Source organism: Mauremys mutica, chromosome 1, assembly GCF_020497125.1.
Source record: "Mauremys mutica isolate MM-2020 ecotype Southern chromosome 1, ASM2049712v1, whole genome shotgun sequence".
Classification (NCBI taxonomy): domain Eukaryota; kingdom Metazoa; phylum Chordata; order Testudines; family Geoemydidae; genus Mauremys; species Mauremys mutica.
Genome location: NC_059072.1, coordinates 369,927,381 through 369,999,173, shown reverse-complemented (window position 1 = coordinate 369,999,173; position 71,793 = coordinate 369,927,381). Strand labels below are relative to the sequence as shown.

Below are 71,793 nucleotides of genomic sequence, written 5' to 3'. Positions count from 1 at the left end.
GGGAAGTGCCAACCTGATAGCGGACGCGCTGTCCCGGAGAGGGGGCCCCGAACTTCCCCGGGTCACTGGGCAAAGTGACCCCGCTCAGTTCGGTCTCGGAGGGGGGAGAGGTGTGGTGGAGTAGGGACTGTCTATGTGGGGGAGGGGAGAGCAGGGAGGATTTTAGGTGAGAGGCAGGTAGGCAGACGGTAACATGAGCTAGGCCTGGGGGAGGGGAGGTGACACCTCTGCCCAAGAGCGAGACAAAGAAAAGGGGCGGAGGGGAAGGGTGGAGTCAGTCTTCGGTTGGGGAACTGGGTGGTGGGTTTTCAGGGGATCCTAGGCTGGGATCCAAGCACCCTGAACCCCCCAGAAAGGTCAGATTGAGGGGTCCTGGCTCTGAACACATGCTGGGCTGTATCCTGTGTTCCTGTTGTTCAATAAACCTTCTGTTTTACTGGCTGGCTGAGAGTCACTGTGAGTCCCAGGAAGAGGGGTGCAGGGCCGGACTCCCCCATATCCCGTGACAGGAGCTCACAAACTGCAGCTAGTTCTGAAAACCTCAGATTCACCTTCAGAGGATGGCGAAGGCTCAGGGTCCCTCCTCCAGCCTTTCCTCTGCATCCCACCCAATGAACAGTCCCTCCCAGAGAAGGAGTCCATTTCCCTCTTGGTGTGACAGAGACCATGATTACAGAAGAGGTGTCAGGACTCCTGGGTTCTGTCTGTCATCCTGCCACTCATATTCTCTGTGGCCTTGGCCAAGTCACTTCTCCCTGTGCCTCATTTTGCCTATCTGTATAATGGGGATATGTTCACAGTGACTTTGCTTTTCTAGGACTTTTCAAGATCTTTCATTGAACGGTGCTGCACAGTATGAGGATAGTTATGGAGGAGAATTACTGATCTCTGATCCCTTTGCAACAGCCCTGTGTACCTTCAGAGTGTTCGTGTCTCCCCTCAGTCAATTTCTCCAGATCAGTCTGTCTACAATCTACCTGGGCATTTACAGTGTATCAGACCCTATGGAGACCTAGGCATTATCTCTAGTTTTTGTTTTTTTCCCCTAATAAACTATAATTGTTCAATATACACAAATGCACAGAGCAGCCAACTCTTCTCAGACTCAGCACAGATCCCCAGAGTTCTCAACTCCCTTTGGGAAGGTCCCTTAATTAATGTTTACTCCTAAAGCTGGATAAAGAGCACAGAAACCCAGACAGGCTGGTGTGCAAACTGTTTACATCCAGATGCTGCTTCTCCCCTAGAGGCTGAGCGAACCCCACTGGGATTGCTCAGAGCTATATTATAAACAGTGTAAGCGCCTGTCAGCTCTCGGCGTGCAATGCCGCTGCAGATGCTGGGGTGAGAGAGGTGTGTGACACGGCTACCTGAGAGGGATTCCAAGGGAAGATGCTTCCATCTCAGGATTCACAGGTACCTTCTCTTGCTGAGGAGCTCACCTGCTTGACAAACCCAGTGCAACATGGACATAATGGGATAGAGAATAGGTCTGAGGTTCTTTCTGCTCTGTGCTGCCATTAAACATCCCAGGGACCTTGTGTGACGTTATTGATATAAACTGGGACCGTATAGAACACGGTTTGCAACCAAGGTCCTGTAGTGGCACCAAATCTTAGGTATAGGGGATCATCTAAGGTGTCTAAGACCAGGTTATGGGTAGCCGGTTATGATTATGCTGTCTGTATGTATGTGTATCATTTTGTAGTTGAAGTTATAAGTATTGGCTCTGTACTGTCTGTATTTTGTATTGTGCTCTGCTTCTGGGTGACATCGCAGGCAAGTTGGTGTTAGCCCTGCCTAGCCTGCTTGATGGCCCATTAAGGCCCATCAGCTACACAATTGACCCATGGAGAGAAGGCAGATACGCCTTGTGACTCAGCAAAGTATGCAGGGACTTGCCCAAGTGACTCCAGAATCCATTTTGCTGTAATTTTCCACAGTAAGGACAAAGAGGTTCTTACACCTGGAAAAGCCTATATAAGGCTGATGCCTCATCTCCATCTGGTCTTCCATCCTCCTTCTACATCTGGAGGGACTTTGCTACATGCTGAAGCTCTACACAAGGGATTGATGACTCATCCCAGCGGGGGATGTTCTCCAGAGACTTGATTTGAACTTGCAGTTTATGCCATCACTGCTACAAGCCTGAACTAAGAACTTTGCCATTACTGTATGTAATTGATTCCATTTAACCAATTCTAGCTCTCATCTCTACCTTTTTCCCTTTATGAATAAACCTTTAGATTTTAGATTCTAAAGGATTGGCAAGAGCGTGATTTGTGGGTAAGATCTGATGTGTATATTGACCTGAGTCTGGGGCTTGATTCTTTGGGATCGAGAGAACCTTTTTCTTTTATTGTGGTGTTGGTTTTCATAACCATTCATCCCCAAAACAAGTGGAACTGGTGGTGATACTGGGAGACTGGAGTGTCTAAGGAAATTGCTCATGTAACTTGTGGTTAGCCAGTGGTGTGAGACCAAAGTCCTTTTTGTCTGGCTGGTTTGGTTTGCCTTAGAGGTGGAAAAACCCCAGCCTAGGGCTGTGACTGCCCTGTTTGAGCAATTGGTCCTGAATTGGCACTCTCAGTTGGGTCCCGCCAGAACCGCATCGTCACAGTGGCGTAGTGGTGCTTGGATCCACAGAACCAGGTCAATTAAGCTTTGGGTCAGAACCCCACGCTATCCAAATTTGAAATTTGGGATTGAGAGTTTGGTTGGTTAAAGATCAGTGACCATGAGACAGAAAGCATCAGCAGAAGCAATGAATCTGCAAGCCCTGATGGACAGCCTGCAGTTTGAACATGAGCAAAAACTGGCAGAAATTCGAATGGAAGAGAAGCGAGCCTTGGCCCAGCTGGAGAAAGAGGCTGCTGAGAGAGAAGAAAGAGCTCGTGAAAGGCGTCTGGAGCTTATGGCTGCTGCGAAGGTGACGGCTAGACTCTGGCTCCAAGTCAAAAAAGCAAGGGAAGAACAGCAGAGACTGTATCCTCTTGAAAGTCCAGTTAATAGTTACGTTGATCTGTGGTATTACTCTGAGCAGTTTTCTGTGTTTAACCAGTTTTGCTATGGCTATGGAGAGGGGAATTCTAACGTGGTGGGTAATAGCTGTGTGTCTGTGAATGGAGTTTCTGAATGTCTGTCTAATGTCCCAGAAGTGACTCTGGAGGTAGATCAAGAGAAGAAAGATCTCATTGGGGAGGAAAATGTTTCTCAGGAGCAGATTAAAGTAGATGGTCAGGTTAAAGCCCTAACTGAGGAAGGAGAGGGTAGATTTGTAATGGGTAATGAATTGGTGGCTAGTACAGCTTGTAAAAGTGAACCTAAAACGGGTAACTGTGATTTGCTGGAAGTAGCTCAGTGTAGTGAAAAGAGCAGCAGCTTATCTGTTGGGAGTGGCAATGTGCCTGGTAGGGAAAGTTTGGAGGAGCCTAGGTAGCCTGGTGAGCTGATGGCTTTGTCTAGGCAGCAGTTTGGGAAGGGAGGAATAGTGGAAGAGGAGTGTCCCTATCCCTTACCTGTGTCCTGGGTGGAGAAATGTGACAGAAAAGGAAATGTGCCTGTGTCTGTCAGGGGTATTGACTTGCCTATGGAGGAAGCTGCCTCGGTCTCCAAGCAGTTGTCTGTGAACAGCCGTGTGTGCTGGGACAAGGGAAATGAAATCCCAAGCTGTGTGTCTGGTGAAGTAGAATGCGTCTCTGGCTTTTCTTTGTCTGTGGAGCAGACAGAAGGTGACTTTCAGCCTGTGATGGTTGAGGGTGATTCAGTTGTCTCGGAGTTGGTTGTAAATACAGCTAAAGCCCAAGGAGGGAATGGTCCTAAGTTTGTGTCTGCTGGGGAGAATGGCCCTGTGACTAGGTTGCATCCAGTTAGTGTCTTAGCAAGATCCCAGAGACCAGACAATTCTGGTGCTTGTAGTTTGCCAGTTGCTAATGTGTGGTTGGAAAAGGGTGTAGCAACTCTGTCTGAACAGGGTGATACCCTAGCCAGGGCACAAGGAGAGCATGAAGGTGATTTAATTGTGTTACCTACTGACAGTTTGACAACTTGTAGCAAGAAGGAAAAGATTCCTGAATTTGTTCATGGCCAGGGAAAGGAGAATGCTTATCTAGAAAGTCTGTAAGTTTGCCTAAAAGGGGATTGTGTAGAGATCTGCCTGGTGGGCCAGAGGTGATTCTGAATGTAAGTGAGACCCAGCAAGAGTCTGTGGTTGCTCAGGGAAGTGTTCACTTAGAGCAAGCCCTGGGTGAAGAGGGTGAGAGCAGAATTTCTGAGAGGGGTGAATTGCTGCTTAGAAAAGCTTGTAGGGATAGGAATCCTCATCATAATCTGTGCAAGCAGTTTACTGCAACCGAAGGGTGTGAAAGTGATTTAATCAAGAAAGTTTTAGTTCCTAACAGCCAGAAATTTTCTGTTGTAAATGGATCCACTGACTTTCCTTTTGAGAGATCCAGTGTGGGTAGCTTTGAAAAGGTCTCAGATGGAGTAGAAGCTGTTAACAAAGTTGAGCAGCCCTATAACCACGTGGCTGCGTGTGGCCAGCTTGTTGGGAAGACAATGGTGTTGGAACAGGAATGTCTCCATGCTGATTCTGTGAGTGAGCAGTCAGTGCTTCAGGGTCTGTGGACAGATTGGGTTACTGGTGTTTCAGAGCAGAACAGTTTTATGGCTGAACGCTTAAGGATGCAGGGGAGAGCCAGCCAGCTCTGACCCTCAGACCCTTTGGATTCGTGTGGTATCTCTGTAAGGCAGAGTCCAGCCTTGGAATCCATAGCAGCTAAGAAGTTAAAAACCAGTGTTTGTGCTAATGTAAATTACCTGCCTGTCTGGGAGAAGAAAGACTTGCTAATAGCTGTTAGCGCAAAGAGCCCACCCCATCAGCCAGTGACTTCTGTTAGGCAAAAGCAGATTCAATCCACTGTTGTTCAAACCAAGTTTTACCTTGAGTTTGTAAAGAGATTCAATCATGTTATTGAACATGACTTTGAGAAACCATTTCTGTTATACACTGGTACGGCCTCTAGCCCAACACTAGCTGTAGTGAGACAGACCCAAGGGCGGGGGGAGCTCTTGGGATGCAGTCAGTGATGTTTGTGTCATCCCTTCCTGCATCAATTTTGTGTTGGGGGTGTGACGTTATTGATATAAACTGGGACCATATAGAACACGGTTTGCAACCAAGGTCCTGTAGTGGCACCAAATCGTAGGTAAAGGGGATCATCTAAGGTGTCTGAGACCAGGTTCTGGGTTGCTGGTTATGATTATGCTGTCTGTATGTATGTGTATCATTTTGTAGTTGAAGTTATAAGTATTGGCTCTGTGCTGTCTGTATTTTGTATTGTGCTCTGCTTCTGGGTGACATCCCAGATGAGTTGGTGTTAGCTCTGCCTAGCCTGCTTGATGGCCCATTAAGGCCCATCAGCTACACAATTGACCCATGGAGAGAAGGCAGACACGCCTTGTGACTCAGCAAAGTATGCAGGGACTTGCCCATGTGACTCCAGACTCCATTTTGCTGTAATTTTCCACAGTAAGGACAAAGAGGTTCTTACACCTGGAAAAGCCTATATAAGGCTGATGCCTCATCTCCATCTTGTCTTCAATCCTGCTTCTTACCTCTGGAGGGACTTTGCTACATGCTGAGGTTCTGCACAAGGGACTGATGACCCATCCCAGCAGGGGATGTTCTCCAGAGAGTTGATTTGAACTTGCAGTTTATGCCATCACTGCTACAAGCCTGAACTAAGAACTTTGCCATTACTGTATGTAATTGATTCCATTTAACCAATTCTAGCTCTCATCTCTACCTTTTTCCCTTTATGAATAAACCTTTAGATTTTAGATTCTAAAGGATTGGCAAGAGCGTGATTTGTGGGTAAGAACTGATGTGTATATTGACCTGTGTCTGGGGCTTGATTCTTTGGGATCAGAGAACCTTTTTCTTTTATTGGGGTGTTGGTTTTCATAACCATCCATCCCCAGGACAAGTGGAACTGGTGGGGATACTGGGAGAGTGGAGTGTCTAAGGAAATTGCTTGTGTGACTTGTGGTTAGCCAGTGGGGTGAGACCAAAGTCCTTTTTGTCTGGCTGGTTTGGTTTGCCTTAGAGGTGGAAAAAGCCCAGCCTTGGGCTGTGACTGCCCTGTTTGAGCAATTGGTCCTGAATTGGCACTCACAGTTGGGTCCCGCCAGAACCGCATCGTCACACCTTGTCACAGGGAATGAGTTTACTCGGTATCATGGGCCAAAATGTCCCTCTTTTCTGTGCATCTCTGCCCACTCCACACCAAGGTGGCTGCATTTCAGTGGCACAGGGGATCCTTCAGGAGGAAAGGCCGTAGTAGGTGCACAACAGAAGGGCAAATTTTGATGCCCTGGCCCATAGTTTGCTAAGGCCACACTGAGGCAGAACTCCCCTTGGAGTAAGAAGTGAGTAAAGAGCAGACAATCCAGCTGTGTGTTAATGCACAGACATGGTCACCTCCTCCTCTTGCATTTCAGGGCTCTGGCTGTGAACTGGGGGGCGGAGGTGTTACCTGACTTTTACCTGGTCGAAATCACAGAGGTGGAAGGACTTCTTATTTGAACAACATAGGCAAGACATGTATTTTCCTAGCTTCATTGAAGAAGTCAGCTGAGCTATTATGCTCAGTTTAAAGTTTGCTTAAAGTTTGGCAAATGTATAAAGAACTGAAAATGAAAACCAGGTCCCCTAACTGAAGGTGTCAGACAGCCTTAACTAAAGGTGGTGCCTTAATGGCCAACCCATTTGTGAATCCCATTCAGCTAAGCTCTGTGCTCCAGTAGTGTCGGTGGCAAGGAGTTCCACAGGCCAAATATGGATTATGGAGACAATTTTCTTTTCTCAGTATTATATGTTCAGACTTTCAATAGAATTGGATGTTCCCTTGTCTGTGTGTTGTGAGACACAGTGGATATAAATGTCTGTTCTACTCCCTTTATCGATGGGTGCAGAGGGATAAGGTGAGAAGGGACCATCCAGTCTGACCTACTGCATAACACAGGCCATTACATTTCACCAGTTACCCCTACACTGAGCCCCTTGACTTGTGTGTCTCCAAGGCCTGGTCCGCACCAGGAGTTGACATTGGAGAACCATAGAGCCACAGGGTGAGACGGGACCAAAGGTCAGCTAGCCTGACCCCCTGCCATGATGTAGGATGTGTCGGGCTCAACCATCCCGGCAGACGGTTTCCTGCCTCATTTGAAAAGCTTCCTGTAAAGGAGCTTCCAGAACCTCCCAAGTTGTCTGGTCCATTGTCCTGGTATTACAGGTAGGAAGCTTTTCCTGAGAGTTCATCTAAATCTCCTGTGCTGGAGTTTGACTCCACTGACTCTTTGTGACGGAGCAGGGAGGGGGGATGATTGACCTGGCGATGTCGCAGGGGAGTTTTACTGGGTCTGCCTGCATGGGAGATAGGAGAGCAGGGGGTGACTTCACTTGAGGGATGATACCTGAGTCCAATGATGAGCTGCCAAAATATTAACAACCAGTTCCCTCCTCCTCACCCCACGAGGGGGTCGTGTCCCCTCGACCCCCGGGACTCCTGCCCCATCCACCCCCCTTCCCTGTCCCCTAACTGCCCCCTGCTGCCCCATCCAACCCCTTCTCTTATTCCTGATGCCCCCTTGAACCCCTGCTCCTGACTGCCTCCCACCGCCCCATCCAACCCCTGGTCCTTCCTGACTGCCCCCCCAGGCCCATTGCCCCCATTCAATTCCCCTGTTCCCTGCTCTCTGACGGCCCCCAGTCCCGACCCTAATCCACCCCCCGCCCTCTATCCAACACCGTTTCCCTGCCCCCCTTACCGCGCTGCCTGGAGATGGGGGCCGTGCCACCCAGAGTCGGGGCTGGGAGCCGCGGGTGCTGGGCTGGAGTTCAGGGCCGGGCCAGAGCCACTGGTCAGGACAGAGTTGAGGGTCGGGCCAGAGTCGGGGATCGGGGGCTGGCCCGGGGCTGGGGCCTAGCCCAGAACTGGGGGCCTGAGCCGCGCCGCCCGGCCGGAGTTGGGGTCCGGGTCAGCGCCGGGGGCCGGCCCGGAGCCGCGCCGCCCGGCCGGAATTGGGCTCGAGGCCAGGGCCGGGGCTGGGGCCAGGGACGCACGGCACCTAGAGCCCTCCTTGTGCCCCCCCACCCCAGCTCACCTGCAGGAAGCTGCTGCTTCCTTCTCAGCCCTCCCAGGCTTCCCGCGCTAAGAGCTGATTGGCGGGAAGCCCGGAGCGGGAGCCTTCAGAGGAGGAGGCAGAACTGGAGCCAGGTGAGCTGGGTCCGGGGAAAGGACAGGGCAGGGAGCTGCTGGAGCTTTTGTTAAATTTAAAAGCCCTTTACAACCGGTTCTAAAAGGGTTTCTAAATTTAACAACCGGTTCCCGCGAACCGGTGCGAACCGGCTGCAGCTCACGACTGCCTGAGCCTGTAACCTGAGCCAGGAAGGGGGTTGGTCCAGGTGACATCTTTGCCCGGGAAACTGGACAAAGGCTGGGGGAGGAGCCGGGGGGGGCTGGGTGAGACAGCTGGAGGGGGTTTCAGTTTTGGAGCTGGCTGGAGAAATAGAGGGAATCCCCCAGGACTTGGGGTCTAAGATCCCTGAGAATGAGCAGCTGTTTCTGTGGAGCTGCTATCAATGATGCCCAGGTCCTTTCCCTGAGGTGTGTTCTAGTTGGGTTGTTTGCCTCTGGCATGTCTTGGAAAAGGTTTGTTCTTTTTCCACTCTCAGATCTCCCTAGGCATGTGCACGCAGTTTCTCCAACTGACTTTATCTCTCCATCCAGATATTTGTCCTGCGACCAACACCCTAGACGCTGGGCACATTGAGGAAGTCAGGGGAACGTACAGTATATACAGGAGACACCGTTCTGCCTAAGAGTTGGACACCTTCTCCCCTACTCCATGCCCGATTCCAACACAACTGATTTCACCAACCCCTCCACCTTCATCCTGATGGGCATTCCTGGCCTGGAGGCTGCCCATGTCTGGATCTCCATCCTCTTCTGCATCATGTACGCCATAGCCATCTTGGGGAGCTTCACCATCCTTTTCATTGTGAAGATTGAGCCGAGCCTCCATGAACCCATGTACTATTTCCTCTGCATGCTGGCCGTCACCGACCTGGTCATGTCCACATCCATCGTGCCCAAAATGCTGAACATCTTCTGGTTCAATTCCAGGGAGATTGATTTCAGTGCCTGCCTCACCCAGATGTACTTCATTCATTGCGCCTCAGCGATGGAGTCTGGGATCTGCGTGGCCATGGCTTTGGATCGCTATGTGGCCATCTGCCATCCCCTGAGACATTCCACCATCCTGACAAACCCCGTGGTGGCCAAGATTGGCCTGGCTGTGGTGCTGCGCAGTGGTTTGCTTGTATTGCCCTTGCCCGTCCTGATAAGGCAGTGGTCATATTGCAGAACCAACATCATTCCTGAGTCGTTTTGCTCACATATAGCCATGGTGAAGCTGGCCTGCGGCGATACCCGCGCCAGTAGTTACTACGGCCTCTTTTTCCTATTCTGTGTGATGGTTCTGGATTTGATTCTTATCGCTGTGTCCTATACCCAGATCCTCAGGGCCATCTTCAGCCTCCCCATAAAGGACGCCCGGCTCAAGACTTTGCGGACCTGCGGCTCCCACCTCTGTTCCATCTCAAGCTTTTACATCCCAGGTCTCCTCTCCTCCCTCCTGTACCGGTTTGGGCAGAATGTGCCCCTGTACTTCCACATTCTCATTTCCAACATGTGTTTCTTGCTGCCCCCCATGCTGAACCCCATAATCTACGGGGTGGGGACAAAACAGATCCGGGACAGCCTACTCCGGCTCTTTACTCTTAAAGGACCCTAAAGTTTTCTCCTGGTGCTCTGGCTCTCAGACCGAGCTCTGTGCAGAGCTGGCTGGTGACACGGTGCTGGGCCCCCTTCCCGGAGTCACTCACTGGGCAGCCAGAGAGACATTAGACCCTTCCTTGACCTTACTGTGCTGTGTCAGTGTGAGAAACTGGAGAATCAGTCTGTGTACAACTCATTAACTCATTGGGTTGCACCTTTCTAACTGCTGGTAACTGGACCCCGTGACTTCACCCTCTGCCCCACATTCCCTTAAGACCCTGACCTCTGCCCCACATATTTCCCCTAGGCCCCTTCCCACGCCCCACCTAGTCCATCAAGACCCAGCCCCCTTCTCCATTTCTTCCACCATTGCCCTGCCCTTGTCCCTGGCTTCTCTACACCTCTGCCCCCATCACTCGCTGGATCTTCTCCACCTCCATCTCTGCCACAGCTGGGCTCCCTCTTCTCTGGGACTGGTTGGAGCTGCAGAAGCCTGACAAGGGCCCTGCCTGTTGGTATGATGTGGCCCTGGCTGAGCAGGGGCAGATGTGGGTTAATGACCCAATGCCTCCGCCCTGCTCTGCAGGAACCAGACACAGCCAGATCCCTTTCTTGGCTGCACTTTCTAGTTCAAAACCAGGCACCTGAGAACCCTGCATGGCACCCAGACACAGAAGCCAAAAAACGGAGCGTCCGGATAAAACCTAGATGGGTGGAAACCCCATTAACTCACCCTTTGTTATACAAACCGTCTGTATCCCCTATGTCTTTGTTCTTTTCCTTTACTCTGCTCTCACCCACCTTGTATGAAGGGGGTGAAGACTGAGGCAGAGACATCTCTCTGTGAATAGGTTGGTCATTGGCTCTCAGCCCCAGCAAGAGCTCGCCCAGTAGAAGGAGGGAGTAACTGAATTCTAGATAAAAGCAGATTTCTCCAGCTTCTCTGCAGAGGGGTGTGTGTGGAAGGACTGGAACCTCCCCAGATGCGAGAACAGAGAGAGGAAGTGTTGTTCCAGCCCTTCAAAAACACAGAGACTGGATCATAGGATCATAGAATCTCAGGGTTGGAAGGGACCTCAGGAGGTATCTAGTCCAACCCCCTGCTCAAAGCAGACCAAACCCAACAAAATCATCCCAGCCAGGGCTTTGTCAAGCCTGACCTTAAAAACCTCCAAGGAAGGAGATTCCACCACCTCCCTAGGGAACCCATTCCAGTTCTTCACCACCCTACTAGTGAAAAAGTTTTTCCTAATGTCCAACCTAGATCTCCCCCTCTGCAACTTGAGACCATTACTCCTTCTTCTGTCATCTTCTACCACTGAGAACAATCTAGATCCATCCTCTTTGGAACCCCCTTTCAGGTAGTTGAAAGCAGCTATCAAATCGCCCCTCATTCTTCTCTTCTGCAGACTAAACAATCCCACTTCCCTCAGCCTCTCCTCATAAGTCATGTGCTCCAGCCCCCAAATCCTTTTTGTTGCTCTCCGCTGGACTCTCTCCAATTTATCCACATCCTTCTTGTAGTGTGGGGCCCAAAACTGGACACAGTACTCCAAATTAGGCCTCACCAATGCTGAATAGAGGGGAATGATCACATCCCTCGATCTGCTGCAAATGCTCCTACTTATACAACCCAAAATGCCATCAACCTTCTTGGCAACAAGGGCACACTGTTGACTCATATTCAGCTTTTCATCCACCGTAACCCCTAGGTCCTTTTCTGCAGAACTGCTGCCCAACCATTCGGTCCCTAGTCTGTAGCAGTGCATGGGATTCTTCTGTCCTAAGTGCAGGACTCTGCAATTTTCCTTGTTGAACCTCATCATATTTCTTTTGGCCCAATCCTCTAATTTGTCTAGATCTCTCTATATCATATCCCTACCCTCCAGCGTATCAACCAAATCTCCCAGTTTAGTGTCATCTGCAAACTTGCTAAGGATGCAGTCCACACCATCCTCCAGATCATTAATGAAGATATTGAACAAAACCGGCCACGGCACCGACCCTTGGGCACTCCACTTGATACCGGCTGCCAAATAGACATGGAACCATTGATCACTCCCTTTAAGCCCGACCATCTAGCCAGTTTTCTATCCACCATACTGTCCATTCATCCAGCCCATACTTCTTTAACTTGCTGGCAAGAATACTGTGGGAGACTGTATCAAAAGCTTTGCTAAAGTCCAGTAATAGCACATCCACTGCTTTCCCCTCATCCACAGAGCCGGTTATCTCATCATAGAAGGTAGTTAGGTTAGTCAGGCATGACTTGCCCTTGGTGAATCCATGCTGACTGTTCCTGATCACTTTCCCCTCCTTTAACTGGTTCAGGATTAATTCCTTGAGGACCTGTTCCATGATTTTTCCAGGGACTGAGGTGAGACTGACTGGCCTGTAGTTCCCTGGATCTTCCTTCTTCCCTTTTTTAAAGATGGGCACTACATTAGCTTTTTTCCAGTCATCCGGGACCTCCCCCGTTCGCCATGATTTTTCAAAGATAATGGCCAATGGCTCTGCAATCTCATCCGCCAACTCCTTTAGCACCCTCGGATGCAATGCATCCGGCCCCATGGACTTGTGCTCGTGTAGCTTTTCTAAATAGTCCTGAACTACTTCTTTCTCCACAGAGAGCTGGTCACCTCCTCCCCATACCGTGCTGCAGAGTGCAGCTGTCTGGGAGCTGACCTTGTCTGTGAAGACAGAGGCAAAAAAAGCATTGAGTACACTAGCTTTCTCCACATCCTCGGTCACTAGGTTCCCTCCCTCATTCAGCAAGGGGCCCACACTTTCCTTGACTTTCTTCTTGTTGCTAGCATACCTGAAGAAACCCTTCTTGTTACTCCTAACATCTCCGGCTAGCTGCAACTCCAAGTGCGATTTGACCTTCTTAATTTCACTCCTGCATGCCTGAGCAATACTTTTGTAATCCTCCCTGGTTATTTGTTCAGTCTTCCACTTCTTGTAAGCTGTTTTTTTGTGTTTAAGACGAGGAAGGATTTCACTGTTAAGCCAAGCTGCTCGCCTGCCATATTTACTTTTCTTCCTACACATCGGGATGGTTTGTTCCTGCAACCTCAATAAGGATTCTTTAAAATACAGCCAGCTTTCCTCGACTCCTTTCCCCGTCATGTTATTCTCCCAGGGGACCTTGCCCATCAGTTCCCTGAGGGAGTCAAAGTCTGCTTTTCTGAAGTCCAGGGTCTCTGTTCTACTGCTTTCCCTTTTTCCTTGTGTCAGGATCCTGAACTCGACCATCTCATGGTCACTGCCTCCCAGGTTCCCATGCACTCTGGCTTCCTCTACTATTTCTTCCCTGTTTGTGAGCAGCAGGTCAAGAAGAGCTTGTCCCCTAGTTGGTTCCTCCAGCACTTGCACTAGGAAATTGTCCCCTACACTTTCCAGAAACTTTGAGCCAGAAGAAGCTGGGACAGGAGAGAGGGGGCAGGAGAGAGGCACCAGGGCAGCAGAGGAGACTCTTTGGTTGCAGGGCTTTGGCTGCAGCAGAGAGAGGTTCCAGCTGGAGGAGAAGCCAGGAGTTCCAGGTCCCTGAACGCCATGGAGAGCTCCGACCAATCCCAAAGATGCTCCAGGATGATGTGGACAGAGTAATACACATTGGAAAACATCATCCCAACCAGACATATAAATTGATGGGGTCTAAATTACAGCCAATAATTTTAGTTCATTAGTAATTTATTTTATTGTGCTATGATTAATCAATATGTTATACCATATTTTCACTGTCTGTTAATTAGGGTTAAATTTTGGAATTATAGACGTGTGGGACTGATCCGTATTTAGAGGAACCAAGTACTAGACGTGAGTAAGACAGGGTGGAAGGCAAGAACCTGTAGCCTGAGGCCTGGGAGACTTTAGTTTAGCTATTGTAGGCTCTGGGGACAAGAAATGATGACGTAAGTGACTGGAAAATAACCCTGTCATAGGTTTATTCCCCACTTTGAACTTTAGCATCCACAAGATGGGGACCTGCATGGACTCCTCTAAACTAAAATCCTAGTTTAGATCTGGTAAAGCTGCCACCAACTAGAGATTCCAGTGTCTTGTACATTCCCTGTTCCCCCAAACTTACCCTGGGGAACACAGATCCCAACTTCCTTGGATCTTAACACAAAGGGAAATAATCCATTCCCCCACCTTCTTCCCCTTCCCCTAGTCCTTGGGAGAGATCTTGATTCAAACTCCTTGAATCAAAACAAAGAGGGATTCACTTTTCCTCCTCCCCTTCCCCTGAAAATCCAAACAAGGGAAGAAATCAATCAGTTTCTAAAAAGAAAAGGATTTTATTAAAAGAAAGAAAGAAAGTACACTATCTCTGTAATACCAGGATAAAAAATATACAGGGTCTAGCTTATAAACCTGGAGAGGCTTCCCCCCGCCCATTTCTCAGAATAATCAAAGTAACAGCAAACAGCAATAAAGATATTTCTCCAGCAACACACAATTGCAAATGTAGAAATTAATTAGAAGACTAATCTGCCTTTCTAATACTCACTATACTGAATAGTAGAAAATATTTCAGGCAAACTTGGAGAGCTTGGAAATACGTCTGGTCTCTCTTAGATCCAAAAAGAGAACAAAGAACCAACAAAGAACACAGACAAAGACTTCCCTCCACAGAGATTTGAAATGATCTTGTCCCTTGATTGGTCCTCTGGTCAGGTGTTTGTCAGGTTACTGAGCTTGTTAACCCTTTACAGGTAAAAGAGACCTTAACCCTTAATTATCTGTTTATGACACGCCCCCCAAGTCGCAGACAGTGGGGGAACCACACTGGCGGTAATTTCTCCCTAGAACTTTAAAATAACCAGATTAATAAAACACATGCACCATTACATATACTACTAAGTATGTAAACAACAAGCTTTTTCACATTTCAAGAACACTTTTTAACCATTTGATTCTGGGAAACTTTCACGAGAGAGTGCATCAGCTACTTTGTTGGAAGCTCCTGAAATGTGCTGAATTTCAAAATCAAAATCTTGGAGAGCTAAACTGCATCAGAGAAAATTTTTGTTGTTTCCCTTGGCAGTATGAAGCCACTTTAGCGCAGCATGGTCGGTTTGTAGCTGGAACTGCCGTCCCCAAACGTATGGGCGTAGCTTTTCCAGGGCATACACAATGGCGTAGCATTCTTTTTCACTTATGGACCAGTAGCTTTCCCTCTCAGACAGTTTCTTGTTGAGGAACACAACAGGATGGAAGTTGTGATCCGGTACTTCCTGCGTTAGGACTGCTCCTACCCCACGCTGGTGTTTATTAGGAAGGGTTTGTCAAAGTCCGGGGCCCTTAACACAGGGTCAGACACGAGCATCGCCTTAAGCTGGGTAATGGCTTTCTGACACTCATCAGTCCACTTAACTGCATTTGACTGTGTTTTTCTGGTTAGATCCGTTAGTGGGGCAGGGATTTGGCTGTAGTGTGGTACAAATCGCCTGTAATATCCGGCCAAGCCTAAGAAGGATTGAACCTGTTTCTTTGACCTTGGGACAGGCCACTTTTGGATAGCCTCCACCTTGGCCTATAGGGGGTTTATGGTTCCTTGACTCACCTGGTGCCCTAGCTAAGTCACTCTGTTTTGGCCGATTTGACACTTTTTGGCCTTAACAGTTAGTCCTGCCTACCTGATGCGCTCAAAGAGCGTTTCCAGGTGTTCTAGGTGTTCGGGCCAGGAATCAGAAAAAATGGCCACATCATCGAGGTAGGCAACTGCACATTCTCTAAATCCTGCTAGTAGACCATTTACCAGCCTTTGGAAGGTGGCGGGTGCATTTCGTAGTCTGAACGGAAGTACATTAAATTCATACACCCCTGCATGGGTGATGAAGGCTGACTTTTCTTTTGGCAGATTTTACCCCTTGGTTAAATCTAAGGTAGAGATGAACTGGGCACGTCCCAGTTTCTCCAATAGCTCATTGGTGCATGGCATTGGGTAGTTGTCAGGGTGAGTTACCGCATTCAGCTTACGGTAGTCCACACAAAAGCGTATTTCCCCATCTGGTTTGGGAACTAGAACCACTGGAGATGCCCATGCACTGTTAGAGGAGCGGATGATACCCATCTCTAGCATGTTTTGGATCTCCCGTTCAATAGCAACTTGGACATGAGGAGACACCCGGTAGGGTGGGGTTCTAATTGGGTGAGCATTACCTGTGTTAATGGTGTGGTATGTTCGTTCAGTCCGTCCTGGGTTGGCTGAGAACAAAGGGCCGCAGCTCCTTGTGCACAGCTCCTTGATCTGTTGCCACTGTAGACGTTCCAGGGTTGTGGAGAGAGTCGCCTCTTCCACACCACCATTATTTTTCCCTTCGTAGTAAACACCTTCAGGCCACTCAGCGTCATCTGCTCCCTGGGCTGTGTAACACGGTGGTACTCACCCCTGCGGCGCCTCCTCTCCCCTGCCTCTGTTACATCTTTGGGCTCTCTATCCAGGATGTACCGTTCTATTTGCTCAGGAACACCATCTAAGAACTGTTCCATTTGCATCAGGTGGGCCAGGTCTTCTAGAGATTGAATGTTTAGTCCTGACATCCATGCATCCCAATTCTTTCTAATGTAGTAGGCGTGTCTGCAGAATGACACATCTGGTTTCCACTTTAGGGCTCTGATCCGCCGATGGGCATGTTCAGGTGTTAGCCCCATCCTGATTCTGGCCTTTGTTTGAAACAGTTTATAATTGTTCATGTTTTCCTTAGGCATTTCAGCTGCCACTTCCGCTAAGGGTCCACTGAGAAGTGGCCTCAGCTCTATCATGTACTGGTCTTCAGGGATGCTGTACCCATGGCAGGTCCTTTCAAAAATTTCCAAGAAGGCCTCAGTGTCATCACCTGCCTTGTAGGTGGGAAATTTCCTGGGATGGGAAACAGTGCCTGGAGAAGGGCTGTTAGGATTGGCTGGAACATTCTGCTTAGCCTTTTCTAATTCCAGAGCCTGCTTCTGGATTTCTAGTTCTTTCTCTTTTAACTCCATTTGTCTCCTGTGGTCAGCCTCTTTGGCTTGTTGTTTCTCCATCTCTCTCTTGTGGTCAGCCTCTGCCCTGGCCATTTCTGCTTTAATTAGTTCCATCTGTCTTTGATGTTCTTTATCTTTTTTTGCTGCTTGCATCCTAGCCAGTTGGAGTTTCTCAACTGTTTCTCTGGTACTCATGTTTATGTGCCTTCTGGTGCTGGCCACACCCCTCTGCAGTCAGTTGCTTGGATTACAAGTTCCTACCCCTTTCTACTCCCGACTGAATAAAAAGAAAACAAACTTTTCATTTGCAAATGTGGTGCTAGCTGTGTTTGCTGTCTGAGAAAAGACCAAAAAAAACCTGGTTTGTCCTGTTTCTAGCAATTGCTAATGCTCTCTCAGTGGGAATCTCTTGCTAACAAAGCTTGTTAGAAAAACCTATTACCTCCAGCTTAGCCCAGCTAACAATACCTCTGGCCCCCTCCCCCGGCTCTTCTCAGACTGCTTCCCTGCTCTAGAGGGAGAGAATATCTCTCAACATCCCACCACTGCCTACTGTTAGCAAAAAGGGCTCGTTTCTCCCCGGAGCTTACCTAATTACACCAAGGAGGCACGGAGACAGGAAGACAAGTACCACACCCTTTATTGATCGGTCAGCTGAGCGGGTGTTCCTCTCGGCTAGTGCCAGAGAAAGAGACACACCCTATGGCCAAACCGGCCCATCTTTATACCCAGCAACAAACAACTTTGTTGACATCTTATTTACGTTATTTGGCTGACCTATAGACCCTGTAAATGTACCTATAGGGAATAATGGAGTACATAGCATGCATATATCAATCAAAAAGGAACTTGATACATAGAACTGTCACGGATACATTTATCATGATAAGGGTACAGCTGTGGCGGATACACTTATCATTGTAAAGAAGAAATAAGATATCCCTTTTGACCCATTATACTAAATACTTTTGGCTACAAGCATAAGAAGACAGCTGCATACATTTTATGCCAAGCGTAGGCCGACTGATAAACGTCAGCTAACACAGGCCAAGCGTAAGCTGATAATAGCTGACACAGGCCTTTCTCCTTACTTATGTTCCAAGGCCTGTGTCTTACTTGTGTTCCAAGGCCTGTGTTTTACTTATGTTCGGAGGCCTGTGTCTTGCTCACAGGCCTCTATCCTACCTATTTTCTAACAACTCCCCCCTTAAAAGCATTTTAAGAGTTTAAAGTCCCCCACTCTTCAGTCTCTGACGGCCGATCTTCAGGCCGGTATAAGGTCATTATCTGTTGATAGGTGACATGAGTAGCTAGTTGTCGGACCACAGTGACCAGGCAGGGAGCAAAACAGGCGAAGGTTACAAGGGTGGTTAGAAAGAGTATAAAAAGCAGAAAACCTTTACGTAGCCATCCCCATTGCGGCAACCAGGACGTAAACCAATCTGTGTCCCATCCCCCCCAGGTTTGGACTGGGACATGGGCTAGTTTTCTCATTTCTTTTGTTAACTGCGTCACCGTTTGCCCATTATCATCTATTTGCAGGCAGCAGTTAGACTCATTGAGCTTTGCACAGAGTCCTCCTTCTTCTGCCAGCAGTTAATCGAGGGCTATATGGTGTTGGAGGATAGCATTCCGCATTTGGGTTGACTGATCTGCCAGCAGATCTAGTGCTGCAGCTGTTTGGTTGGTTAATATTTCCAAAATAGCTTGCAGCCTAATAATGCGGGTTAGATTATAGATTGTCTCTCTGGCCCCTGTTACGAGTTCATTAGGGTTCCAGGTGGCAGGTCCGTAATGTTTGATGATTCGTTCTGGGGGCCACTCCTGAGCTCCCCAGGCCTGGGAACTCCCGGCAGTTAGAGTGGAGTCCACAAACCGCTTTTCTCTAATGAGATCATCATACACTCTAATTCCTAGTGTATTTCCCTGGTCTTGGGGCAGGAGAAAGAACAGGGGCCTGATGTATCCCACATAGCATATCCCCGACCAATTGGGCAGCAATCTACGATAGGCATAGGATCCACAGATCCAATAATGGCCCTTTAGGGCCCAGGTCCCATTAGCAAAGGGGCCATCCCAGGTATCAGGGTCTAAAGGCCATTCATAGTATATGTGGTTGCCTGTTCCTAAGGGTCCTCCGAAGGGCCGACCCATCACTGAGGACGGTACCCCATCAGGAGCACAGTATTCACATTTCCATGCTCCAGCTCCTGCTTTCCAAACACACTTACAACCAGACCTGGGCCTGTCAGTATTAGACCAGAAATGTCTAAAATGGGTTACTCGGGTTCCATTAGGGTGTTGCCATGCCCATTGATACCACCATATTACATGCTTTTTATTAGTGGTATTGTCTCGTTGACAGGCCAAAAAGAGGGAATCAAAGAACCCATCTAGTCTCACTGCCTTACAACCATCACCAGTATGATGTTGGTAGGAGCATCTTACCCAGCTGTTATCGGTTAATTTTACATGGGTATGGTTCCATCGTCCTCGATACTTGGAACAATCATATGTGTGACAGCCAGGATGATGATAGCAATCATATCCCCGGGACAAGAGGTTAAAGGAACGTGCTATTATTTCCCCTAACTGTAAAAACCTGTTTTCCCAACTATAAGAACAATTGAATTTATAAAACAGAAACAGAAGGAACAACTTCATTGTTTCCTCCTTTTGAAAAGTCCCTTTAGGCCCTCTAGTCCGTGATACTCCCAGTTGGAGTCTTCACCTGTGTCACCCCGGGCGTCCGGAGCCGAGGCAAGCAGAGGGCTGTTGTCCTCTTCGGTTGATTCGTCCTCTGGATCCGAACTTGGGAATCGTTTAACTCGCGTGTAGTGGGTCCACTTGTCGTTCCCAAGAACCTTAACGGCGGCTTGGCTGATGAGCGAAACAGTATATGGGCCTTCCCACCGTGATGTGAGAGGATCTCGCTTCCACTTCTTAATAAGGACCCGGTCACCGATCTGGAACGAATGCACAGGTCGATCCAAGGGAAGAGCCTGGAAGGGCGCTGCATATCGGTGTAGCTGAAACAAGACAGATTGCAGCGCAGAGACCTGCTTCCACAAGGAGTCATTCCCTACCTCCCAGTTTATATCCTCCCGAAACCCGGGGATGAGTACTCGGGGAGGGAACCCGAAAACAAATTCAAAGGGCGAAAGTCTCAGACCCTTGCGTGGGGCCCTTCGAATGCGGGTAAGAGCAAGTGGTAGGGCATCAGGCCACTTTAAACCGGACTCCATGCAGAGTTTAGTTAGAGTATCCTTGAGGGTCCTATTCATCCTCTCTACTTGACCTGAACTTTGTGGCCTCCAGGGCGTATGCAATTTCCATTGGATACCGAGGGCCTGTGCTACCTGTGATACTTGGGAGATGAAATGACTTCCCCGGTCTGACTCAATTACTTCGGGGAGGTGGAACCTGGGAAGTATTTCATGTAGCAGGGCCTTGGTAACCACCCGAGCCTGACAATGTCGGGTGGGGAAACACTCCACCCACCCAGTGAGTTGGTCTACAAAAACAAGCAAGTATTTGTAGCCTCGGCAAGGAGGCACTTCAGCAAAGTCCACTTGCCACCTTTGGAAGGGGTAGGCAGCCCAGGGCCGGCCTCCCATTGGGACAGGGGGGCCAAATCCTTTTTGGTTTGTGCGCTGACAAACAGAGCAATTATTGACAACTCTCTGGGCTTCCATATGCATACCCACTGCTCTAAGGGACCGGGCAGCCAAATCGACCATTGCTCCTGATCCCAGGTGTCCCTCCCTATGTAGGGATTGAAGAATCTCTTGGAGCACCGGGCAGGGTTCGAATATCTCTCCCCCAGGTAATTTCCACCACCCAGAGGCGGCCTGCTGAGCCCCTGCAGCTCGGGTGTGGGACACCTCTTCTGCTGTATAGTGAGGAGTAGGGGTTCTAGCCTCAGTATCTTGAACTAAAAGAAGCCATGCAGCTCCCCTGCGTGCTGCTTCTTTCGCAGCCAAATCAGCCAATCGATTGTACTTGCGTTGCTCAGCTTCTGGGGCCCTCCCATGTGCACGGACATGAATTACAGCGACCCGTAGGGGAAGCATCAGGGCTTCAAGTAACGATTTGATAAGGGTCCCATGAGCAATTCTTTGGCCTGAAGCTGTAATGAAGCCCCTTTCCTTCCACAAGGTCCCGTGAGCATGTACTACCATATACACATAACAACTATCAGTATATAGATTGATGGTTTTCCCAGCTCCCAATCGAAGAGCCTCGATGAGAGCCACTAATTCTGCTGCTTGGGCAGATAAAGAGGGGCTGAGTTTAAATTCATGCACCACCTCTGTGTTTTTAATCACCACAGCTGCCCCCGTATATCGCTTCCCATCTAGCACATAACTAGAACCATCAACATATGCTTTGATATCAGGGTTGGGCCAAGGCAAATCTGAAAGATCGGGATGGGGTTTAGTTTCTTGTTGTAGGACTTCGATACAGTCATGGGTCGGACCAGTAACACAGGGGACCTGGGGATCAGGCAGTAAGGTAGCCGGATTGAGAGAACTAACTGTTTTAAAGGTTAGGTTGGGGGCTAATAGGAGTCCCACCTCATATTTAGTGTGCCGACTAGGGTTCAGATGTCTGTCCCCGGCCCCTGTCCCTAGTATCTGGGGCACCCCGTGAGGTACCACGACCTCAGTGTCTCCACCCAGGGTTAACTTTTCGGCTTCCTGTACAAGGAGAGTGGTTGCTGCAACAGCTCGCAAGCAAGCTGGCCAGCCCCTGACAACTGGATCTAAGACTCGGGAATAATAACCGATGGGTCTCCAGGTCGGTCCTGACTTTTGACAGAGGACCCCAGACGCTACCCCTGCTCTTTCATGAACATATAGGGTGAATGGCTTCCGAGGATCTGGGAGAGCCAGAGCAGGGGGTTGAACCAAGGCCTTTTTAAGCTCTTGAAATGCTTTTTCTTTTTCCTTGGTCCATCTCCAGTGCAACAGACCTTCTTTAGTTAGAGCTTCATAAAGTGGTCTGGCTTTTCCCCCGTAGTCAGGGATCCAAAGCCGGCAGAAGCCGGTCAGTCCCAGGAAGGCTCTTAATTCTCTAGGATTCCGGGGCTGAGGGCTGTCGAGTATAGCCTGAATCCTATCGCTACCCAAGCGGCGACTTCCCTGACAGAGATGATATCCAAGAAAAGTAACCTGTTGTTTGACCAATTGTGCTTTCTCTCTAGAAACTTTGTACCCCTGCGCTCCCAGAAAGTTAAGCAGTTCTACAGTTTGCTCTTTACAGGACCGTTCTGTTTCAGTACTTAAAAGTAAATCATCACAGTACTGGACTATGTTGCACGCAGGGTGGCGAGCTAAGAATGGGGCAAGGTCCCTTCGTAGCTGGCTACCAAAAATTTCAGGTGCACAGGTAAGACCCTGCGGGACAACGGGCCAGAGGTATTGGGCTTTGTAGTGGGTGTCGGGGTCCTCCCACTCAAAGGCAAACAACTTCTGAGACTCCAGATCAAGGGGGATGGAAAAGAAGGCATCTTTTAAATCTATAAGTGAGAACCAGCCATGGTTCTTCGGTACTTGTCCTAAAATTGTATGAGGGTTCGGGACAACTGGATAGGGCGCTTCTATCAGCTTATTAACCTGCCTTAAATCCTGCACTAGCCGGTATTGTCCATTGGGTTTAGGCACTCCCATTATTGGAGTATTGTATGGGGAGGTGCCTTCCCTTAGCCACCCGCATTGTACAAACTTTTGAATCAAAGGTTTTAACCCGATTCGAGTGGTCAACTTAAGGGGATATTGTCGAATTCGGACTGGGCAACTCCCTTCCTTAAGGGTGATATGCACTGGTGAGGCGTTCCTAGCTCGGGCATGGCCTCCCTCCTCAGCCCAGACTTTGGTATTAATTCCCGGCAGGTGATCCTCCCTACCCTCTTTGCATGACAGGGGGGGTTTTGTAGCAGCATTTAGTAGGGCCATTTGATAATTAGAAACTTGCTGTTTCGGGAGCCTAACCTCCATAGTCCCATTATCGAACGAGATCTCCGCCTGTAATTTAGTGAGGATATCTCGTCTTAGCAGCGCAATGGGACAGGACGGGCTACAAACAAATTGATGGGAAATTTGGTGGTCCCCTACTTTCACTAGGAGGGGAAGGGTTTTCTTCAATATGATGTGTTGCTCCTCTATCCCTTGGACCGTGACGCACCCTTGGGCTCTAGCTTGTGGTGCCAGATTGAGGGGAAGTAAACTAAGAGTAGCCCCTGTATCAATAAGGGCTTTAATTGGACGGCCCTCTACCTTAATTTTCACCGTGGGATCCAGACTGGCGGGTTGTGCTGCCAGGAGGGGCCGTTGGGTCCCCCGGCCTCCCTATAGGGTGGATCCTTCCCCCGTGCCACTGTAGAAAACGGGCACGGGTGAAGTTTTATCCTTGCGTCCTTCTCCCTTAGCACGTCGCCGGGGGCAGTCATTTTTCCAGTGTCCCTCCTCCTTACAGTATGCACACTGATTCTGACCCAACCGGAGGCCCGTTCCCCTGCCCAGCGATCCTGGTCGTCCCTTCGCTTTGCCCCCCTTTTCCTCATTCCCTTCCCGTAGGGCCATCGCCAACATGCGAGCCCCTTTCTTTTGTTCCTTATCGTCTCGGCGATCATAAACCTTCATCGCAATCCCCAGCAATTCCTCTATGTTTTTACCCGATGCCCTGTCCAATTTTTGCAACTTCCTTCTGATATCCTCATAGGACTGTCCAATGAAGAGGGGAATCAATACCCGCTTTCCATTGTCATCCTCTGGATCAAGGTCAGTATATCTCTTACAGGTGTTACACAGGCGCTCATAAAAAGCGGCTGGATTCTCATTCTTTTCCTGTCTAACATTATACAATTTGGCCCAATTTGGGGTTTTTCGGATACAGTGTTTCATTCCCTGAACTACGGCCACGGCATATTCATGATGCTTTTGCTGATCCTCCTCGGAACTGTGCCCCCACGAGGGCGGTGCATCAGGGAGCCGAATGGCCATTTGAGGACTGGTTACTCCCTCTTCTGATAGTTTCTTACGGGCTTGGGAGAGGACTAAATGCCTCTCCTCTGCTGTGAGGAGGGTGTTTAGGGCAACCCTCATATCACTCCAAGTAGGCTTATGGGCTATGATCAAAGTCTCAAATACGGCAGTCAGTGGGGCAGGATCCTCCGAAAACGGGGGATTCTGATGCTTCCAATTATACAGATTGCTAGTAGTGAAGGGGACATATACCATAGTTAGGACACTGCGACCATCTTCACCACCAGGAACTACAGTCTCCCTTAAGGGCATTTCGTGTACTGATCTACCTTGGGCAGTAGCATTTCCAAAAGGGGCAACAAATGTTGAGCTCCCTTCCCCCTCAGTATCCTTAAGGTCAGCCTTAGCCTTCCTCTGTATTCTGGTACGGCTACCTACCGGGTCATCATCCTGGTCAGAGGATCCGAATTCTGGGCTAGGTGGTTCATCGTCCCTTGGCTCCCTAGCTGGGGCATCATTCTCCAGAGAAGAGGGACCATTGGTCGGGGCCGCCAGGGCTGGGAGACCAGGATACAAAGGAGGAGGGGGCATAGAGTCAGGGGCAGAAGGAATCACGGCTGGAGGACGGGGGGTATCATAAGGGGGACAGGGCTTTTTGACGGGAGCGCGGGCCAGTAAGGCTCTGATAGCCTGCGCTCTACACTCCCGCAACCATGGGCGGGGGGGGGATTGGCCACAAGATCTTGCCAAATATCTATATAGGGGTACTGATCCCAATGCCCGTCCCGAGTGACAGTATTATGAACAGCTTGTACAGTTTCTAACTTAAGCATTCCCCCTGCGGGCCATTCCACCCCAAAAGTCGGCCATTCCAAAGTACAGAATTTCTCTAAATCATCTTTAGATAATACCATCCCATAATCAGCCTGGCGTCTAAACACCGGCCAATTTTCCAGCATGCATCCTAAGGGTGTCTGGGAAGACATACTTTGTCCGGACCCCATTACACCTATATTCTTAATCAACCTGGTCACGGGTTCGACTGACCCCCCTTGCATTCAAGATATTCCGGTCACGGGGGAATTCCCCTCGCGGAAGTCTTGGTGCGGCTGGGATCGGGTTAAGTCCTAGACCAGGTTATTGCAAGCGCGGCTACCAATATGCCAATACAGTATAAAACAAAAGGACCCCATCAAGAACAAACACAACAGCGTAGTAGTCACATTCCCATAGTCGTTCGGCACGGCCCCCGAACTAGTGGAGTTAACAGAATTATTCATTAGCCGTGACTGTACCTAGGTATCTGAACCAAAAACCTGTTAGGGGCCCAAGGTCCAACCCGCACTTCGGGGGCGTTATTCCTCAAAACCCAGGAGGTAACGCACTTACCACGCCCGGAGAGGCCGCGTCCGGAAGGTGGACTCCCCTCTTCTGGTACCGTCTTGTCTCCGTGTCGGTTGGAGTTCTCTATAGAGGGGGCACAGCCGTCCCGGTCGATTGCGGCGACCCGGAGCTTGAGCAAACCAATAGCTCGAGGTGGCCACTCTCCAGAGTCGTCCTCGACCGCCGGTCAGCGCCCCCTACAGGGAGAGAAGTCCCGGCGGAGTCACCATTTGTTAGCCAAAAGGGCTCGTTTCCCCCTGGAGCTTACCTAATTACACCAAGGAGGCACAGAGACAGGAAGACGAGTACCACACCCTTTATTGATCAGACAGCTGAGCGGGTGCTCCTCTCGGCTAGTGCCAGAGAAAGAGACACACCCTATGGCCAAACCGGCCCATCTTTATACCCAGCAACAAACAACTTTGTTGACGTCTTATTTACGTTATTTGGCTGACCTATAGACCCTGTAAATGTACCTATAGGGAATAATGGAGTACATAGCATGCATATATCAATCAAAAAGGAACTTGATACATAGAACTGTCACGGATACATTTATCATGATAAGGGTACACCTGTGGCGGATACACTTATCATTGTAAGGAAGACATAAGATATCCCTTTTGACCCATTATACTAAACACTTTTGGCTACAAGCATAAGAAGACAGCTGCATACATTTTATGCCAAGCGTAGGCCGACTGATAAGCGTCAGCTAACACAGGCCAAGCGTAAGCTGATAATAGCTGACACAGGCCTTTCTCCTTACTTATGTTCCAAGGCCTGTGTCTTACTTGTGTTCCAAGGCCTGTGTCTTACTTGTGTTCCAAGGCCTGTGTTTTACTTATGTTCGGGGGCCTGTGTCTTGCTCACAGGCCTCTACCCTGCCTATTTTCTAACAGTACCGTGTCATAGGTTTATTCCCCACTTTGAACTTTAGCGTCCACAAGATGGGGACCTGCATGGACTCCTCTAAACTAAAATCCTAGTTTAGATCTGGTAAAGCTGCCACCAACTAGAGATTCCAGTGTCTAGCACACTCCCGGTTCCCCCAAACTTTCCCTGGGAAACACAGATCCCAACATCCTTGGATCTTAACACAAAGGGAAATAATCCATTCCCCCACCTTCTTCCCCTTCCCCTAGTCCTTGGGAGAGATCTTGATTCAAACTCCTTGAATCAAAACAAAGAGGGATTCACTTTTCCCCCTCCCCTTCCCCTGAAAATCCAAAAAAGGGAAGAAATCAATCAGTTTCTAAAAAGAAAAGGATTTTATTAAAAGAAAGAAAGTACACTATCTCTGTAATACCAGGATAAAAAATATACAGGGTCTAGCTTATAAACCTGGAGAGGCTTTCCCCCCCCTCCTTCCTCAGAATAATCAAAGTAACAGCAAACAGCAATAAAGATATTTCTCCAGCAACACACAATTGCAAATGCAGAAATTAATTAGAAGACTAATTCGCCTTTCTAATAGTCAATATACTGAATAGTAGAAAATACTTCAGGCGAACTTGGAGAGCTTGGAAATATGTCTGGTCTCTCGTAGATCCAAAAAGAGAACAAAGAACCAACAAAGAACACAGACAAAGACTTCCCTCCACAGAGATTTGAAATGATCTTGTCCCTTGATTGGTCCTCTGGTCAGGTGTTTGTCAGGTTACTGAGCTTGTTAACCCTTTACAGGTAAAAGAGACCTAACCCGTAACTATCTGTTTATGACAAACCCGATGCCCTAAGATTATGGGGAAAGAGGCACTAAGGGATAGTATTGCAAAAAATTACCCAGAAGATTAATATTAGATCATAAAAACACCATTAAAGCACGCTTGTCTCAGACATGTGTCTTAATCACAGGTTACGGGTTGTTCTTCAATTGTAATGAGAATAACGGGAACTTATCCAACCTACAGAAGATTGGGGTCCCTTAAGTTTCCAGGGCACATAGACCAATAAGAGAAAAGAGGGTGGACACTTTTAGGGACATGCGCAGAATGTAGGTATAGACAGAATCCCAGTATAAAAAGGGGATGCCCAGAGTGGGAAATTTCAGCCCCTATGGGAGACTCCAGCAGGAACCACCCGTCTACTGATGATCGAGCTCTGAGAGACCCATCAGACCCTCACACTATTGTTAAGGATGGGAATAGAACTAGATTTGTAACTGGTGCAGAGGTGTGTAGAAAATTGCTATAGGCTTGGGTAAGTGTAACGTTAATAAATCTTATCAAGTAGCCTAGCCCTTGTACTGATGAATGTATGTATGGTCACTACCTTTGGTCTTTATGTGTTCCTAGAGACTCTAAATTTGAAGCAAGACTGAAACTGTCACCAGAGCCGAAGTCACAGTGGTGTAACACCAGATTACAAAATTTACTTTAAATAAAATAAAAGGCTACAAAATCAATGTTCTGTCTTGTTTTTTTCCTAGCCATTTGCAGAATGAGTTTTGTTATTTGCACCAATATCAAGGAAATGTGCGGATGTGCACCACCAGTAGAAACAGCAAGGTAAATATATATATATATACACACACACCTCTACATTAACACCACCTGATATAACACAGATTTGGATATAACGCGGTAAAGCAGTGCTCCGGGGAGGGGACTGCGTGCTCCAGTGGATCACTCACTACTGAAAGAATTAAATTTAAGCGTAAGAGAGAAATAAATTTTGAAATGCACCAACCACCCAAAACCCTAAAATAACAGCACTTGGGAAGAATAAAATTACAGAGCGTAGATGTGCACGTGCAGGGAGTATGAAGTAAGAACAACAACAACACATGTATGTATTGGGAAATGACTGTGAAAGGGAGAGAATGTGTGTGCATGTGAGACCGAGACAGTGTGTGTGTGAGAGAGAGAGAGAGAGTGACAGAGACACACAGACACACGTATGTACACACACACACACACATGTAAACACATGGATGCACATGCACACACACATTCCCAACCTGCAAGGCCCCATCCAGGAGCTGTGGTCTGAGAACCCTGAACAGATCAGCCCTGCTGGGGAGATGAGGGGGCGCACACCTCATTGGAGAATCCCACCAGAATGGAGGCCTGAGCGAAGACTCTGAGCAGCTCGTTAGCTGCGGAGCAGCGTCAGTGCTCGGGTTGCTTTGTGCAGGCTACTGACGGAGCCCTAGGCTCCCGCTGGGTCAGGCAGGAGATGAGCCGGGTTTGAGAAAGGCAGCGGTGCCTAAGTTTAGTATTTCCCTGAGTGCTTTCTGGATCTAGCCCTGGACACCTTTCTGGAAGATGCTTTAGTCAAACACAAGTTAAGGATGTTCAAAGCCGGGGGGCTGGCTGGGGACGCTTGGAGGAAACAGCCAAGTTCCTGGACATCCAGCTCTCCCTTTTAAAGACCCCTTTCCTCCTATCTTTGTACAAGGAGCAGGCTCCCTGGAGGAAAACAGGTTTTTATCTACTCTTCCCGTCCTCCAGTGTTCCAGCTGCTTCCTCTGCAAGAGCCCTGGCTATGCCCCTTCCCTATGTGGCTTGCAGCTGTAGCACCATCTTTAATAATTGGAGATAGAATCATAGATTATTAGGGTTGGAAGGAACCTCAGGAGATCATCTAGTCCAACCCCCTGCTCAAAGCAAGACCAATCCCCAAATGGCCCCCTCAGGGATTGACCTCACAACCCTGGCTTTAGCAGTTCAATTCTCAAACCACTGGTGTGATGGTGAATTTTTAAATATGGCCATTTTTATTATTATTCCATGTCTCGTGGCCCCTGCCTGTTCCATGGCTTGCGTCTTTCCCTTACTCATGCCTGTTCAGTGGCTTGTGCCTGTTCCATGGCTCATGGCCCACGCCTCTTCCATGGGGGCTCACTGCTGTTCAATGGGTCACAGCTGTTCTGTGTCCTGTGTCTGTTCAGTGGCTCGTGACTGTTCTGTGGGTGGTGGTTCCATGTCCCACACCTGTTCCGTGGTTCGTGGCTGTTCCATGGGGGTTGGTTCCGTGTCCCACACTTATTCAGTGGCTCGTGGCTGTTCTGAGGCCTGAAGCTGTTCCATGGCTCGTGGCTCACACCTGTTCCGGTGGGCCATGGGTGAAACTGGCACCAGCCCTGGGAGCCCAGCTGGGTGCATCTCACGGGGAGCATAGGGCCACGGGGCAGGCTCCCTCCCTCAGCCTGTCGGGGAGCTGGCAGACTGGGCCCGCACTGGGCTGTCTGGAACCAGGTCAGAGCTTTCCCTGAGCTTGGGGCAGTCAGCGCGTGGGGTGGGGCCGGGCCCATCTGTGCTCGTTGCGTGGCTTTGGGCTGTCCTCTCTGGGAGGCTCATTCTCCCCCCCGCCCCGAGCTCCACACAGACTCCCGGCAGATCCTGACCCCCAGCGTGGGCAGAGCCGGTGGGACCATTAACTCTCCCTGCTCCCCTGCGTCTGCAGACACGGAGCTGGGGAGGGACGCTCAGGGGTGATCTGGGGCTGGAGAGGTTAGCTATGGGAATCCAAGCGCCCTCAAGCCGGGGCACTCATAATAGCATAAGAATGGCCATACTGGGTCAGACCAAAGGTCCATCTAGCCCAGTATCCTGTCTTCTGGCAGTGGCCAATGCCGGGTGCCCCCAAGGGAAAGAACAGACAGGTTATCATCAAGTGATCCATGGCCTGTCACTAATCTCAGCTTCTGGCAAACAGAGGCTAGGGACACCATTCCTGCCCTTCCTGGCTAATAGCCATTGATGGACCTATCGTTCATGAATCTATCTAGCTCCCTTTTGAACCCCGTTATAATATTGGCCTTCACAACACCCTTTGGCAAGGAGTTCCAGAGGTTGACAGTGTGTTGTGTGAAAAAAATGCTTTCTTGTGTTTGTTTTAAATCTACTCCCTATTAATTTCATTTGGTGGCCCCTTGTTCTTGTGTAAGCAGAGTCAGGATGAGCTCTACCCTGACATCTGGTGGTGAATTATGGGGAGTGTGGAAAGGAATTTCAGGTATTAGCATTGGCTCACCCACCCCACCTAGCATAGCCCACGGCAGCCTGGGATGGTTATTTTGACAGCTCTGGGATCCCCAATTTCTTTGTTATTGGGGCAGGAGGAATAAAATGTTGTCATCCTGATTATGTGAATGAGGAACTATGAGACTGCTTTATGACAGAGATGTCTCAACATCAATTAAGTAGCACTTGCTAGACAAGGGACATTGGTGACAAAACCCAGTGAATTGAGAGAGGTTGGGGACTGGCGTGTGTACTTGATGGTATGGGCCCCTTTTGAAGGCCTGGATCACCAATTGCACATTCTTCTCTCTCCACTGTTGAAGAGCAGAGCTAATTTTGATTGCATTAGGAGTCCATCTAGAGGCTGCTGAGCTGAATTCATGTTGGGCCAATGGTGCCCCGGCACTGGGGCTCCCCACTACAAGCTGAAATCACTAAAAGAGCTAAGCTTACTGAGCTGAGATCACTGAGTGCTGTGTTAACTAGTGGGGGAGCCTGAAGATCTATCACCAAGTGGCTGGCAGAGCGGAGCAGTTTGGAGCATGTTGGAGCAGCCCACGGAACAGTGAACGGAGTGGAGCGGTTTGCGGAGACGGCTGGAGTGACTCAGCTGGTGGAGTGGAGCCGGTCGTGGTGAAGGCTGCAGCAGAACTCCACGGAGAGGTGGGGCAGTCGGCCCCAGACCACATAAGGTGCCCCTTAACACCCTGTGTGCCCCCCCCCCATTTCCACCAGGCTGGGGTGGGGGTAAACTCTGCAGATAAATTTTGAACTCTGGGGTGGCACTGACCAGAGACAGAGACTTTTGGGTTGTTGGACTTTGGGGTGATTGGACTTAAGACCCTAAGGGGAAAAGACATTGACAAACCTACTTTGATGATTTCAGAGGACTATCCACAATGACTCCAAGATCTCTTTCTTGAGTGATAACAGCTAATTTAGACCCCATCATTGTATATGTATAGTTGGGATTAAGAGAGTGGGGGGAAATGAACTGAGAAGGAGAGACCAAATCCAACGCAAAAACTAATCCAGTCTCTGTCCTGCCTATAGCGCCCCCGCCTTGTTCCAAAGGTCTCTGTGCCCAGGACAGAGCCCCGGCTACACTCCACCCACAGGATCATTCCGTTGGTTTGGATTTTACTATGTCAGTTCCACTGAAGTGACCCCAAGAGCTGTGATGTTGTCAGGGTTTCTTCTGCATTCTGGGGTACAGATGTGGGGACCCGCATGAAAGATCCCCTAAACTTATTTTTACCAGCTTAGATTAAAAACTTTTCCAAGGCACAAATTCCACCTTGTCCTTGAACATTGTGCTGCCACCACCAAGTGAGTTAGGCAAAGAATCAGGGAAAGGACCACTTGGAGTTCCTGTTTCTCCAAAATATCCCCCCAAGCCCTTACACCCCCTTTCCTGGGGAGGCTTGAGAATAATATCCTAACCAATTGGTACAGGTGAACACAGACCCAAACCCTTGGATCTTAAGAACAATGAAAAATCAATCAGGTTCTTAAGAGAAGAATTTATTTAAAAAAAGATAAAAGAATCACCTCTGTAAAATCAGGATGGAAGGTAGCTTTACAAAGTAACAAAAAGATTCAAAACACAGATTTCCCCTCCAGGCATAACTTTAAAGTTACAAAAACAAGGATCAACCTCCGTCTTAGCACAGGGAAAATCACAAGCTAAAACAAAAGATACTCTAATGCATTTTCTTGCTATTACTTACTATTTCTGTAACATTAGATGTAGCATTTCAGTGGGAGCTGGATTACTTGCTTGGTCTCTACCTTTGTCTCCAGGGAAAACACACAGAGCACAAAACAAAGCCCCGTTCCCAGATTTGAAAGTATCTTCTTTCCCCATTGGTCCTTCTGGTCAGGTGCCAACCAGGTTATCTGAGCTTCTTAACTTTTTACAGGTACGGAGGGTTTTTATGCTACCCTTGGCTGTATATTTATGACAGATGTGTTGGCAGGTCTCTGAGTGGGAGCAGAAGTGGAGTCCCAGAATTCACACCTCAGAGGAGTGGGGAGCTCAAAAACTGATTTAATCCTGAGTGGAGCGCAGGAGCTGGTCCAAGAGGTAACTATAGCAGGACCGCTTGGAAATAGTGACCATAATACAATAGCATTCAACATCTCTGTGGGTGGAAGAACATCTCAACTGCCCAACACTGTGGCCTTTAATTTCAAAAGGGGGAACTATACAAAAATGAGGGGGTTAATTAGACAAAAGTTAAAAGGTACAGTGACTAAAGTGAAATCCCTGCAAGTTGCGTGGGCCCTTTTTAAAGACACCAGAATAGAGGCCCAACTTCAATGTATACCCCAAATTAAGAAACACAGTAAAAGAACTAAAAAAGAGCCACCGTGGCTTAACAACCATGTAAAAGAAGCAGTGAGAGATAAAAAGACTTCCTTTAAAAAGTGGAAGTCAAATCCTAGTGAGGCAAATAGAAAGGAGCACAAACACTGCCAACTTAAGTGCAAGAGTGTAATAAGAAAAGCCAAAGAGGAGTTTGAAGAACGGCTAGCCAAAAACTCCAAAGGTAATAACAAAATGTTTTTGAAGTACATCAGAAGCAGGAAGCCTGCTAAACAACCAGTGGGGCCCCTTGATGATCAAAATTCAAAAGGAGCACTTAAAGATGATAAAGTCATTGCGGAGAAACTAAATGGATTCTTTGCTTCAGTCTTCACGGCTGAGGATGTTAGGGAGATTCCCAAACCTGAGCTGGCTTTTGTAGGTGACAAATCTGAGGAACTGTCACAGATTGAAGTATCACTAGAGGAGGTTTTGGAATTAATTGATAAACTCAACATTAACAAGTCACCGGGACCAGATGGCATTCTCCCAAGAGTTCTGAAAGAACTCAAATGAGAAATTGCGGAACTATTAACTAAGGTTTGTAACCTGTCCTTTAAATCAGCTTCGGTACCCAATGACTGGAAGTTAGCTAATGTAACGCCAATATTTAAAAAGGGCTCTAGGAGTGATCCCGTCAGTTACAGACCTGTAAGTCTAACATCAGCAACCGGGCAAATTAGTTGAAACAATAGTTAAGAATAAAATTGTCAGACACATAGAAAAACATAAACTCTTGAGCAATAGTCAACATGGTTTCTGTAAAGGGAAATCGTGTCTTACTAATCTATTAGAGTTCTTTGAAGGGGTCAACAAACATGTGGACAAGGGGGATCCGGTGGACATAGTGTACTTAGATTTCCAGAAAGCCTTTGACAAGGTCCCTCACCAAAGGCTCTTGGGTAAATTAAGCTGTCATGGGATAAAAGGAAAGGTCCTTTCATGGATTGAGAACTGGTTGAAGGACAGGGAACAAAGGGTAGGAATTAATGGTAAATTCTCAGAATGGAGAGGGGTAACTAGTGGTGTTCCCCAAGGGTCAGTCCTAGGACCAATCCTATTCAATTTACTCATAAATGATCTGGAGAAAGGGGTAAACAGTGACGTGGCAAAGTTTGCAGATGATACTAAACTGCTCAAGATAGTTAAGACCAAAGCAGATTGTGAAGAACTTCAGAAAGATCTCACAAAACTAAGTGATTGGGCAACAAAATGGCAAATGAAATTTAATGTGGATAAATGTAAAGTAATGCACATTGGAAAAAATAACCCCAACTATACATACAACATGATGGGGGCTAATTTAGCTACAACGAGTCAGGAAAAAGATCTTGGAGTCATCGTGGATAGTTCTCTGAAGATGTCCATGCAGTGTGCAGAGGTGGTCAAAAAAGCAAACAGGATGTTAGGAATCATTAAAAAGGGGCTAGAGAATAAGACTGAGAATATATTATTGCCCTTCTATAAATCCATGGTACGCCCACATCTCGAATACTGTGTACAGATGTGGTCTCCTCACCTCAAAACAGATATTCTAGCACTAGAAAAGGTTCAGAAAAGAGCAACTAAAATGATTAGGGGTTTAGAGAGGGTCCCATATGAGGAAAGATTAAAGAGGCTAGGACTCTTCAGTTTGGAAAAGAGAAGACTAAGGGGGGACATGATAGAGGTATATAAAATCATGAGTGATGTTGAGAAAGTGGATAAGGAAAAGTTATTTACTTATTCCCATAATACAAGAACTAGGGGTCACCAAATGAAATTAATAGGCAGCAGGTTTAAAACAAATCAAGGGAAGTTCTTCTTCACGCAGCGCACAGTCAACTTGTGGAACTCCTTACCTGAGGAGGTTGTGAAGGCTAGGACTATAACAATGTTTAAAAGGGGACTGGATAAATTCATGGTGGCTAAGTCCATAAATGGCTATTAGCCAGGATGGGTAAGAATGGTGTCCCTAGCCTCTGTTCGTCAGAGGATGGAGATGGATGGCAGGAGAGAGATCACTTGATCATTGCCTGTTAGGTTCACTCCCTGAGGGGCACCTGGCATTGGCCACTGTCGGTAGACAGATACTGGGCTAGATGGACCTTTGGTCTGACCCGGTACGGCCATTCTTATGTTCTTATGTCTTATGCAGCTAGTTCTGGGGGAGGGGAGGTGACACCTCTGCCCAAGAGCGAGACAAAGAAAAGGGGCGGAGGGGAAGGGTGGAGTCAGTCTTCGGTTTGGGAGCTGGGTGGTGGGTTTTCAGGGGATCCTAGGCTGGGATCCAAGCACCCTGAACCCCCCAGAAAGGTCAGATTGAGGGGTCCTGGCTCTGAACACATGCTGGGCTGTATCCTGTGTTCCTGTTGTTCAATAAACCTTCTGTTTTACTGGCTGGCTGAGAGTCACTGTGAGTCCCAGGAAGAGGGGTGCAGGGCCGGACTCCCCCATATCCCGTGACAGGAGCTCACAAACTGCAGCTAGTTCTGAAAACCTCAGATTCACCTTCAGAGGATGGCGAAGGCTCAGGATCCCTCCTCCAGCCTTTCCTCTGCATCCCACCCAATGAACAGTCCCTCCCAGAGAAGGATTCCATTTCCCTCTTGGTGTGACAGAGACCATGATTACAGAACGGGTGTCAGGACTCCTGGGTTCTGTCTGTCATCCTGCCACTCATATTCTCTGTGGCCTTGCCCAAGTCACTTCTCCCTGTGCCTCATTTTGCCTATCTGTATAATGGGGATATGTTCACAGTGACTTTGCTTTTCTAGGACTTTTCAAGATCTTTCATTGAACGGTGCTGCACAGTATGAGGATAGTTATGGAGGAGAATTACTGATCTCTGATCCCTTTGCAACAGCCCTGTGTACCTGCAGAGTGTTCGTGTCTCCCTTCAGTCACCTTTCTCCAGATCCGTCTGTTTACAATCTACCTGGGCATTTACAGTGTATCATACCCTATGGAGACCTAGGCATTATCTCTAGTTTTTGTTTTTTCCCTAATAAACTATAATTGTTCAATATACACAAATGCACAGAGCAGCCAACTCTTCTCAGACTCAGCACAGATCCCCAGAGTTCTCAACTCCCTTTGGGAAGGTCCCTTAATTACTGTTTACTCCTAAAGCTGGATAAAGAGCACAGACACCCAGACAGGCTGGTGTGCAAACTGTTTACATCCAGATGCTGCTTCTCCCCTAGAGGTTGAGAGAACCCCACTGGGATTGCTCAGAGCTATATTATAAACAGTGCACGCCCCTGTCAGCTCTCGGCGTGCAATGCTGCTGCAGATGCTGGGGTGAGAGAGGTGTGTGACACGGCTACCTGAGAGGGATTCCAAGGGAAGATGCTTCCATGTCAGGATTCACAGGTACCGTCTCTTGCTGAGGAGCTCACCTGCTTGACAAACCCAGTGCAACATGGACATGATGGGATAGAGAATAGTCTGAGGTCCTTTCTGCTCTGTGCTGCCATTAAACATCCCAGGGACCTTGTGTGACGTTATTGATATAAACTGGGACTGTATAGAACACGGTTTGCAACCAAGGTCCTGTAGTGGCACCAAATCGTAGGTAAAGGGGATCATCTAAGGTGTCTAAGACCAGGTTATGGGTCTAAAGGATTGGCAAGAGCATGATTTGTGGATAAAATCTGATGTGTATATTGACCTGGGTCTGGGGCTTGATTCTTTGGGATCGAGAGAACCTTTTTCTTTTATTGGGGTGTTGGTTTTCATAACCATTCATCGCCAGGACAAGTGGAACTGGTGGTGATACTGGGAGACTGGAGTGTCTAAGGAAATTGCTCATGTGACTTCTGGTTAGCCAGTGGGGTGAGACCAAAGTCCTTTTTGTCTGGCTGGTTTGGTTTGCCTTAGAGGTGGAAAAAGCCCAGCCTTGGGCTGTGACTGCCCTGTTTGAGCAATTGGTCCTGAATTGGCACTCTCAGTTGGGTCCCGCCAGAACCGCATCGTCACAGTGGCGTAGTCATGCTTGGATCAACAGAACCAGGTCAATTAAGCTTTGGGTCAGAACCCCACACTATCTAAATTCGAAATTTGGGATTGAGAGTTTGGTTGGTTAAAGATGAGTGACCATGAGACAGAAAGCATTGGCAGAAGCAATGAATCTGCAAGCCCTGATGGACAGCCTGCAGTGTAAACATGTGCAAAAACTGGCAGAAATTCGAATGGAAGAGAAGCAAGCCTTGGCCCAGCTGGAGAAAGAGGCTGCTGAGAGAGAAGAAAGAGCTCATGAAAGGCGTCTGGAGCTTATAGCTGCTGCGAAGGTGACGGCTAGACTCTGGCTCCAAGTCAAAAAAGCAAGGGAAGAACAGCAGAGACTGTATCCTCTTGAAAGTCCAGTTTATAGTTATGTTGATCTGTGGTATTACTCTGAGCAGTCTTCTGTGTTTAACCAGTTTTGCTATGGCTATGGAGAGGGGAATTCTAACGTGGTGGGTAATAGCTGTGTGTCTGTGAGTGGAGTTTCTGAATGTCTGTCTAATGTCCCAGAAGTGACTCTGGAGGTAGATCAAGAGCAGAAAGATCTCATTGGGGAGGAAAATGTTTCTCAGGAGCAGATTAAAGTAGATGGTCAGGTTAAAGCCCTAACTGAGGAAGGAAAGGGGAGATTTGTGATGGGTGATGACTTGGTGGCTAGTGCAGCTTGCAAAAGTGAACCTAAAATGGGTAATTGTGATTTGCTGGAAGTAGCTCCGTGTAGTGAAAAAAGCAGCAGCTTATCCATTGGGAGTGGCAATGTGCCTGGTAGGGAAAGTTTGGAGGAGCCTAGGCAGCCTGGTGAGCTGATGGCTTTGTCTAGGCAGCAGTTTGGGAAGACAGGGATAGTGGAAGAGGAGTGTCCCTATCCCTTACCTGTGTCCTGGGTGGAGAAATGTGACAGTGAAGGGAATGTGCCTGTGTCTGTCAGGGGTATTGACTTGCCTATGGAGGAAGCTGCCTTGGTCTCCAAGCAGTTGTCTGTGAACAGCCATGTGTGCTGGGACAAGGGAAATGAAATCCCAAGCTGTGTGTCTGGTGAAGTAGAATGCGTCTCTGGCTTTTCTTTGTCTGTGGAGCAGACAGAAGGTGCCTTTCAGCCTGTGATGGTTGAGGGTGATTCAGTTGTCTCGGAGTTGGTTGTAAATACAGCTAAAGCCCAAGGAGGGAATGGTCCTAAGTTTGTGTCTGCTGGGGAGAATGGCCCTGTGACTAGGTTGCATCCAGTTAGTGTCTTAGCAAGATCTCAGAGACCAGACAATTCTGGTGCTTGTAGTTTGCCAGTTGCTAATGTGTGGTTGGAAAAGGGTGTAGCAACTCTGTCTGCTCAGGGTGATACCCTAGCCAGGGCACAAGGAGAGCATGAAGGTGATTTAATTGTGTTACCTACTGACAGTTTGACAACTTGTTGCAAGAAGGAAAAGATTCCTGAACTTGTTCATGGCCAGGGAAAGGAGAATGCTTCTAACCGGTTATCTAGAAAGTCTGTAAGTTTGCCTAAAAGGGGATTGTGTAGAGATCTGCCTGATGGGCCAGAGGTGATTCCGAATGTAAGTGAGACCCAGAAAGAGTCTGTGGTTGCTCAGGGAAGTGTTCACTTAGAGCAAGCCCTGGGTGAAGAGGGTGAGAGCAGAATTTCTGAGAGGGGTGAATTGCTGCTTAGAAAAGCTTGTAGGGATAGGAATCCTCATCATAATCTGTGCAAGCAGTTTACTGCAACCGAAGGGTGTGAAAGTGATTTAATCAAGAAAGTTTTAGTTCCTAACAGCCAGAAATTTTCTGTTGTAAATGGATCCACTAACTTTCCTTTTGAGAGATCCAGTGTGGGCAGCTTTGAAAAGGTCTCAGATGGAGTAGAAGCTGTTGACAAAGTTGAGCAGCCCTATAACCGTGTGGCTGTGTGTGGCCAGCTTGTTGGGAAGACAATGGTGTTGGAACAGGAATGTCTCCATGCTGATTCTGTGAGTGAGCAGTCAGTGCTTCAGGGTCTGTGGACAGATTGGGTTACTGGTGTTTCAGAGCAGAACAGTTTTATGGCTGAACGCTTAAGGATGCAGGGGAGAGCCAGCCAGCTCTGACCCTCAGACCCTTTGGATTCGTGTGGTATCTCTGTAAGGCAGAGTCCAGCCTTGGAATCCATAGCAGCTAAGAAGTTAAAAACCAGTGTTTGTGTTAAGGTGAATTACCTGCCTGTCTGGGACAAGAAAGACTTGCTAATAGCTGTTAGCGCAAAGAGCCCACCCCATCAGCCAGTGACTTCTGTTAGGCAAAAGCCGATTCAATCCACTGTTGTTCAAACCAAGATTTACCTTGAGTTTGTAAAGAGATTCAATCATGTTATTGAACATGACTTTGAGAAACCATTTCTGTTATACACTGGTACGGCCTCTAGCCCAACACTAGCTGTAGTGAGACAGACCAAAGGGGGGGGGCTCTTGGGATGCAGTCAGCGATGTTTTGTCATCCCTTCCTGCATCAATTTTGTGTTGGGGGTGTGACGTTATTGATATAAACTGGGACCATATAGAACACGGTTTGCAACCAAGGTCCTGTAGTGGCACCAAATCGTAGGTAAAGGGGATCATCTAAGGTGTCTAAGACCAGGTTATGGGTCGCTGGTTATGATTATGCTGTCTGTATGTCTGTGTATCATTTTGTAGTTGAAGTTATAAGTATTGGCTCTGTACTGTCTGTATTTTGTATTGTGCTCTGCTTCTGGGTGACATCCCAGATGAGTTGGTGTTAGCTCTGCCTAGCCTGCTTGATGGCCCATTAAGTCCCATCAGCTACACAATTGACCCATGGAGAGAAGGCAGACACACCTTGTGACTCAGCAAAGTATGCAGGGACTTGCCCATGTGACTCCAGGGAATGAGTTTACTCTGGTATCATGGGCCAAAATTTCCCTCTTTTCTGAAGAAGTGGGTATTCACCCACGAAAGCTCATGCTGCAAAACGTCTGTTAGTCTATAAGGTGCCACAGGACTCTTTGCTGCTTCTACAGAACCAGACTAACACGGCTACCCCTCTGATACTTGACACCTCTTTCCTGTGCGTCTCTGCCCACTCCACACCAAGGTGGCTCCATTTCAGTGGCACAGGGGATCCTTCAGGAGGAAAGGCCGTAGTAGGTGCACTCAGAAGGGCAAATTTTGATGCCCTGGCCCATAGTTTGCTAAGGCCACACTGAGGCAAAACTCCCCTTGGAGTAAGAAGTGAGTAAAGAGCAGACAATCCAGCTCTGTGTTAATGCACAGACATGGTCACCTCCTCCTCTTGCATTTCAGGGCTCTGGCTGTGAACTGGGGGGCGGAGGTGTTACCTGACTTTTACCTGATCGAAATCACAAAAGTGGAAGGACTTCTTATTTGAACAACATAGGCAAGACATGTACTTTCCTAGCTTCATTGAAGAAGTCAGCTGAGCTGTAATGCTCAGTTTAAAGTTTGCTTAAAGTTTGCAAATGTATAAAGAACTGAAAATGAAAACCAGGTCCCCTAACTGAAGGTGTCAGACAGCCTTAACTAAAGGTGGTGCCTTAATGGCCAACCCATTTGTGAATCCCATTCAGCTAAGCTCTGTGCTCCAGTAGTGTTGGTGGCAAGGAGTTCCACAGGCCAAATATGGATTATGGAGACAATTTTCTTTTCTCAGTATTATATGTTCAGACTTTCAATAGAATTGGATGTTCCCTTGTCTGTGTGTTGTGAGACACAGTGAATACAAATGTCTGTTCTACTCCCTTTATCGATGGGTGCAGAGGGATAAGGTGAGAAGGGACCATCCAGTCCGACCTACTGCATAACACAGGCCATTACATTTCACCAGTTACCCCTACACTGAGCCCCTTGACTTGTGTGTCTCCAAGGCCTGGTCCGCACCAGGATTTGACATTGGAGAACCATAGAGCCACAGGGTGAGACGGGCCCGAGGGTCAGCTAGCCTGACCCCCTGCCACGATGTAGGATGTGTCGGGCTCAACCATCCCGGCAGATGGTTTCCTGCCTCATTTGAAAAGCTTCCTGTAAAGGAGCTTCCAGAACCTCCCAAGTTGTCTGGTCCATTGTCCTGGTATTACAGTTAGGAAACTTTTCCTGAGAGTTCATCTAAATCTGCTGTTCTGGAGTTTGACTCCACTGACTCCTTGTGACGGAGCAGGGAGGGGGGATGATTGACCTGGCGATGTCGCAGGGGAGTTTTACTGGGTCTGCCTGCATGGGAGATAGGAGAGCAGGGGGTGACTTCACTTGAGGGATGATACCTGAGCCCAATGGTGAGCTGCCAAAATATTAACAACCGGTTCCCTCCTCCTCACCCAACGAGGGGGTCGTGTCCCCCCGCCCCCCAGGACCCCTGCCCCATCCACCCCCCTTCCCTGTCTCCTAACTGCCCCCTGCTGCCCCATCCAACCCCTCCTCTTATTCCTGATACCCCCCTGGAACCCGTGCTCCTGACTGCCTCCCACCGCCCCATCCAACCCCTGGTCCTTCCTGACTGCCCCCCCAGGCCCCTTGCCCCCATTCAATTCCCCTGTTCCCTGCCCTCTGACTGCCCCCAGTCCCGACCCTAATCCACCCCCCGCCCTCTATCCAACACCGTCTCCCTGCACCCTGCCCCCCTTACCGCGCTGCCTTGAGATGGGGGCCGTGCCACCCAGAGTTGGGGCTGGGAGCCGCGAGCGCTGGGCTGGAGTTCTGGACCGGGCCAGAGCCACTGGTCAGGACAGAGTTGAGGGTCGGGCCAGAGTCGGGGATCGGGGGCTGGCCCGGGGCTGGGGCCTAGCCCAGAACTGGGGGCCGGAGCCGCGCCGCCCGGCCGGAGTTGGGGTCCGGGTCAGGGCCGGGGGCCGGCCCAGAACCGCACCAACTGGCCGGAGTTGGGCTCGGGGCCGGGGCCGGGGCCAGGGGCCGGCCCGGATCCGCGCCGCCCGGCCAGAGACAGGTTCGGGGTCAGGGCCAGGCCTGGGGCCAGGGACGCACAGCACCTAGAGCCCTCCTTGTGCCCCCCACCCCAGCTCACCTGCAGGAAGCTGCTGCTTCCTTCTAATCCCTCCCAGGCTTCCCTCGCTAACAGCTGATTGGCGGGAAGCCCGGAGGGGGAGCCTTCAGAGTTGGAGGCAGAACTGGAGCCAGGTGAGCTGGGTCCGGGGACAGGACAGGGCAGGGAGCTGCTGGAGCTTTTGTTAAATTTAAAAGCCCTTTACAACCGGTTCTAAAAGGGTTTCTAAATTTAACAACCGGTTCCCGCGAACTGGTGCGAACTGGCTGCAGCTCACCACTGCCTGAGCCTGTAACCTGAGCCAGGAAGGGGGTTGGTCCAGGTGACATCTTTGCCCGGGAAACTGGACAAAGGCTGGGGGAGGAGCCGGGGGGGGGGGCTGGGTGAGACAGCTGGAGGGGGTTTCAATTTTGGAGCTGGCTGGAGAAATAGAGGGAATCCCCCAGGACTTGGGGTCTAAGATCCCTGTGAATGAGCAGCTGTTTCTGTGGAGCTGCTATCAATGATGCCCAGGTCCTTTCCCTGAGGTGTGTTCTAGTTGGGTTGTTTGCCCCTGTCATGTCTTGGAAAAGGTTTGTTCTTTTTCCACTCTCAGATCTCCCTAAGCATGTGCACACAGTTTCTCCTACTGACTTTATCTCTCCATCCAGATATTTGTCCTGCGACCAACACCCTAGACGCTGGGCACATTGAGGAAGTCAGGGGAACGTACAGTATATACAGGAGACACCGTTCTGCCCTAGAGTTGGACACCTTCTCCCCTACTCCATGCCCGATTCCAACACAACTGATTTCTCCAACCCCTCCACCTTCATCCTGATGGGCATTCCTGGCCTGGAGACTGCCCATGTCTGGATCTCCATCCTCTTCTGCATCATGTACGCCATAGCCATCTTGGGGAGCTTCACCATCCTTTTCATTGTGAAGATTGAGCCGAGCCTCCATGAGCCCATGTACTATTTCCTCAGCATGCTGGCTGTCACCGACCTGGTCATGTCCACGTCCATCATGCCCAAAATGCTGAGCATCTTCTGGTTCAATTCCAGGGAGATCGATTTCAGTGCCTGCCTCACCCAGATGTACTTCATTCATTGCGCCTCAGCGATGGAGTCTGGGATCTGTGTGGCCATGGCTCTGGATCGCTATGTGGCCATCTGCCATCCCCTGAGACATTCCACCATCCTGACAAACCCCATGGTGGCCAAGATTGGCCTGGCCGTGGGGCTGCGCAATGGTTTGCTTGTATTGCCCTTGCCCGTCCTGATAAGGCAGTGGCCATATTGCAGAACCAACATCATTCCTGAGTCGTTTTGCGCACACATAGCCATGGTGAAGCTGGCCTGCGGCGATACCCGCGCCAGTAGTTACTACGGCCTCTTTTTCCTATTCTGTGTGATGTTTCTGGATTTGATTCTTATCGCTGTGTCCTATATCCAGATCCTCAGGGCCATCTTCAGCCTCCCCATGAAGGACGCCCGGCTCAAGACTTTGCGGACCTGCGGCTCCCACCTCTGTTCCATCTCAAGCTTTTACATCCCAGGTCTCTTCTCCTCCCTCATGTACCGGTTTGGGCAGAATATGCCCCTGTACTTCCACGTTCTCATTTCCAACATGTGTTTCTTGCTGCCCCCCATGCTGAACCCCATCATCTACGGGGTGGGGACAAAACAGATCCGGGACAGCCTGCTCCGGCTCTTTACTCATAAAGGACCCTAAAGTTTTCTCCTGGTGCTCTGGCTCTCAGACCGAGCTCCGTGCAGAGCTGGCTGGTGACACGGTGCTGGGCCCCCTTCCCGGAGTCACTCACTGGGCAGCCAGAGAGACATTAGACCCTTCCCTGACCTTACTGTGCTGTGTCAGTGTGAGAAACTGGGGAATCAGTCTGTGTACAACTCATTAACTCATTGGGTTGCACCTTTCTAACTGCTGGTAACTGGACCCCGTGACTTCACCCTCTGCCCCACTTTCCCTTAAGACCCTGACCTCTGCCCCACATATTTCCCCTAGGTCCCTTCCCACGCCCCACCTAGTCCATCGAGACCCAGCAGCCCCCTTCTCCATTTCTTCCACCATTGCCCTGCCCTTGTCCCTGGCTTCTCTACACCTCTGCCCCCATCACTCGCTGGATCTTCTCCACCTCCATCTCTGCCTCAGCTGGGCTCCCTCTTCTCTGGGACTGGTTGGAGCTGCTGAAGCCTGACAAGGGCCCTGCCTGTTGGTATGATGTGGCCCCGGCTGAGCAGGGGCAGGCGTGGGTTAATGACCCAATGCCTCCGCCCTGCCCTGCAGGAACCAGACACAGCCAGATCCCTTTCTTGGCTGCACTTTCTAGTTCAAAACCAGGCACTTGACAACCGTGCATGGCACCCAGACACAGAAGCCAAAAAACGGAGCGTCCGGATAAAACCTAGATGGGTGGAAACCCCATTAACTCACCCTTTGTTATAGAAACCGTCTGTATCCCCTATGTCTTTTGGCTTCTCCTGTACTCTGCTCTCACCCACCTTGTATGAAGGGGCAGAAGGCTGAGGCAGAGACATCTCTCTGTGAATAGGTTGGTCATTGGCTCTCAGCCCCAGCGAGAGCTCGCCCAGTAGAAGGAGGGAGTAACTGAATTCTAGATAAAAGCAGATTTCTCCAGCTTCTCTGCAGAGGGGCGGGTGTGGAAGGACTGGAAACTCCCCAGAAGCGGGAACAGAGAGAGGAAGTGTTGTTCCAGCCCTTCAAAAACACAGAGACTGGATGAGCCAGAAGAAGCTGGGGCAGGAGAGAGGCACCAGAGGAGACTCTTTGGTTGCAGGGCTCTGGCTGCAGCAGAGATGAGTTCCAGCTGGAGGAGAAGCCAGGAGTTCCAGGCCCCTGAACACCCTGGAGAGCTCTGACAAATCCCAAAGATGCTCCAGGATGATGTGGACAAAGTAATGCATATTGGAAAACATCATCCCAACCAGACATATAAAGTGAGGGTCTAAATTGTAGCCAATAATTTTAGTTCATTATTCATTTATTTTATTGTGCTATGATTAATCAATATGTTATACTATATTTTCACTGTATGTTAATTAGGGTTAAATTGTGGAATTATAGATGTGTGGGACTGATCTGTATTTAGAGGAACCAAGTACTAGACGTGAGTAAGACAGGCTGGAAGGCAAGAACTTGTAGGCTGAGGCCTGGGAGAGTTTAGTTTAGCTATTGTAGGCTTTGGGGACAAGAAATGATGACGTAAGTGACTGGAAAATAACCCGATGCCCTAAGATTATGGGAAAAGAGGCAATAAGGGATAATATTGCACAAAATTACCCAGAAGTTTAATATTAGATCATAAAAAGACCTTTAATGTACGCTTGTTTCACACATGTGTCTTAATCACAGGATACGGGTTGTGCTTCAGTTGTAATGAGAATAACGGGAACTTATCCAACCTATAGAAGATTGGGGTCCCTTATGTTTCCAGGGGACACAGACCAATAAGAGAAAAGAGGGTGGACACTTTTAGGGACATGTGCAGAATGTAGGTATAGACAGAATCCCATTATAAAAAGGGGATGTCCAGAGTGGGAAATTCAGCGCCTATGGAAGACTTCAGCAGGAACCACCCGTCTACTGATGATCGAGCTCTGAGAGACCCATCAGAGCCTAACACTATTGTTAAGGATGGGAATAGAACTAGATTTGTAACTGGTGCAGAGGTGTGTATAGAATTGCTATAGGCTTGGGTAATTGTAATTTTAATAAAACTTATCAAGTAGCCTAGGCCTTGTGTGGATGAATGTATGTGTGGTCACTATCTTTGGTCTTTACGTGTTCCTAAAGACTCTAAATTTGAAGCAAGACTGAAACTGTCACCAGAGCCGAAGCCACAGTGGAGTAACACCAGATTACAAAATTTACTTTAAATAAAATAAAAGGCTACAAAATCAATTTTCCATCTTGTTTTTTTCCTATTGTCATAGGTCTCACCCCCACTTGGAGCTGTTGGGTTCCAATATGGGGACCTGCACTGGTTTCCCTCTAAACTAAAATCCTAGTTTAGATCTAGTAAAAGCTGCCACCACTCAATCAGGAAATGTGGATTGAAACACAGTCCTTCCCCAAATCCTAGGGGATTTCAAGAGCCCCAAATCCATGGAGTTCTTACACCCAGGAGAAATAAACCATTCCCCCTGCTTCCTCCCCCTTCCCTTTTCCTAGGAGAGACACCGGGATTTAACTACAGAGGGATCCCTCCCCCTCCCCTTTCCCTGAGAATCCACCCAAAGAAAGATCAACCAAGTCCTTAATAGAAAAGAATTTATTAAAGAATAAAAAGAAAAGTCATTGTCTCTGTAATCCAAGATGGAACAATACAGGGTCTAAACTTATCAATCTCTGGAGAGAATCCCCCCCCCCTTTCTTTCTCAGTGAAAGCAAAGTAACAGCAAACAGGAATAAAGAATTTCCTTTAGCAAACACACAATTGCAAATATAGAAAGCAACTCAAAAGACTAATCCGCCTTTCTAATTAATACTCACTATTAAATAGTAGAAACTACTCCAGGAGAACTTGGAGACATGACTGTCCTCTCTTAGATCCAAAAAGAGCTCTGAGCAAACAAGGAACACAGACAAAGGCTTCCCTCCACAGAGATTTGAAATTAATCTGTCTCGGATTGGTCCTCTGGTCAGGTGGTCATCAGGTACTGCATGTTAACCCTTTACAGGTAAAAGAGACTTTAACCCTTAACTGTTTATTTATGACACCTATGCAGAATGAATTTTGTTATTTGCACCAATAATAAGGAAATGTGCGGATGTGCGCCACCAGTAGAAACAGCAAGGTAAATATATATATACACACACACACACCCCTCTACCCTGATATAACACAGATTTGGATATAACGCGGTAAAGCAGTGCTCCGGGGAGGGGACTGCGTGCTCCAGTGGATCACTCACTACTCAAAGAATTAAATTTAAGCGTAAGAGAGAAATAAATTTTGAAATGCACCAACCACTCAAAAGCCTAAAATAACAGCACTTGGGAAGAATAAAATTACAGAGCGTAGATGTGCACGTGCAGGGAGTATGAAGTAAGAACAACAACAACACATGTATGTATTGGGAAATGACTGTGAAAGGGAGAGAATGTGTGTGCATGTGAGACTGAGACAGTGTGTGTGTGTGAGAAAGAGAGAGAGAGAGTGACAGAGACACACAGACACACGTATGTACACACACACACACACATGTAAACACATGGATGCACATGCACACACACATTCCCAACCTGCAAGGCCCCATCCAGGAGGTGTGGTCTGAGAACCCTGAACAGATCAGCCCTGCTGGGGAGATGAGGGGGCGCACACCTCATTGGAGAATCCCACCAGAATGGAGGTCTGAGCGAAGACTCTGAGGAGCTCGTTAGCTGTGGAGCAGTGTCAGTGCTCAGGTTGCTTTGTTCAGGCTACTGATGGAGCCCTAGGCTCCCGCTGGGTCAGGCAGGAGATGAGCCGGGTTTGAGCAAGGCAGAGGTGCCTAAGTTCAGTATTTCCCTGAGTGCTTTCTGGATCTAGCCCTGGACACCTTTCTGGAAGATGCTTAAGTCAAACACAAGTTAAGGTTGTTCAAAGCCGGGGGGCTGGCTGGGGACACTTGGAGGAAACAGCCAAGTTCCTGGACCTCCACCTCTCCCTTTTAAAGACCCTTTTCTCCTATCTTTGTACAAGGAGCAGGCTCCCTGGAGGAAAACAGGTTTTTATCTGCTCTTCCCGTCCTCCAGTGTTCCAGCTGCTTCCTCTGCAAGAGCCCTGGCAATGCCCCTTCCCTATGTGGCTTGCAGCTGTAGCACCATCTTTAATAATTGGAGATAGAATCATAGATTATTAGGGTTGGAAGGGACCTCAGGAGATCATCTAGTCCAACCCCCTGCTCAAAGCAAGACCAATCCCTAAATGGCCCCCTCAAGGATCGAGCTCATAATTCTGGGTTTAGCAGGCCAATGCTCAAAGCACTGAGCAATCCCTCTCTATCTCCTAAAACTGGAAGGGAGCTTGAAAAGTCATCCAGTCCACCCCCCTGCCTTCACTAGCAGGACCAAGTACCGATTTTTGCCCCAGATCCCTAAGTGGCCCCTTTAAGGATTGAACTCACAACCCTGGGTTTAGCAGCCAATGCTCAAACCACTGGTGTGATGATGAATTTTTAAATATGGCCATTTTTATCATTGTTCCATGACTCGTGGCCCATACCTGTTCCATGGCTTGCGTCTTTCCGTGACTCATGCCTGTTTCATGGCTTGTGGCTGTTCCACGGCGTGTGCCTGTCCCATGGCTCATGGTTTGTGCCTGTTGAGAGGCTTGTGGCTGTTCCGCAGCCCACGTCTGTTCTATGGCTCATGGTCCATGCCTCTTCCACTGCGGTTCCATGGGTTACTCTGTGCCTGTTCTGCGGCTTGCGCCTGTTCCATGTCTTGTGGCTCATGCCTCTTCCATGGGGGCTCACTGCTGTTCCATGGGTCACAGCTGTTCTGTGTCCTGTGTCTGTTCGGTGGCTCGTGGCTGTTCTGTGGGTGGTGGTTCCGTGTCCCACACCTGTTCCGTGGTTCATGGCTGTTCCGTGGGGGTTGGTTCCGTGTCCCACACTTATTCAGTGGCTCGTGGCTATTCTGAGGCCTGCAGCTGTTCCATGGCTTGTGGCTCACACCTGTTCCGATGGGCCATGGGTGAAACTGGCACCAGCCCTGGGAGCCCAGCTGGGTGCTCTCACGGGGAGCATAGGGCCACAGGGCAGGCTCCCTCCCTCAGCCTGTCGGGGACCTGGCAGACTGGGCCCACATTGGCTGTCTGGAACCAGGTCAGAGCTTTCCCTGAGCTTGGGGCAGTCAGCGCGTGGGGTGGGGCCGGGCCCATCTGTGCTCGTTGCGTGTTTTTGGGCTGTCCTCTCTGGGAGGCTCATTCTTCCCCCCCCCCGAGCTCCGCACAGACTCCTGGCAGGTCCTGACCCCCAGCGTGGGCAGAGCCGGTGGGACCATTAACTCTCCCAGCTCCCCTGCGTCTGCAGACACGGAGCTGGGGAGGGACGCTCAGGGGTGATCTGGGGCTGGAGAGGTTTTTCTGCTCAGGTCGCTGGGGGCCAGGCAGGGAGGCTGCTCCATGGGGGTTCCTGGGATATGTTACTAACACTCCCGGGTTCCCAGCTGCTCAGTCGTGGCTCTCGGCCATTCCACGGCGTGCCAGGATCCCGACGCTCCCGGACAATCCTCTCTCTGCTCTCGGGGTGAGTTTGCTGCCTGCCATATCCCAGCCCAGGCTGGGCTGCGCAAGGCTTCAGGGCAGTGACAAGGGGGGCTGAGTGGCTCGGAGAGGGAGGTGCCGGCATGGATGGTTTGCTGGCAGGGGGTCCGATTCCACTGGCCTGGGTTTGGGAGGCAGGTTTTCTTCCCAGACCATAAACTTCAGCAGAGGAGGCCGGGCAGGGAGTGAGAACTCAGGGCCAGGTGGCCTGGCTGTGCTCGGCCTGGGCCTCACGCTAACAGCTCTCGCTCAGCCGCGGCATTTCCTCCCGAGTGGCTTTATCTGTGAACTCCTGAGCTCTGCAGACAGCCGGGTCTGCAGCGCTGGCCGGCAGCGCGGGGTATGCGACCCTGCAGTCCCGGCCGAGCCCGCCCCTGGCCTGGACACCCCTCCGCAAGGGGGCAGCGACTGCGGTGAAGATCAGAAAAGTGACTCCAGGGGCTACTTAGCACCTGAAACTTCGTTTCTTCATCGGCGTAGTCTGTGTGGAAGCAGGGAAAGAATTAACAAGGATTTGAAGGGGATTTTAATGCATGTCAGTCAGTTAGCAAGAGTTAGGCCAGCTGTAACCCTAATGACGTGAGACTTCTAGAAGCAAGGATAGTGTGAGGCGAGAGGAAAAGAACTGTGTAAAAAGTTATTACGACCTTGTAACTAATAACCAAATATGGAGACTGGTGTCTTTTAGGAGTGAGAAAAATAAGATAGCAGGATGGCTTATGTATAAACAAAATGCAGCTGTTGCTCATTATTGTCTGTATTATTGCTAGTTATTGTCTGTAACAAAGGTATAAAGGCTTGCTGTAATTGTTTACCGGTTGAGAGACCTGTCCGGGATTGGGGCGACCCTGTGTCTCTCCCTCCATTGTAATTACTGGAGAAATAATAAAGTATTTGATTTCGCTGCACCCAAAGAAAAAGCGCGAATTGAGTTTTTCTCCGACATCTGACTTCTACATCTGGGGGGACAGCGCTCCCCTCAGCCAGCCACCCCACCTGCCTGGGATGGGGGGAGGGAGGAGCAGCCAAAAATCATAGCTCAAGGGGGGGCTCAGCTCCAAAAGTCTCAAAATCACTGAGGGAGCGGCAGGGGGAAGCTCAGGTGCAGGGAGGGGGTCGCTAGGGGCTGTTTTGGGGCAGGGGGCAGCTCAGGTGCAGGGAGGGGGTTGCTAGGGGCTGTGTGGGGGCAGGGGATAGCTCAGAGTGCAGGCAGGGGGTCGCTAGGGGCTGTTTTGGGGCAGGGGGCAGCTCAGGTGCAGGGAGGGGGTCGCTAGGGGCTGTGTGGGGGCAGGGGTAGCTCAGGGTGCAGGGAGGGGGTCGCTAGGGGCTGTGTGGGGGCAGGGGGTAGCTCAGGGTGCAGGGAGGGCGTCACTAGGGGCTGTATAGGGGCAGGGGGTAGCTCAGGGTGCAGGCAGGGGGTGGGTAGGGGCTGTGTGGGGGCAGGGGGGAGCTCAGGGTGCAGGGAGGGGGTCGCTAGGGGCTGTGTGGGGGCAGGTGTGTTTCTCAGGGTGCAGGGAGGGGGTCGCTGGGGCTGTGTGGGGGCAGGGGGAACTCAGGGTGCAGGAAGGGGGTAACTGGGAGTCACTGGAACCCCTTTTCTCACATCGCCCACAGCTACCTGCTAGAGTGACCAGACAGCAACTGTGAAAAAACGGGACAGGGGGTGGGGGGTAATAGGCACCTATATAAGGAATCGTCCCAAAGCACCGGACTGTCCCTTTAAAAATGGGACATACGGTCACCGTACTATGTCCTGACTACACCCTGAGCTACACCCTGCCCACATACAGCCCCGAGCTACCCCCTCCTCCACGCTAAGCTACCCCCTTCCTGCACACTGCCCCAGGCACCCCCTCTCTCCACCCTGCCCTACCTGTGCCCACGCCCAGCCCCACCCACCCCCTCTCTCCACCCTGCCCTACCTCCTGCCTGCACACAGCCCGAGTCACTCCCTACCTGCACCCCGAACGCAGTTTTCAAACTTCTGGAGCTGAGCCCCCTGCCTCTGAGTTCCCCTCCCAACTCCCCTGATATCCTGCTGCCCCTGTACAGTCCGAAGCCAGAAGGGGCCATTGTGATCACCTCGTCTGACCCCCTGCACAACCGAGGCCAGAGCTCTGCCCCCAAACAATCCTCGAGCACAGCTGTTAGAACGACGTCCAGTTTGGGTTTAACAATAGTCAGTGATGGAAAATCCACCAGGACCCTTGGGAAATTGTTCCCATGGTTAATTACTGTCCCTGTTAAACACATATTTATTATTTCCAAACTGAATTTGTCAATCTTCAAATTCTACCAGTGGATCATGGCAACGCTTTTTCGGCTAGACTGAAGAGCCCTTTCTTAAATATTGGTCCCCCGTGTCGATACTTATAGACCGTGATCAAGTCACCCCTCAACCTTCTCTTTGGTAAGCTAAAGAGTTTGAGTCCTTGAGTCTGTCCCCATCTTGAAGGGTGGGTCTTGGAACTGGACACAGGATTCCAGCAGCGGGTGCACCAGTGTCAGATACAGCAGGAAAATCACCTCTTTACCCCTCATGCAGATTGGATATCAGGAAACACTATTTCACTAGGAGGATGGAAAAGCACTGGGATGGGTTACCTAGGGAGATGGTGGAATCTCCATCCTTAGAGGTTTTTAAGGCCCAGCTTGACAAAGCCCTGGTTGGGAGGATTTAGTTGGGGTTGGTCTAGATGACCTCCTGAAGTCACTTCATATATGAAGAAATAGTAGTAAATAGTAAATATGGCAGGTGACCAGCTTGGCTTAACAGTGAAATCCTTGCTGATCTTAAATGCAAAAAAGAAGCTTACAAGAAGTGGAAGCTTGGACAAATGACCAGGGAGGAGTATAAAAGTATTGCTCAGGCATGCAGGAGTGTAATCCGAAAGGCCAAATCACACTTGGAGTTGCAGCTAGCAAGAGATGTTAAGAGTAACAAGAAGGGTTTTTTCAGGTACGTTAGCAACAAGAAGAAAGTCAAGGAAAGTGTGGGCCCCTTGCTGAGTGAGGGAGGCAACCTAGTGACAGAGGATGTGGAAAAAGCTAATGTATTCAATGATTTTTTGCCTCTGTCTTCACGAACAAGGTCTGTTCCCCGACTGCTGCACTGGGCAGCATAGCATAGGGAGGAGGTGACCAGCCCTCTGTGGAGAAATAAGTGGTTCAAGACTATTTAGAAAAGCTGGATGAGCACAAGTCCATGGGGCCGGATGCGCTGCATCCGAGGGTGCTAAAGGAGTTGGCGGATGTGATTGCAGAGCCATTGGCCATTATCTTTGAAAACTCATGGCGATCGGGGGAGGTCCCGGACGACCGGAAAAAGGCTAATGTAGTGCCCATCTTTAAAAAAGGGGAGAAAGGGGATCCAGGGAACTACAAGCCACTCAGCCTCATCTCAGTCCCTTGAAAAATCATGGAGCAGGTCCTCAAGGAATCAATTCTGAAGCACTTAGAGGAGAGGAAAGTGATCAGGAACAGTCAGCATGGATTCACCAAGGGCAAGTCATGCCTGACTAACCTAATTGCCGTCTATGAGGAGATAACTGGCTCTATGGATGAGGGGAAAGCAGTGGATGTGCTATTTCTGGACTTTAGCAAAGCTTTTGATACGGTCTCCCACAGTATTCTTGTCAGCAAGTTAAAGAAGTATGGGCTGGATGAATGGACTATAAGGTGGATAGAAAGCTGGCTAGTTCGTTGTGATCAATGGCTCCATGTCTAGTTGGTAGCCAATTTCAAGTGGAGTGTCCCAAGGGTCGATCCTGGGGCCGGTTTTGTTCCATATCTTCATTAATGATCTGGAGGATGGCATGGACTGCACTTTCAGCAACTTTGCAGATGACACTAAACTGGGAGGAGCAGTAGATATGCTGGAGGGTAGGGATAGGATACAGAGGGACCTAGACAAATAAGAGGATTGGGCCAAAAGAAACCAGATGAGGTACAAGAAGGAAAAGTGCAGAGTCCTGCACTCAGGACGGAAGAATTGCATTCAGTGTTACAGACTAGGGACCGAATGGCTAGGCAGCAGTTCTGCAGAAAAGGACCTAGGGGTTACAGTGGATGAGAAACTGGATATGAGTCAACAGTGTGCCCTTGTTGCCAAGAAAGCTAACGGCATTTTGGGCTGTAAAAGTAGGGGCATTGCCAGCAGATCAAGGGACGTGATCATTCCCCTCTATTCAACATTGGTGAGGCCTCATCTGGAGTACTGTGTCCAGTTTTGGGCCCCACACTACAGAAAGGATGTGGAAAAATTGGAAAGAGACCAGCGGAGGGCAACAAAAATTATTAGTGAGCTGGAGCACATGACTTATGAGGAGAGGTTGAAGTAAGTGGGTTTATTTCGTCTGCAGAAGAGAAGAGTGAGGGGAGATTTGATAGAAGCCTTCCCCCCAACTGAAGAGAAGTCCAAAGAGAATGGAGCCCGGCTGTTCTCAGTGGTGGCAGATGACAGAACAAGGAGAAATGGTCTCAAGTTGCAGTGTGACAGGTCTAGGTTGGATATTAGGAAACACTATTTCACTAGGAGGGTGGTGAAACACTGGAATGGGTTCCCTAGGGAGGTGGTGGATTCTCCATCCTTAGAGGTTTTTAAGGTCCAGATTGACAAAGCCCTGGCTGGGATGATTTAATTGGAGTTGGTCTTACTTTGAGCAGGGGATTGGACTGGATAGCCTCCTGATGTCATTATTCTATGATTCTATGATTTGATGATCACCTGTTCAGTTCTTTCCCTTTGAAGCACCTGGAATTGGCCACTGTTGAAAGATAGGATACTGGGAGAGATGGACCATTGGTGTTACCCACTATGGCCATTCTGATGTTCTTATCTAGATTGCAGATGTATCGCCCCCTGCTGTAATCTATTAGTCCTGTCTCCTTCCTAGAGCTGAGCTAGAACCCCGGAGTCCTCATGGGGCCTCTCTCTCTGCTGAGTTAATAACAAAGTAAGAATATACATTCACATTTTAAAACTCATCAGTGTTCCCTAAGTGACTTGATGTAAGATGTAAGAAAATGTTAGTGCCAAAGCTGAGTTGGTCTAATATTTTATTTTTCTTTCTTTTAGACGGGAATTAGATAAATTGTTCTCGTAGCTAATTGCTAATTTATCAGCCAAAAAACTAGCATTTTCAGATGCCTAATTAAGTAGAGACCCCCTCGAGACTGTCACTCGATGCGCTGGGGTACCACTGATGATAAGCCTCCTGCCAGAACGGGCGCCCCTCCACTCTTGTCTTGCTGAGCCAGACACTCCAGTCAGCTTCAGCACAGACCCAGATGTTGGACCACACGCCTCTGCAGTTCTCAGTAACTGAGATTCACTCAGCCCAGGGGCTTCTCAATTAACAGGGATTTTCCCAGTGCCCAGTGTTCAGCCTTTCTGAGAGCCTGAACCCCAAATAAATCTATTTTACTTTGTATAAACTTTAAACAGGGTAAGATATAGGTCAACTTTGCTTTCTGAATAAAAGGTCTTAATCTAGATATGCTAACTTTGCTTTAGCTTAACATACAGGATATGGCCTGTAGGTCTCTTGCATTACAGCCAAACTTACTTTAATACAAATCTATAAACCTAATACAATACATCAAATAAAAAAGATATCCATATATATGCAAGCAGGTTAGTCCTATAGGCTACAAAGATCTTCATCAATGTCTTGAAAAAGACTACATTCTGGTATGTAATACAGGAGAAAAACAATCAGAGGTACAGAGCAAAGGAAAATGAAAGAGTGTTTTCCCCGTTATTCATCACACATGTAATAGGTGATCCCTTAAAAATGTCCCTTTAACTTTCTTGTTCAGTGACAGTCACCTGCACTTTCTGTTTGTCAGACCTCAGACTCACACACATTACTGGATTAACAGACCTTTTCCCACAGTATATGGAGAGCCATTCGTCCTCTCCATCATCATCATCATCATCTTCATGGGAAATCCCAAAGGAATGTAGCCTCCTTGAAAATTGAGTGCTGCCCCGATCGACCACTGGGAAGTTGCTTAAGGGGGTCTGGTTGCATAGTCAGGCAGGGTCTGTCTTGTTGTGCTACCGAAGCTTTTGGCGCCCAGGTGATTGCTGGCCATTTAACTGCATTCCTTGGTAGGTCCACTTCAGAATTTGCTGATCATTTAATCTAGTACTGTGTCCCCAGCAAGAAAGCTGCCAAAACTGACACAGCTGATGGGGGCAGTTGTGGGTTCAATGTATCCTCACTCCTAATCTTGTGCTGCCCCTTGATTCGGAGCAGCTGCTGGAGACCAGGAGCATTGAGAATGTCAGGCCCGAGTGCTCAGCCTTCCTCAGCTACTGGAGCTGGGGTACCCATTGCTCTATAGACTTGCAGTTTTACAGGAGGCCTGATGCCACAACATCCCCACAAAGGCTGCAGAAGGGAACAGGGCAGCAGCTGCCGCTCTCCAAGCGCCACATCTCGAGCAGCCTTCCACGTGCCCAGAAATCCCTCCTGACAGGTTAATACCAATCAGGTTACAGTTTCAAGTTATAGGCTGCTTGATGGTAATGACCAGGGACTTCGTTGTACCTGGATGAATAACCAGACTAATGCTCACGGCTTCTTGCTCAGCCAGATCAGCTCTCAGATGCAATGATTCCCAGTGCTGCACCTGCAATGGCCACTGAAGTCAATGGAATACCAGCCCCTAGAGTGTTTGTAACTGGCACCTAGCGTGGGATGTAGAAAAGAATTGGCAGAGAGTGAGAGGCATCTGGCGAGGCGAGGGGTTGAATTACAAAGGAAAGGGAGAGATGGACCTCAGTGAATGGAGAGAGATGGGATGAAACCCACTAAAACAGGGACTTCCTGCCTCTTCCATTCCAGGGAGCACTTTCCAAGGGAGAAGAGAAATCCTCTCCCCGACCTGAAACCAGCACTGCCTGGTTCAGGAAAATTTCCTTCAGGGGGGCCCAGCTGGATAAGTCCTGGAACCAGAGCAGTTGGGAAAAAACGGAGGGCAGAGGAGCCATATGTGGTTGAAGACAATGTCTTGTGGACGTCTCCCTGCCCAGATCCACTCCCTTTCCACTCACAGTCCACTAGCATCTATGAAGCAGCTCCACGTTTGCTGTCACAGCCCCGCTCCAGCTCTTGTGGCTGGACACCTGCCAAGTGGCTGTGTTTGGGTCCCACTCACTGGACCCATGTGATTTTGATTTGGAGCAATATTCAGGCCTTCTCTGGTTTTGCGTTTCGAGGCCCACTCTCGGGATGCAGCTTCCATTCTAGCACCTCCATCTGGGAGCAGAGACTGTGCACCAAGCTCCAAGTCCCTGAGACTAATTTTGGCCTGGATCCCCCAGACTCTCCAATTCTTTCAGCACACCCTTCCGAGAGCTCCCCCTTGGGCCCACTCTGTTTCCAGTTTCTCTCTTTCCGCGCACATAATGGTTAAAGCAAACAGACCTGTGGCCACCTTGTACCTGCAGGCATTCTCCTTGTCAGACAGCAATCGCTTCCATCCCAGCTCCTGAGCAGCTGGAAAGAGGCACCATTTATGGAGGTCAGGAGCCTGAGTCCTGTTCACAGCGCAAGCCCTAGACCCAGATGGAGCTGTTACCTGCAACACAGCTTGAGTGTCACATATGATGAGCTCTGTGATGCTGTGTGCTGAAAATTTAAAGAGGTAAACAGTGGTGTCCCCCAGGGTTCTGTACTGGGACCAGTGCTGTTCAGTATTGTAGCAGATTTTATACCTGCTCAACTCCTTCAATTTAAGGTGGGGGGGGGGCGAGGTTAACCCTACCTCCCTGTGTCTACGTCAGTTCAGATTTTCCTAGATGCAATAGCTGATGGATTCCTTCACCAAGTAGTTGCTGAACCAACAAGAGGGGATGACATTTTAGATTTGGTTTTGGTGAGTAGTGAGGACCTCAGAGAAGAAATGGTTGTAGGGGACAACCTTGTTTTGAGCGATCATGAACTAATTCAATTTAAACTAAATGGAAGGTGTCATAAATAGTTAGTTAAGGGGTAAGTTTCCACCTGTAAAGGGTTAACACATGGTACCTGGTGAACACCTGACCTGAGGACCAATCAGGGAAGAGAATTTAAAATTCCTAGGAGGGAACTTTTTCTCTCTGTTTTTGTGTGTGTTGTTCTTAGCCGTTTGGAATTTCAAGTGTCCAGATGTTTAATCATGTCTTCTGCAAGTTTCCATCTTTCTGAACTAATTTCTTCTAGTCAAGATAGTGAGTATTAGAAAGGTACTTTGTGTCCTCATCTAATAATCCTATGTTTGCAATTCTGTGTGTTTGTTATTGATTATTCTTAATTCTGCCTGTATTGTTTGTACTGAGAAGGAGAGAGGATTCTCTCCAGAACTTAGCAAGGTTATACCCTATGAGTGTCCAGCTTGGACTCATAGAGATTCTGTATTTTCTTGTTTTTCTTTTAATAATTTCTTTCTATAAAGATTTGATTAAATCCCTTTTACTGTGGATACAGGGGGAGGGGGCTAAGAAACTCTCTCTCGGTGGTGAGACAAGCTTATCTCCGGGCAGAGAGGGGAGTGGGGAGGTTTCTCCCTCTGTGAGTTGATCTGTGTTTCCCCAGGGAACGTCTTTGGAAAGAGGAGGGGGGGAAAACAGGGGTGTCTCGGCCCACGTGAATCGACCGAGTGGTGGCAGCAAAAGGGGACCTACCCTGGGATTTTAGGGTGGGGGGATACATGCAGGTCCCCACATTGGATCCCAACAGCTCCAAGTGGGGGTGAGACCTATGACATGGTGGCAAGCGGTGTTTCGAACCCATTGATAGAGGCACGGTTTTTTTTTCTACCAAAGGCACTCTGAGGCAGTTTTTTTTTCAGCTGGGCTAAGCTGAAAAGAGCTATTCTCTTCTCCTAAAGCAGGACTGCAGGTTAGGAGGGAGAGATACCCCAAAGGCAAACAGACACAGATTTTCTAACTGGTATTGTTAGAGGCAGTTTTTTTTTTCAGCTGGGCTAAGCTGAAAAGAGCTATTCTCTAGAGGTGTGTCCTTCCTTTGTGATATCAGGTATCACTCAGGATTCCTAAGGTGGGGGGAAGTGCTCGTCAGAGCACATTCCCGTCCAGCGGGAAAAACAGGTTTGGTGGGGGGAGAGAGAAACCCTCCAGCCAGATTTTTTTTTCCCTGTGTCTTTTGAAATACTCAGGAGGCAGGGAACCACAGATCCCTGAGAGGATTTCACTAGACTTTTCTCGCAGGTACTGTTAGCAGCAGCCTTTCAGCTGGACTACTTAGTACAGCAGCAGGGAGAGAGGGGGACAGAGAATTTTTTTTTCTCCTCTTTCTCAGTACAAAGCAGTACATTCGCAGACCACAATTTGCAATACAAGGGATTGATTTCTCTTTCTTTAGTCAGTGATAGGCAGGGTTAGGGACTGTCAAGCAACACAGACAGTTCACTGACTGCAGAGGGGTGTGGCCAGCATCACCAAGTCTCCCAGAAAATTCGCTGACAGCAGAGGGGTGTGGCCAGCACCAAAAGGCACACAAACATGAGTCACAGTGAAACAGTTGATAAACTCGACCTGGCCAGGCTGGAGTCTGAAGAAAAAGACAAAGAACATCAAAGAAGGATGGAACTACTTACTGCAGAAATGGCCAGGGACGAAGCTAACCACAAGAGGGAGCTGGAGACTCTTCAAGCCAAAGAGGCTGATCACAAGAGAGAAATGGAGATACTACAAGCCAAAGAGGCTGAGCACAGAAGACAATTGGAATTACAAGAGAAACAAATTGAGTTAAAAAACAAAGATCTGGAAATCCAGAAACAGGATCTGGAATTATAAAAGACTAAACAGCAAAATCCAACCAATCCACCCCCTCTTCAACATACTGATCAACCTTCTCGGAAAAAATTTCCCGCCTACAGGGCAGGTGATGATGTTGAGGCCTTCTTAGAAAACTTTGAAAGGGCCTGCATTGGATACCAGCTTCCTGAAACAGAATACATGGTAGAGCTGAGGTCACAGCTCTGCGGACAATTAGCCCTGGTGGCAGCTGAAATGCCTAGGGACCAAATGAACGACTTTCAACTATTCCTAACCAAGGCCAGATTCAGAATGGGCATCACCCCTGATCACGCCCATCAGCGGTTCAGAGCCCAGAAATGGAAACCAGAAATGTCATTTCCACAGCACGCTGCTTACCTGGAAAAACACTATTTTTCCTGGATATCAGGATCCAAGGTTGAGGGCATAAACGACCTACACCTCCTGATATTGATGGAACAGTTTTACAGTCCAGGAAGGAGATGACACCGAGTGGCCTGAAGGTGTCTACTACGAAGGTAAAAGAAATGGTGGTGTGGAAGAGGTGACCCTCTCCACTACCCTGCAATGTCTACAGCGGCAACAGATCAAGGAGCTGTGCACTCACTTCGACACCTTGTTCTCAGCCAACCCAGGACGGACTGAGCAAACCTGCCACTCCATTGACACAGGTAATGCTCACCCGATTAGAACCCCACCCTACCGGGTGTCACCTCATGCCAAAGTTGCTATTAAACAGGAGATTGACAACATGTTGGAGATGGGTATCATCCGCCCTTCTACCAGTGCATGGGCATCTCCAGTGGTTCTGGTTCCCAAACCAGATGGGGAAATACGCTTTTGCGTGGACTACCGTAAGCTCAATGCTGTAACTCGTCCAGACAACTATCCAATGCCACGCACTGATGAGCTATTGGAAAAGTTGGGACGTGCCCAGTTCATCTCTACCATTGATTTAACCAAGGGGTACTGGCAAGTACCACTAGATGAACCCGCCAGGGAAAAATCTGCCTTCATCACCCATGCAGGGGTGTATGAATTTAATGTGCTTCCGTTTGGACTGCGGAATGCACCCGCCACCTTCCAAAGGCTGGTGGATGGTCTACTAGCGGGATTGGGAGACTGTGCAGTTGCATACCTCGATGATGTGGCCATTTTTTCTGATTCATGGCCCGAACACCTAGAACATTTGAAAATGGTTTTTGAGCGCATCAGGCAGGCAGGACTAACTGTTAAGGCCAAAAAGTGTCAAATAGGCCAAAACAGAGTGACTTACCTAGGACACCAGGTGGGTCAAGGAACCATCAACCCCCTACAGGCCAAGGTGGAGGCTATCCAACAGTGGCCTGTCCCAGGGTCAAAGAAACAGGTCCAATCCTTCTTAGGTTTGGCCGGATATTACAGGCGATTTGTACCACACTACAGCCAAATCGCTGCCCCACTAAATGATCTGACCAGGAAAACCCAGCCAAATGGAGTTAAGTGGACTGATGAGTGTCAGAAAGCCTTTACCCAGCTTAAGGCGATGCTCATGTCTGACCCTGTATTAAGGGCCCCGGACTTTGACAAACCCTTCCTAGTTACCACCGATGCATCTGAACGTGGGGTAGGAGCGGTTCTAATGCAGGAAGGACCGGATCACAACTTCCATCCTGTCATGTTTCTCAGCAAGAAACTGGCTGAGAGGGAAAGCCACTGGTCCATCAGTGAAAAAGAATGTTACGCCATTGTGTATGCCCTGGAAAAGCTACGCCCATACGTTTGGGGCCGGCAGTTCCAGCTACAAACTGACCATACTGCGCTAAAGTGGCTTCACACCAACAAGGGAAACAACAACAAACTTCTCCGCTGGAGCTTAGCTCTCCAAGACTTTGACTTTGACATTCAACACATTAGAGGAGCTTCCAACAAAGTTGCTAATGCACTCTCTCATGAAAGTTTCCCAGAATCAAGTGGCTAAAAAGTGTTCTTAATATGTTTTCATGCTTAGTTGTCTATGTAATAGTGCATGTGTTTTATTATTCTGTTTGTTTTACAGTTCTAGGAGGAAATCACCACCAGTGGATACCACTGTTGGCGATTTGGGGGGGCGTGTCATAAATAGTTAGTTAAGGGGTAAGTTTCCACCTGTAAAGGGTTAACACATGGTACCTGGTGAACACCTGACCTGAGGACCAATCAGGGTAGAGAATTTAAAATTCCTAGGAGGGAATTTTTTCTCTCTGTTTCTGTGTGTGTTGTTCTTAGCCGTTTGGAATTTCAAGTGTCCAGATGTTTAATCAAGTCTTCTGCAAGTTTCCATCTTTCTTAACTAATTTCTTCTAGTCAAGATAGTGAGTATTAGAAAGGTACTTTGTGTCCTCATCTAATAATCCTATGTTTGCAATTCTGTGTGTTTGTTATTGATTATTCTTCATTCTGCCTGTATTGTTTGTACTGAGAAGGAGAGAGGATTCTCTCCAGAACTTAGCAAGGTTATTCCCTATGAGTGTCCAGCTTGGACTCATAGAGATTCTGTGTTTTCTTGTTTTTCTATTAATAATTTCTTTCTATAAAGATTTGATTAAATCCCTCTACTGTGGATACATGGGGAGGGGGCTAAGAAACTCTCTCTCGGTGGTGAGACAAGCTTATCTCCGGGCAGAGAGGGGAGCGGGGAGGTTTCTCCCTCTGTGAGTTGATCTGTGTTTCCCCAGGGAACGTCTTTGGAAAGAGGAGGGGGGGAAAACAGGGGTGTCTCGGCCCACGTGAATCGACCGAGTGGTGGCAGCAAAAGGGGACCTACCCTAGGATTTCAGGGTGGGGGGATACATGCAGGTCCCCACATTGGATCCTACAGCTCCAAGTGGGGGTGAGACCTATGACAGAAGGATAAACAGAAATAGATCTGGGACTAGGGGTTTTGATTTCAAAAGGGCTAACTTAAAAAAATTAAGGAAATTAGGGAACTGGATTGGATTGAAGAACTTGGGGATCTAAAGATGAGAAGGCCTGAAATTACTTCAAGTCAAAGTTGCAGAAACTATCAGAAGCCTGAATCCCAAGAAAGGGGGAAAAAGTCATAGGCAGGAGTTGTAGAACAAGCTGGATGAGCAAGCATCTCAGAGAGGTGATTAAGACAAGCAGAAAGACTACAAGGAATGGAAGATGGGAAGGATCAGCAAGGAAAGCTACCTTATTGAAGTCAGAACAGGTAGGATAAAGTGAGAAAGGCCAAAAGCCATGAGGAGTTGGACCTTGAAAAGGGAATTAAAAACAATAGTAAATAACAAGAAAATGAAGAAAGAAGAAGTGAGAGCACAAAACAGTGAGGATGGAGTGGAGGTTAAGGATAATCTAGGCATGGCCAATATCTAAACAAATACTTTGCCTCAGTCTTTAACGAAGCTAATGAGGAGCTTAGGGATAATGGTAGGATGACAAATGGGAATGAGGATATGGAGTAGATATTACCACATCCGAGGTAGAAGCCAAACTCGAACATCCAATCAACTACAGGCCTATTAGTTTGACATTTGTAGTATGCAAGGTCTTGGAAAACAATTTGAAGGTGAAAGTAGTTAAGGACATTGAGGTCAATGGTCATTGGGACAAATTACAACATGGTTTTACAAAAGGTAGTTCATGCCAAACCAACCTGATCTCCTTCTTTGAGAAGGTAACATATTTTTTAGACAAAGGAAATGCAGTGAGTCTAATTTACTTTGGCATTCGATTCGGTTCCACATGAGGAATTATTAGTTAAATTGGAAAAGATGGGGATCAATATGAACATTGAAAGGTGGATAAGGAACTGGTTAAAGGGGAGACTACAACGGGTCATACTGAAAGGTGAATTGTCAGGCTGGAGGAAGATTACTAGTGGAGTTCCTCGGGGATCAGTTTTGGGACCAATCTTATTTAATCTTTTTATTACTGATCTTGGCACAAAAAGTGGGGATGTGCTAATAAAAGTTGTGGATGACACAAAGCTGGGAGATATTGCCAATATCGAGAAGGACTGTGAAATCTGGATGAACTTGTAAACTGGAGTAATAGTAATAGGATGAAATTTAATAGTGAAAAGTGCAAAGTCATGCATTTAGGGATTAAAAACAAGAATTATAGTTATAAGCTGGAGATGCATCAGTTGGAAGTAACAGAGGAGGAGAAGACCTCGGAGCATTGGTTGATCACAGGATGACTATGAACTGCCAATGTGATATGGCCATGAAAAAAGCTAATGCAGTCTTGGGATGCATCAGCTGAGAGACCTCCAGGGCCCCTGTAAAGCTCTTGTGGGGGCCTCTGCCTCACTTGCCCCCCCTCTGGGCGGCCCTGAGTCACTCCCCGTCTTTGGCAGCACTGAAGGGCCCCCCGGCGCCATAATGCTGCCGAAGACCAGGACCGCTGCCAACCCAGGGCTCTTGGGGCTCCCGTGGGGCCCAGAGCCTGGGGCCAATTGCCTCACTTGCCCTCCCAGGGCTTCCCTGGACCCCAGATTGTAGCCCAGTGGGTTAGCTTACCTTTATTATATTCACTGATTTGCATTATATTCATTATAACTGAAGGGGGGTAGCTCCCTTTTATGGACCCTGCCAGCCAGTTGGCTATAATATCCCTCTTAGTAGCAGTTCTATACTTGCTTTACCTGTAAATGGTAAAAAATCTCACTGCGATGAAAATCGAAAAGGAAGTGAGTTGGCACCTGACCAAAAGAGCCAATTAGAAGGCTAGAACTTTTTGAATTGAACTGCATTCGGGGGAGTAGACATTGAACAGATTCAATGTCAACCCGTCCACACAGGCCTGGAGGTGCAGCAGGTGACCTGGGACGATCTCAGCAACTCCCAGCATCTCAGGCTGTAGGTTGGGGAGAACAGGGTTGCCACCCCAGCCAAATGAGTGCTGAGGTATCTAAAATATACCACTCCAGTCGACAACTAGTGGATGGATCCTTGTGAGTTTCCTGCAGGCAAACCACAGAGTCCCCTACATCATAAAGGAAGGAGAGCACCTGGTAACTGTGGAGACCCACCCAACAGCCTCTGATGTTCAATGTTGAAAAGATGGTTGGCTTCATTCTGCAGGCTGAGGAGGATCTCCAGCTGGCCTTGCAACAATTGCTGACCAACCTGAACGGCTTGTGACAGAGGTTACAGGCCCACTGACAGACCAGGATGTCCTGCCTCCAGATTAATTTAATATATGGAGATATACCTATCTCATAGAACTGGAATAGACCCTGAAAGGTCATTGAGTCCAGCCCCCTGCATTCACTAGCAAGACCAAGTACTGATTTTGCCCCAGATCCCTAAGTGGCCCCCTCAAGGATTGAACTCACAACTCTAGATTGAGCAAACCAATGCTCAAACCACTGAGCTATCCCTCCTCTGAAACAGCACATGTAGCCCCGAAGAATTGCTGGAAGTCTCCCCAATGCTGGAGCGGGAGCTTCACCTTACCCTTGAAATTGCAAGTGTCCACCATAAAATGGTGAAGCTCATCCTGCAGCACAGTGGGTGATGTTGTTGTGGAACTATAATAATCCTCAGACTGGGGCCCCGTTACGACCCTGTAGCCCACGGTGCTTCGTCTGTACTGATGGTGATGCACAGCCTGTCTCTAGCTCCAGAAAGGGAAAGAGAGCTGAAGGGAGGAGAGCAGCCAAGCTCTAAGATACAACCGTATTTGCTCCAATCCCTCAGACAGAGATAAACACCTACAAGACCTCTATCAAGCACTCTTAAAACTACAATACCCACCTGCTGAAGTGAAAAAACAGATTGACAGAGCCAGAAGAGTACCCAGAAGCCTCCTACTACAGGACAGGCCTAAAAAAGAAAATAACAGAACACCACTAGCCATCACCTACAGCCCCCAACTAAAACCTCTCCAGTGCATCATCAAGGATCTACAACCTATCCTTAAAGATGATCCCTCACTCTCACAGATCTTGGGAGACAGGCCAGTCCTCGCTTATAGACAGCCTCCCAACCTGAAGCAAATACTCACCAGCAACCGCACACCATACAACATAAACACTAACCCAGGAACCTATCCTTGCAACAAAGCCCGATGCCAGCTCTGTCCACATATCTATTCAAGTGACACCATCATAGGACCTAATCACATCAGACATGCCATCAGGGGCTCGTACACCTACACATCTACCAACGTGATATATGCCATCATGTGCCAGCAATGCCCCTCTGCCATGTACATTGGCCAGACCGGACAGTCTCTACGCAAAAGAATAAATGGAAACAAATCTGACATCAGGAATCATAACATTCAAAAACCAGTGGGAGAACACTTCAACCTCTATAACCACTCAGTGACAGACTTGAAGGTGGCAATTTTGCAACAAAAAAACTTCAAAAACAGACTCCAAAGAGAAACTGCTGAACTCAAATTAATATGCAAATTAGATACAATTAACTCTGGCCTAAACAAAGACTGGGAATGGTTGGGTCATTACACTAATTGAATCTATTTCCCTATGTTAAGTTCTCCTCACACCTTCTATGAGTCATCTTTATTATCACTTCAAAAAGTTTTTTTTCCTCCTGCTAATGATAGCTCATCTCAATTGATTAGACTTTTCCTGTTGTTATGCATACTTCCACCTCTTTATGTTCTCTGTATGTATAAATATCTCCTGTCTGTGTGTTCCATTCTATGCATCCGAAGAAGTGAGCTGTAGCTCACAAAAGCTCATGCTAAAATAAATTTGTTAGTCTCTAAGGTGCCACAAGTACTCCTGTTCTTTTTGTTCATTTCAATGTTTTCCTCAACGGTTTAGATCATGGCCTGCAGAGTACACTTATTAAGTTTGAGGTTGATACCAAGTTGGGAGGGGTTGCAAGTCTTTTGGAGAATCGGATAAACATTCAAAATGATTTGGAAAAAATGGATAAAGGGATGATTAGGGATCTTGAAAACATGACTTATGAGGGAAGACTGAAAGAACTAGCTTTGTTTAGTCTGAAAAAGAAAATACTGAGGGAGGACATAACTGTTCTCAAATACCTACAAGGTTGTTACAAGGAGGGAGAAAAGGTGTTCTCTTAACTTCTGAAGAGGAGACAAGAAGCAATGGACTTAAATTGCAGCAAGAGCGGTTCAGGTTGGACATAAGGAAATCTTCCTAACTATCAGGGTGGTTAGGCACTGGAATAAGTTGCCTAGAGAGGTTGTGGAATGTCAGCGATGTTATAAATGCTGCTGCTTCTGCCATGAGTGCAGGGGACTGGACTTGATGACCTCTTGAGGTCCCTTCCAGTTCTTTGATTCTATGATATAGCTTCATCTCTCTGGGGTGTGGATTTTTTTGCTGTTTCAAAAAAGGCAAAGGCAATGTTAGGTTATATTAGCAGAAGTACAACATGCAATTCACGGCATGTGATAGTATTCCTCTACTCTGTGTGGGTTAGGTCTCAATTGGAGTAATGTGTCCAGTTTTGCTCACCAATGTATAGAGAAACTGGAAAATATCCATAGGCAAGTAAGAAATGTTATGCAAAGGAATCAATGCAAGCCATATGAGCTGAAGGAACCAGTATGTTTATTTGGAAAAGAGGAGATTAATGGGGGACATGATAGTGGTCTTCAAATACCTGACAAGCTGCCTTAAAAAGGTGGAGGAAAGTTATTCTGTTTTACCACAGAGCGGCAGGACATGAGGCAATCAGTTCAAAATTCCAGCATAGCAGATTTAAATTAAATTTCAGGAAAATTTTCCTAACTTTAACAACAGGAAGCCAATGGAACAGACTCCAAGGGAATTCATGGAAGCTCCTTCTGTGGAGGTTTTCCAAAATCATGTGAATAGCCATCAGTAGATCAGACATTTATATTTAATGTGTCTCATAACATGAAGAAGGGAACATTTAGTTAAATTAAAGTCTGAATATATAATATTGAGAAAAGATAATTGCTAACATAATTCATATTTGGCCAGTAGAACTCCTTGCAACTAATATTATTGGAGCAAAGAGCATAGAAGAATGGAATTCACAAATGGATTGGCCATTGTATGTGGTGCTGGTGGCATCACCTGTAGTTTAGGCTGTCTGACACAATCTATTAGAAGAACTCATTTTCAGTTGCTTATAAATTTTACAAATTTTCGGTGTTTGGACTGAAATTTCCCATGCTGGGGTCTGCTTTGAGAAGAATTATTTTTGGAAAGTTTCAGGCATACCAGTTCAGCCGCTTTCTCGAATGAAGCTAGGAGAAAGTATATGTTACCCATGTTGAAAAATTCTCATTATTGTTCTAGTGAGGAGCCCTAGCACCGCCAAGCTTTCCAGCAGATAAAACTCAGGTAACCGCCCCGTCCCTCTGTCCCATTAACAGACAGAGTCCTGAAATGCAAGAGGATGGTGTGACAGTGTCTGTGCATTAGCACACAGCTGGCTCCTGACGTGTATTCAGAATGGGCCATGGTCTCAGAATTTGGCCTTATAGTGCACATCTACTAACATCTTTCATCCTGAAGGATTCACTGTGCCACTGCAATGCACCACCTGGGGCTGAAGGCTATCAAGCGGGATGCGCAGGGGTGCACAGAAATCAGTGACATTTTGGCCAGTGATTCTTTAGCAAACTCATCATTTATGGGAATGGCCCTGGGAAGTTTCATGGTTGTCCAGAGCGGAAAGGACCACAGACTTACTGTCTATCCCACCACATCAGTGTTGCAGAAGGATTGTTGATCGGGTGAGCTCCTCAGCAAGAGATGGGTACCTGTGAATTCTGAGATGGAAGTGTCCTCCATAGAAATCCCCCTCAGGTATCCGTGACCCACACCTCTCTCACCCCAGCATCATCAGCAACATCCCATGCCAAGAGCTGACTCAAGGGTGTGCACAGTTTCTAATATAGCTCTGTGCAGTCCCAGGGGGGTTCGCTCAGCCTCTAGAGGAGAAGGGAGGATCTGAGTGTAAACAGGCTGTAGACAAGCCTGTCTCCACTTCTGTGCTAATTATCCAGCTTTAGAAGTAAACAGCAATTAAAGAACCTTCCCAAAGGGAGATGAGATTTCTTGGGCTCTGTGCTGAGTCAGAGAGGAAGTGGCTGCTCTGTACATTTGTGTGTGTGTATTTAAAAGTTATAGTTGATGAGTAAGGAAACTAGGGATAAGGCCTAACTCTCCAGAGGATCTGATGTCCTGTAAATTCTCAGGATTCAGTGAGATATGGAGAAAGTTGACTAAGATGAGACACAAGCACTTAGAGCAAACATATGGGGCTGTCGCTAAGGGATCAGATATCAGTACTTCTCATCAGTAATTATCATCAGACTGCGTAACACATTTCATTGAGTGATCTTCAAAACACCTAGCAAAGGAAAGTCACTATGAACCATCCCCATTTCATTGATCTGTAAACTGAGGCACAGGGAGATATGACTTGTCCAAGGTCACATAACCATGCTCTCTCTGTCAGTAAGTGACCACATGACAACAGAGAAAGGACTCATGGTCTTCCAGGGCTTCTTCACTGGAAGGGGGGAAGGAATTCCCTGGGGTGAAACCTGGAACTGGGTAATGCCGAGCCCTCTGGCATATCAGTCTGGGCCCCTTCTCACACCGTGAGGCTGTGACAAGCTGCAATCCTCTCAGGACTTGCACTTACACAGCCATACACAGACAGGGACACACCCAGCTGCAGTTACATGAAAGCTTTCACTAGCCAGCCATGAAACTACAATAAAGAGGCTCCAGCCAGCTCCCCCCGGCTCCCCAGCCTAGGACCCAAGAGCTGTTCCGTCTTGCCCTGGCCAAAAGCCTGACCAGTGTCAGTTTATTTCCCAGCCTGCCCCTCCCTCAGTGTGGAGAGGACAATGCACCAGCCTGAGCAGATTTCCCTTTTACGTTTCAAACAACATCCTGTAGTAAGTAAAAAATATAAAACAGATTCATTAATTACAGTAAGATCGGTTGTTTAAATAAGTGACAGGTGACTGAGGAGTTTCTGTGCTCAGGGTCGTAGCATTCACATGGCTTCCATGCTGCCTGCTTCCTTCCAGCACAGGCATTTATTCCTCATGTGGTCAGTGGAATTACAATGATAGAACCTGCTGGACTCTTCTGATTTTACAGGAGATTTGAGTAAAGGATTAGAGGAATGGGGTAAAAGAGAGCCCTGCTTTCCAACAAAATTATACCCCTTTTTCTGTAGTTTATTTACAATAGATGTTCGTAGCTGCTTGAAATCAACTACTAGAGAAGCCATCTCATTCAGATTTTTCACCTTTTTGTCCCATAGACACTGTGTTACAGCATCTGTACATATGTTTAAGAAACACTCCTGAGCAACAAGGTCAAACATTCAGTCAAACCTGTAACATCTTTGCTTCTTACACAGTTTTCGATCAGATCTTTCAGTTTGTTTACTTATTCCACATTACTCATACCCGCCCGCCTCATAAGATTCCTTGTAGTGGCTTTGCAGTGGTTCCTCGCCCTCTGGGTCAGTGGAAGGCCACTCTGCCTCACTACACCACTTGGTGTCACCCACAGTTAGGGAATTTTCCAGGCAACCCACAGCCTGTGTCTCTGACCAGCAGTCCGGGCAGAGCGGTTGTCAGTCAGGGTCTCTAACCTGCAATCGGAGTAAAGGAGAAAACAATGTTATGAGCCCAAGCCCTTCATCAGGGCAGGGCAGCAAAGAGTCTACGGCTTGGGCCTGTAGTCAGGGCTGAGCAGCTCCACGACATCCCACAAAGGCTGTGGAAGGGAGCAGGGCAACAGCTGCTGCTCTCCAAGTGCCACATCTTTCGAGCCACCTCCAGCTCTGTCTATGAATCTGCCACATGCTCAGCTTGGTTAATACCAAGAGAGGTTAATACCGATCCGGTTACAGTTTGAAGTTGCAGGTTGCTTGATGACGTTAATGGCCAGGGACTTCGTTTTGCCTGGATGAATAACCAGAGTAATGGACACGGCTCCTTGCCCAGTGTAGCCGTGCGGTCTCGCCCCCGTGGCGCCTCCTGCTGGCCTCTCAGGGAATTAGCTCCTTTTCCAGCCAGGAGCGCCCTCTGCAGGGTGGTGACCCGCCTGTCCTCTGCCCCCCGTGTCCCTCCCTGGACCCCGGTGCCCTTTTAACTGGGATGCTGCCCCCTGGCAGTACCCCACCAGTCTGGGTCTCCCCTCCCTAGGGAACCCCCAACCACTATCCCACCTCGCCTCAGTTTTGGCTACTGCCCAGTCTCCATCTAGCCCCCATTATCTGGGGCAGACTGTGGTATCAGCCACTCATCATAGGCAAAGAGGTTTGGACCTGCTGCCATGGCCTACCCCTGGGCTGCCCTCTGCAACCCCCAGTACCTACTGGCCTTGTGCTAGGCCGCAGCCTGGGGCTTTCCAGGCAGGAGCTCCCCAGCTCCTCAGCCTGTCCCCAGCCGTGCTCCACTCAGGTAACCTGTGTCCAGCTCCCTGCACCCAGGCCCTTCTCCCTCTACAGCCAGAGGGAGACTGACTGGGCTCCTGGCTTACTGCCTCTTATAGGGGCCAGCTGGGCCTGATTGGGGCATGGTCACAGCTGAGCCTGCTTCCACCAGTCAGCCCAGGCTTCTTGCCCCAGCCCTGTCCTGGGCTGTTCCAAGCCCTTCAGGGCAGGATCAGAGGCCCACCCCGCTACACCCAGCCAGATCAGCTCTTAGCTGGAGCCATTCCCAGGGCTACACCTGCAGTTGACACTGAAGTCAAGCCAATAACAGCCCCTTGAGTGTTTGTAACTGGCACCTAATGTGGGATGCATGTTAGAATTGGCAGAGAGAGGGAGGCGTGTGAGGTTAGTTACAAAGGAAAGAGAGAAATGGACTTAAATGCATGGAGAGAGACAAAGAGAGAGAGAGAGAGAGAGAGAGAGAGAGAGATGGGATGAAACTTACTAAAACAGGGACTGCCTGTATTTTCCATCCTGGGGAGTAAGTTCCAAGGGAGAAGAGAAATCCACTCCCTGACCCCAAAACAGTACTTCCAGAAAGAGAGAGAGAGAGATGGGATGAAACCCACTGCAACAGGGACTCCCTGTCTCTGCCATTCTGCGGAGCACTTTCCAAGGGAGACACAAACTCTCTCTCTCACCCCAAACAGGCGCCGTGCGTTCCAGAAACATTTCCTCCAAGGGAGCCCGGCTGGATCAGTTCTGGAACCAGAGCACTTGGGGAAACACTGAGAGCAGAGGAGTCATATCTGGGTGAAGAGAACATCTTGTGATACCTCCCTGTTCAGACCCACTCCCCTTCCACTCACAGTCCACTAGCATCTGTGTAGCAGCTCCATGTTTGGTGTCACAGCCCTGCTCCAGCTCTTGTGGCTGGACACCCGGTAGGTGGCTCTGTTTGGGTCCCACACACTGGACACGTGATTTTGAGTCAGAGCAGGATTCAGGTGTTCGCTGGTTCTGGGTTTCTAGGCTCACTCTCGTGGGGCGGCTTCCATTCTCGCACCTCCATCTGGGAGCAGAGACTCTGAGGGCAGTTTTGGCCTGGATGCCCCAGACTCTCCCATTGCTTCAGCACACCCTTCCCAGGGCTCCCCTTGGGCCCACTCTGTTTCCAGTTTCTCTCTTTTGGGGCACATGACTGTTAAAGGAAACAGACCCAGGTCTTGCAAATGAACTTTCTAAAACAATTACTCTACTTGAGAGAGCACAAACGATACCCAGATCCAGGTAATCACTATACGACACCTGCACGCCACTCCCTGCCTCTGTGTCCTCACCATGCTGGAGCATCTTTGGGATTTTGTCAGAGCCCTCCAGGGCGTTCAGGGGCCACTTCCTGGATCTCCTGGCTTCTCCTCCAGCTGGAACATGTCTCTGCTGCAGCCAGAGCCCTGCAACCAAAGAGTCCCCACTGCCATGTTTTTGCCTCTCTCCTGCCCCAGCTTCTTCTGACTCATCCAGTCTCTGTGTTTTTGAAGGTGTGACGGGTTGAATCACAGAACCCCCCTTGGGAGCGGCCACCTGATGTGCTAAGACTAATTCTGCTCCTGCCTTCCTGCCCTGGCAGCTCGGGACTCCAGCACCCTGTCTTGTTGAGCCAGACATGCCCACCTGCTCCAACACAGACCCAGGGTCTGAATTACTCGCCCCACAGCTACAGACTTAACTGAAAGCAGCTCACAGAAGTATTCTCATCTTTAACACTCAGATGCCCAACTCCCAATGGCGTCTAAACCCAAATAAATCCATTTTACCCTGTGTAAAGCTTATACAGGGTAAACTCATAAATTGT

General features: G+C 48.6%; 1 protein-coding gene across 1 annotated transcript; it reads left to right on the top strand.

Moving 5' to 3' along the window:
- Positions 1-42,268: 42,268 nt before the first annotated feature.
- On the top strand, positions 42,269-43,216 carry LOC123363074 (olfactory receptor 52E4-like). The gene has a single exon (XM_045003797.1). It carries the CDS (start codon positions 42,269-42,271, stop codon positions 43,214-43,216), a length of 948 nt encoding a protein of 315 aa, XP_044859732.1.
- Positions 43,217-71,793: the final 28,577 nt, after the last annotated feature.

What these genes read in the sequence shown, in the direction of transcription:
- LOC123363074 (XM_045003797.1), top strand. Translation starts at nt 42,269, where the DNA reads ATGCCCGATTCCAACACAACTGATTTCTCCAACCCCTCCACCTTCATC.